Source organism: Epinephelus fuscoguttatus, linkage group LG3, assembly GCF_011397635.1.
Source record: "Epinephelus fuscoguttatus linkage group LG3, E.fuscoguttatus.final_Chr_v1".
Taxonomy (NCBI): domain Eukaryota; kingdom Metazoa; phylum Chordata; class Actinopteri; order Perciformes; family Serranidae; genus Epinephelus; species Epinephelus fuscoguttatus.
The window spans coordinates 6188608-6259368 of NC_064754.1; the positions used below are offsets into that span (position 1 = coordinate 6188608).

Genomic DNA, 70761 nt, shown 5'->3' on the forward strand with positions numbered 1-70761 from the left:
TGCCAACCTATTTCTGTAAAAGAGAATAAACCTTTTAGCCATTTCTAAATTTAAAAAAATGGTTCCTTCTTCTAATGTTGTGATTAGCTAGATATAAACTTAGCATAAAAAGCTTTGGGTCTAGAGGTATCTGTACGGATAATATGTCCTGGATACTCTCTCACTGCTTCCCAGACGTTTTTTATTTGAGCACACTGCCAAAAAAAAGTTTTCTTCTCCAGACTTGATACATATATCAGGTTTAGCACTATTATATTTATTAAGCTTTTCTGGGGTTATATACATTTGCATCAGCTGTAGTTTTTCTTTTAATATCAAATAAAATGTAAGTAAAACTAAGAAAATTTATGTTAAAAAAAAGCTGCCTGATGAGTGAAAAAGTGCAGGATACAGTTGATATATATAAATAACAAGCAATGACAATACTGCACAGAAAGGTGCGTCTATGTCACTATATTACCATGAAAGTGCTCGCAAATTATTGTTCATTAATGTGCACTATCCCCTCTATAGAAAAAGATAAATAACAATAAATATCACAAGCTGAGAGCCCAAGAATCAAATGACAGATAATCAAAAATCCAAAAATATTTAATGATATCAAATGGAGACAAAAAAGTAGGAAATCCTGTTGGAACCAGAGAATATTTGGTGTTTTTGGTTATTAAATGACTTAATTTGTTGATCATTATTGTTTTATTTTTTTCAATTAATTGACTAATCATTTCAGCACTAGGGGTGTGTGTGTATGCATGTAAGAGGAAGATATGTGAGTGTGTGGACTTGCATGTATTTGTTTATTAATGCAGAGTGTGTGTGTGTGTGTGTGTGTGTGAGAGAGAGAGAGAGAGAGAGAGAGTGAGAGTGTGTGTGTGTGTGTGTGTGTGCACGCACACGTGTACGTGTCCTGACACCATCAGCTACAGTAGGTCACCCTCAGTGCCTTACACTGTACAGGACACGACGACTTCTTCCTCTGAGACAATCACAACACACGTGTGATTTTAACGTCCTCATCGGCATCTTCATCCCCCTCCTCCCCTCTCTCACCCACTCCTCACCTTCCTCTGGGATCATTAAGTCAAACCTGGATGGGCGAGGCATCAGGGTGGAGGGTGGAGGGTGGGAGGGGTCAGTAGATAACCATGTCATTTCTCTCACCCATTCTCTCCTGTACCGTCTATTGTATATTTTGGCTCAGTAATTCTTGTGTATATAATCCATAAACTTTCTGAAAAACTCATCATCTGATGTTCTCTCTGTGTTTCATTCGTCTTTTCTTCCTCACACTGACTTCATGTTGCTGTCTTTCTTCTTCCTAGTTCATCATGTAGTACCATTTCTCAACACAAGGTGGTGGGGTTGAGCTTTCACCATTATCACTCATTATGAGAGGTGTACTGTATGTCTGCGCTGTGTAGGTTGAATGAGTTCATGCTTACGTGTGTGGGTGTGTTTTGTCTGTCTGCAGCCTGTGTGCTGTGTGCGTCTTTGTATACGTCTCCAGTTCTTTGTGGAGTCCAGCAGGTATCAGAGGTGAATATCTTTATGATTTCTGCACATTAATCAATAATTAATTCTCTTGAATTAATACTTTGTTCACTCAGATTCATTTATTTGTCCTGTAGGAAGTGTGTACAAACTGTAAAACACGCCCAGACACATTAAACCGGCGTCAAACAAGCAGAGGCAACAAAGGCCGACTGATGCGTCACCTCATGTCACCTCTGTCTCAGCCAAAAAGTTGCACCTGAACACAACAGCCAACTAGCACATACATTCTGTACCTGCACGAGGGAGCAACTGTCCTGACCAGCAGGTGGCGGTAGTGTGTTTTCATCATTCAAAAAGAGAAACTGAGAGACAGACAGGTCAGGTTCCAGACGCTAGTTAGCAAAACACAATCCGATGTTGAAAGAACAAAGCATAGTTAATGTGCGCACACGAACAATAACAAACAATTACAAACCTTTTCTGCTTAAGACAACAAATTTGTTACGCTCTCTAGGCTTTAGTCATTGATTGCTTTCCTCACTTCCATTTCTGTTCTCCTCCACTTAACTGAACTCCAATCAGTGATTTCTTTCACCAACATGCTCAGCCAACTCCAATACCGATTTAAGATGCGTAATCATCCAAAATATAGGGGCAACATGTGCAAACCAATGCGGGACACACCACAGAAACTACAGCGACAGATGCTCACCAACGGTCCGAGACTGACCAACGACCCACCATTGGCTTAGTGTGTTAGGGCCCCTAAGATGCACTAATCAATTACGAGGGGGCAGGAATAACAAAACTGATATGTTAACACCTTAGGAAGTGCTTATTGCTAAAGCGTGAGCTAACAGTTAGCTACTGACACAGACACAGAGCAATGCTAGCATTAATTTGGAGTCATGTTTGTGTCCACCTGATGAATTGAAGTCCATTATTCACACTCCTTTTAGCTCTGTTTTGGTCCACACCACCTCCCTAAGAGAATATTTGGTTTTTAGATGTTCACCAGCTAGCTTTAGCCCCTTTTCCACTCGACAAAGAACACCCACAAACACCTGGCTTTTGTCTTCAGACGCAGAGGTTACAATCAGCTTTCATTCCCAGGACAAATGACTCCGCAGTGGTTAAGGGTATTTATCCACTCCAGCTCCGACTGTCAGTGTCGGAAACATCCACACAGATGGACAAGCTAGTTTTTGCCCCTTTTCTGGCGCAACGCTCGTTGAATGACTTAATAGGTAATAGATATCAAAAAGAAGTAACCACAGTAACATTTTTACTAGAGTCCACCATGCTAGCCTACTTTCTACAATCTACTAACTTGGACATTCAAGACATCAAACGTGATACACCGGAACAAATTACTTACTTGTCTATTGGCAATGGGAAAGGAATCTATCATCTATATTTATATTTCCTGCGTGTAAAAAATCTGGAAATATGCACTCATTTTGGTGGGAAAAGGTTATTTTGTCTGCTGCCATTTAGTGCTACGTACTAAAACAACTTCCGATGTAGCATTGAAAACGGTTGAGAGAGCATCAACGGGACTAACGTGCTAAATGTGATAACTCGCAAGTAATTTGCATACACCCCTATCCTGAAACACAGCTGCTAGCCTGACATTAACACTCCCAATGCTCCTTGCTAATACTGCTAATCTCAAGGCAAGATTTATAAATGCGAGGAATGACTTATTCATTTTTGTGCCCACCATCAAAACTTTCATCCCTGATACCTGCCGGGTTCAGTACCTCTCTGTGCTGATTTATAGTAAATTGATTCCTCAGAGACACAGGTGAAGTGTCTCCTGCTGTCACCACAGCAACCCCCAAGGTCCCTCTCTCTGTTTCCATCCATCTCTCTTCTCCATTTGTTTCCATCACCATCAGCCCACCCAGTGGAGACAAGTTGCTTCCAGAAGATCGGTTCTCACCTCCTGACGTCAACGTCCCTGACGCTGGAGGCCGAGCTCTCCCAAAACATCTCAAGGTGACATAAGAAGGGGAAATCAGCAGGGTCTTTTTTTAACCCTTTGTAGCACAGATTTGTTTATTCTCCGATGAGTCAGATTAGTCAGATTAATTACATAATGTGATTAGTCAGGGGTCCTTGGACCAAACAGGGGAAAGTGACACATCTACAGTTCATTGCAACAAAAATGGACACATTTTTAATTAATTTGTCTTTTGCGTCTCATTTGTTTTGGTTTGCACCGACCAAAATTAACCATTAGCTCCTTTTTTTATACAAAGTTTTGGTAATCTATCATTTATGAGAAGTAAAGATTGAGGTATAAAAAGAAAATTCATTTCTATCCTGGAAAATTCAGCCAAAGACTAGAGACATTTCTGTCTCTTCTTCTTTGCTCTTCTTATTCGTTCCACTTAAACCCATATTCTACCCTATAGTTTACTCTGTGTCACTGAACAGTTAGAAATATCACAATATAACCTTTATATTTCTTATCTGCAACTTTGTTACAGCTGTATCTTCCTTAGGCAACGTCTGGGTGAAATCATTTAACAAACCAACCTAAAGGAGTAAAAGGAAAGTGCTCCAAACATGCTAATAAATGCTAAGCGGGCCACCATCCAAAGGCATAAACAAGCTACAAAGGGTTAAATATAGTTTAAAGGATCCTAATATTTAAGGAATAAAGATCTGTTGGTTTAGAGATGCATTGGGGGAACTTTCCGAAGCAACTACCAACCATCCATCTCATCACCACGCAAACCATCGGACACTCGACCCAGTAGAAACCGAACCAGTGCCACAGTAGAAAACCATACAGGATTCACTCAGCAAGTTGGGGAAAAAAGAGAAAAAATAAACATACATGGCAATTTAAGATAAAAGAGAAGTATTTAATTACAGATTTGCATGTGCAATGTGCATGCCACTATGTGGGGTAACAAGTCAACTTCAGGAATTAAAAAAAAATAAATATAAAGAAAAAAGTATATATATGTAAAAATATATATAGATAGATGTTTTTAAGAGCAATGTGTTTCTTTTTTCTTCTATTTTTAAAAACAAAAAAATAAAAAAAACCTGCCAAAAAAATAAACAAAAACGAAAAAAAAAAAAATCATCCTGATTAAAAAAAAAAAAAAATGGAAATGACTTTGGTGATGAAATCAAAGAATGTTTGTTTGTTATATTTGCCAGTTATTTCACGGGGGAAAAACCGTGGGGGAGCAAGGATAGATAACACTTTAACTAACAGTACAAAAAAAAGAAAAGATTATAAAAAAGGGGGAGAAGGAATACAAAACTTTTCCTCGATGAAAAACAATCCCTTTGAGAGTAAAGAGCTGCCTGAACCTGAATCTGGTGATGTTATTCCCGTTTATTCCGGCTATGAAATCCCTTCTTTCTCTCTCCCTCTCTCTTTCTCTGACCATCTCTTTCTCTCCCTCTGTTTCTTTCTCTATCTATCTCTGCTGTTTCTACCAGTGCATTTTGTAATTTCAAACAGAACTCTTCCTAAAGAACCTGAATAAACCAGAGAGAATGCATTCTACCCATCCTCTTGTCTGCTTTATTGATCCTACACCACAATTCAATGAGACTACACATAATCAGATTACATCGTCATTAGTCTGATTACAGATGCAAGAATGTTTATTTAAAATAAAAGTTACACATTTAAGAAAATACCAGTATTCACTTTCTTACAAGAGTAGAATGATACCACTGTCATGTTTCTACAAAGTTTGGAGACTGACTGACAACCTCACAGTGATAAAAAGACAACTTAAATCAGGAGAGACGGAAGAATGGAGTGAAGATAATATTTAATACAGAATATGAGTGTACAGATTAACAGATGATTTGCGCTGATTAAGATTTAACAGAATTCTTTGGTGCTTCAACGCCAGAGGGAGACATTTTGAGATTGAGGGACATCTGATCGGCAGCAGGATAAATCTCCCCATTAAGTCCAGACCACTGGTGGTGGTGGCTGATGAGTCTGAGGCTTATGAGGCATATGAGGCTGATGAATCCGTAAAGACTAGGTGGTGATGGGGAGATGGAGGGCGCATAGGACTGCAGCAAGAAAGAACCACAGCAGAGAAAGAACCATGTTTAGAATTAAAATGAGGAGCAGTAAGACGATAGGCTGACAGAGAAGGTGTGTTGCTGGGCTATTGGTTGATCATGAATCAGCCGATGACTCAATTGACCTACCCAGACAATGACACCCAGAGATCGTGAGTGAGCATCCATGCAAGGAGTGAATGGCAGGGTGAGAAAGAAACGTACAGCTTGAGCATGAAAAGTATTGTCTTCCTGACTGACTTAGGCTAGAGTGTAATTTGTTGTGTAGATTAAACATAATGTGTTAAAGGTAAAGGGTGTAAGATTTAGGGTAATTTTGGCATCTAGTGGTGAAGATTGCAGATTGCAACTAGCTGAAACTTCTCCCAGTTAGAATTCCTTCAGTTTTCATTGTTCAGGAGGTTGTAACCAGGACCTGAATTAACCTATGGCTAAGCCACGCCCCCCTCCACTCACTCGGACAAACTATCAACATTCAGTGACCGGCGCTATGGCAGGTGTCACAGTACACGGCATTTCGCAGAAGGCAATTGATGATTTTTGGGGACATAACGATCAGATGTCATTGACAAGTAACCAAAAGGGCCTAAACTACGCATTGGAGGGATATATTCATCATTTTATTGTTGAGAAGGTCGATGAAAAGCTTAAATTACAAGCCAAAATTTACAGGTCACAGTGGCTACGGTTACATGATGGCTTCTCATTCGGAATGAAATGAATCTGAATGAAATCATTCGAAATTAAAGTGTTTCCAGGTAGTTTACATGGGAAATATTAATTCCGAATGAGGGTTTACACGGGAGATCAGTTCAATCGCCTTTATTCAGGTCTGCGCAAGGTTTGGGGCAGGGAAGGTTTCTGATAGGATAGGGGGCGGGGCGGATGTTACGTGTTTACGTTTACCGGAAGAAAACACTGTAGTTCTCGCTCCGGATAACAAGACGCTTGACGACACCGTTATTAGTGCCTTTTTCGGGCGTGTTTTGCTTATATATTCTTAAAGCAGCAGTACGACAACAACCTTGTTCTGCTAATGCTTCATCTGTTGAGCAGGAGAAGGGAGGCAGAAGACCGTGCTGTGGCGAATGGAAACCTGTGAGTGCAACGAGTCCGACTGCTCTAGCTCAGCCCGTTGCTATGCAGCCCGTTGCTATGCGCGCTATATACGTCATCGCACCATAAGGGCAAGGAAACGAGCATGCGCAGAAAGACCGGAATGAACTTAAAGAGGAATGAGTGTATACATGCACACAAAATTCTTTCATTTGGAATGACAATCGGAATAAACCACCCCCTTTAATCGGATTTAATTTTCAATTGGAATGACCATTTTTCAATCGGAATGACCGTTTACATGACCACTTTTAATCAGAATGGCCGTTCATTCTGATTAAAAGTGGAATTAAACTGTCCATGTAAACGTACTGAGTGTACGCTTGTGAACCGTATCTCGTTGCCGTCGCCATCAAAGACAACAAGTTAAAGTGCCACTGAAGTTAAGGTTTTTGGCTCAGAATATGAGAAAAGGAAAACGGCCTTTTTACCATCTTTACCAAGAGTGCCTCTCCGTTAGTTTGGTGCTACAGTATTTACACTGAATCATTCAGCATAACGTTTGCCAACCTTTGTTATCTCTGCCATTACAGATAAGTTAATGAAGCTAAGCCCCAGAAGTTAACGTTAGCTTAACTAGAGTCCTTTGGACAACAGCTAACAATGATGTACGATCACCAAAGTACAAAACTAGAACAAAATAGGCTAATGAACTCCCAGCAAACAAGGTGACATGATGAACAACACAGCTAGGAGCTAACGTTAGGCTAACTTTAGCTAACGTTAGCTAGAGATGTTAAAGATAACTTTATATTTCTTTCCAGCAAAGTGACAATATGTTGCCTCAAACACAATGTTGACTTACCTTAGAACAGATGTAGACATCATTGTTAATCTTATTCACGTTGAGTTGATGTTGTGGTCTAACGTTACCACACAACTTTATCCAAAGGAGACACTTTTCTCGGTTGAGATGTGGTTTAAAGGGTAAAAAATACACCTTGTCACCCAGCCTCTCAGGATACCTTGTGTCAGAGTTGCATGTACCCCATGCACACCGTTTGACCATTTTTAAACTTCAAATCTCAGAAAAAGCTCAACTGAAAACTGACTTTCTGTAATGCATTTCAATGGACGCCCAGGCAGAGAATGTCCGAGGGGATGGGAATGGCTATACGCACTGTAATTGGCTCATCGCGTTTGAGGGCGGGGCTTAGCCATAGGTCAATTATCTGCAGAGGTCTCTTCCTCTCTAAAACAGATCAGGTGATTAAAATGGGAAGAAACACTGAATAAAGCAGTTTCATGTTACAAATTAGTGTTTCTCTGCAGCTGTTCAGAATGTCGTAGATGGGCCGCTGCCGACATGCTAACGTGTGCACACATTGGTTTCCTAAGTGCTATATCATTGGCAACTGGACTTGCTTGAGTTATTGAATTCAAGAAACTCAAGCAAGTCCAGTTGCCAATGATATTACAAGGACCTGGATGACTGAGAATCTTCACCAACAGTGTTTGATTTGTCCATTCTGGGCTCGTGTAGAAACATGGCAGTGCAACATGATATTACCGCATTGAAGGCAGGACCCTGTTCATTCCAATGAAATTTGCTCAGTGGTGCACAAAGCCAAAAAAGCCTTATGAAATTACCTGGATGATCGGCACTGTTTCAGCACCATTGGGTCCATAGAGCAGGCCCCAAGACACTTCTGCTAGCCAAGGCAGCTACCTCTGTTTTAGCGCTATGCTAACTCCAGTGGAGATAAATGATTAAATCTTGCAGCTCTTCTAGACTTTCCAAATGTTATCGGACCAAATGAGTCAAGTCTTCATAGTGAAACAAGTCATTTTGTGGGGGGTTGTGACGGTAAAATAAATGTATCCACTGATTCACAGATGTCTCTTTCCCAGTGTAAGTCAATGGGAAAAGGTCTTTTAGGGTCTTTTTAGCCACTCCGAAAGCTGGCTTCAAAGCCCAGGTCTCTTCCTGGGGGGCCTGGGTGATCTCCACAGACCAAGGACCCGCCTCTTATGTAAATATATAAACAGCTCATTCTAAGGTAACAAAACAACAGTTCTTATTTTCAGGTGATTATACACAAAAGAAAACTTATTATACTATAATTCTGCCGACTGAAATGCTACACAGTGACCCTTTAATTAGTGAGCTTTCAAGGTGCTGCTCCCCCCCTTTTCCAGTCTTCATGCTAAAGTTAGCTAACAGTCTCCTGGCACCAGCTTCATATTAAACATTTTTTGAACCACTAAACGAGTACAAATTTAGATATTTTAAATGTTTTTATTTTGTGGAACTGTCTACTTTTCTTCCCCTGCATTTCAGAGGCAAATTACTAAGCATGACCCTCAAAGGCGCCAAAAGCACTCTCTCACACACACACACACACACACACACACACACACTGTGTTATCTGGCTGTACATGATTTGATTAATTGCAAAGTTGTGTAGGAACATGCACCACTGAGGAACAGTATCAACAGAGGTGAGTCATGCCTTATTTCTGTGGCCTTGTCTGTGTCAAAAATCTAGTTGTAAGGCCTCAGAGTTTATTTTAAATGGTGCTTATGTTGTAATAGGCGAAACCAAATTGAGGCTTTGTGTAGTCACACTGTCAACATTGTCACACAGAAGCCAAGCAATGTAACTGCTGTGGACAGGGCAGCAGGAAAACATTTTAGCTACCTAAAAAAATAAGTGTAAGTGTGAACTCAGTGTTCTGCTTCTGTTAAATTACTGTTTTTGTCAGTGAGTGGTGACATTGACAAAAGGGCTTCAATCCCCTGCCAGAAAAGGCTGTCTGACAGCCTGGTGAAAAAGTGGTGAAAATATTCTTGATACAGCCTACACTTAAACTGATATAGATTTTTTTTTTTTTTTTAGGCAGAGTTTGCTCAGCGTTGTTTCATTTTATGAACGTGACATGAGAATTTTCTATTTGATAGTTATTGCAAACAAACGATGATTCAGGCTATACGTGTCTCAGCCAGCGGCTAACGTTGCTAACAGCGCTAACAACAACAGTGCTAAAGGAGCTAACAGTGTTAACCCGGGTGTTGCACTTTCACAGTGGTAAGGTGGCAATTAGCTCGCCAATGAGATGCACAGTTTATTTTTCCCAAGTTTTTTTTTTCTTTTTTTTTTGACCAGGTGGAGCACACTTGGGAATAGAATAAGACCAGCTGCATACACACACAGGGACTCACATGCTCTTTCATGCACGGGTGGCCAAAACCATCAACCAGCGACAAAGAACAGAGAAGCTCCAATTCCTACACACACAGAGGGAGCGTGACATTCTCTGCTCAGGACACCATGCTCCACTAATAGTTGTTTGCTGCTATATTAATGTTCTAAATGTTAGCATTGTCATCTCACAGCAAGAGAGTTCCTGTTTCAAACCCAGCGTGGGGGAGCACCTCCATGCTGAACTTGCATGTTCTCCCCATGTCAGCGTGGGTTTCCTCCAGGTGCTCCAGCTTCCTCCCACAGTCCAAAGACATGCAGGTTAATTGGTGACTCTAAATTGTCCGTAGGTGTGAATGTGAGTGTGAATGGTTGTCTGTCTCTATGTGTCAGCCCTGTGATAGTCTGGTGACCTGTCCAGGGTGTACCCTGCCTCTCACCCAGTGTCAGCTGGGATAGGCTCCAGCGACCCCCAACAGGATAAGCGATTACAGAAAATGAATGGATGAATGTTGTATAATAACTACTGGAAGTCACCCTTTTTGATGGAGCATATTGCAACCTTTATATATTTTTTTGAAGTTATCATCCTTAAAACTGGTCAGTTTCCAGATTTTTAATGCAAAGAAATTGATGAAATGAAATGGATTTAACTGTGTCCATTTCATTGTTGTTTTAAATCTACATGAGCAGATTCCCTAATAATGTATTTTCCTCAGTCCTTTCTGCAGACCGGTGCATCTGCCTGAGAAGCAGTGAATGAAACAGAGCTTCATTTGTTCCTACAGAGAGTTAAAAAGGCTCAGAGGCGGCCAACTCATCGCAGGTGAGACGACCCTGCAAAACACACCAGGCTGCTTCGCTCTCCTCTGTTTGAGAATTTAAAACGTGTTGAAATCAGACGCCTCTTCACCGAGCGTCCTCAGAATGCCTTCCTCTTCTTCTTCCTCTTCCTCCTCCTCCTCCTCTCCGTCTACGTCTGACACTACGTCACTGATATGGGCTGTGGAAGACACACACACATGCACACCCACACACTCACTAAACCTTTTGCTGTGTCCTACACTTCCCCCTCCCTGTGTGGTCACGTTTTATTGGCATCCCTCCTCCTCCTCTCTTTCCCCTTCCTCTCTTTGAATGCCTCCTGCTCTTCCTGCAGCCCTCCTTCTCCTCACATCTGTGCTTCCTCCTCCTGTCCTTCTGTCTATCTGTCTGTCTGTCGCCCACCTCCTCACACGCACACACTGGGTGGCATTCGACTGACACCTTAAGAGGCTAAAAACACAAGAACAATTATGTCCTAATTTGATTTTTGTGACAAGATGGAATTATCTGTGGGCTTTGAGGACATTTTAAAGCACTAAAAGCATCACCTCTGGCCATTAGCCTGCCTACTGAGTCATGAGCGCGCACACACACACACACACACACACACACACACGTCCAGTCACAGAAGGCCAGATGTATTGGAGAGCTCTGTCCTCCTGCAGCTGAGTCTAAAAATAGACTCCACCTACACATTCTGTCGCCCGCCGGCATCAACGCATCACTTCCTGTCTCTGCGAGCCCTGCTGATGCTGACAGATACACAGAGACACACACACACACACACACACACACACACACACATTCTTACTCATTCACATTCATAGTTGGCCCTCTGTTGTAATGAAACATCTCAGTCAGCCACACAATAGGTGCTGTGAGGGGCATGAGGTCATGTGTTCACAGCCTCCTGACATGTGATCATCAAATGATTCCACACACAGATACAACACATAATGACTTCCTCTTCATTTCCAGAGAAACACATGAGCCACTTTCTAACAAAATTACAACAGAGCATGACCTCCAGCTCACAGACACACACTTCAGTGGATCAGTATGGGTTGCTGGAGTCTAAATGGATAAAAATATGTTAAAGAAAGCCATTTAAAACTGTATGCCCCACCCCCAAGCCAAAAATAAAAACACCTCGTTCCTCGTCAGTGCTTAAAAAATTATTTGACAGGCCTTCCCCTTGTAAGCACCACCCCTCCCCCCTCATAAATGCAACACATTCTCACTCTGACCTCGTCACATATTGACGTGCTTGGTCATGGATTTTCCATGTCAACATTCCACGTGCAAGGTACCCTGGCTGCGTTGGTTAACGTTCTGGGACGTTGTGTAAAGTTCTGCCTGTTCCGTGCATTGTCTTCTTTCAATATACACTTCTGTTTTCACAGGAAATTTAACATGTACATACAGTCTCTTTCAAAATAAAAGCACTACGTCAATACAACATCACAAATTGCTTTTTTTTCTCCTTCATCAACACATACACACGGTTGGGTTTAGGGAAAAAGAACAGGGTTTGGCTTTAGAATCTTACGGGATGCTAACATCGCTTTCTCGGGTAAAAGTCTGTGTCTCTCAGACCCATCCACCCACGCTCATTGGACTTTCGCGGCGTTACCTTTCATCCTTGTCCTGCTGCATTTCCCCCTAACGCTGCTGAGCACTGTTAAACTATAATGGCGACCGACTGAATAATGCCGATGCTGAAGGACACCTTTTTTCGTTGGTGTCTGATGCTACAAGTCACTGCCCAAGCGCCGGATTTCGACGAATTCAAAGTGAGACCTCGCAAATAGATAACAAACAGCCTCTAGCAGTGCTCTGTGGGCTAACATTAGCAACCCATGCTGCTTCTCTGCCAGTCTGTGCTGATATTAGAGGAGTGGTTACAGGTGCAGCAACTTCACTGCTGAACCTTGGGTAGATTTCAGGCGTCATTTGTCATCCAAGGAAGGGAATGCGACATAGAAAGTCAAAGTCCGAGACTGTCATGCACAAATCTGAGATAACAATAACAATAACTATTGTAGTCAGCTACCGAGACATCAGCATACTAGCAATAATTTGTGCTTGTTAGACAGAAAAGTCCCCCAATGGGATTGTCCACGAGTTCCATATTGACCCCATGCCATTTGCCCTCATGGGTGGGTGAGCCGAGTGGGCCCCAGATAAGGCACCCAGTTTGGACTCGTACTCTATTGGTACCCGGGTAGCACTAGTGTTACAACCTGGCTCAAGTGGCCAAAACAAAAGGGAGACACCATGATGAATGGTTAACAAAAGATATTTTATTAGAAGCAAATCAAACCAAATTAGACCAAATTAGCAAATAACTAAAAAAGAATAACATATGGGGTGTGAATGTCAGTGATATCAGTACTATGTGTGAGTATGATGGGTGTGTGAGAGTGTGTATGTGTAAGTGTTGGAGAGTGCATCAAAGCAAAGAAACTAAAACAATACCAAACCAGACCAGAGTGGTTGCCTGTAGGGAGAAGCAGAGAGTGAGTGAATGAGCGAGCACAGCTTTTATCACTTTCAGTGCACCAGGCCCAGGTGCACTGAGTTGCAATCAAGTCAGCCTGGGAGAGACAGGCCTGACAAACTCTCACAGCAGACACACCCCTAGATGACACAGGGATCATCACACCCTCCCCCTTAAGACGGGGGCCGAGAAGGGATCCCCGAAGTTCCACAAGACAGTTACAAATGCAGTAACAGGTGCACACAAAACAAAACAAAAAAACAATAACAACAAGGCTGTACACTGGCAGTCAAGATGCGGGTCAAAGACAACACTACCCCACCGGGGCGTGAGAAAGGGCATCCGCCACAAAATTATCCTTGAACTTAATATCTCCCACCTCACTGTCATTTTCAATGACGTTTGTCCGTGATGGTTCATCAAACACCAAGAACCTCCTTATCAACTCAGCTCTTTGTGAAACAGTTAAATGACATAACAATCTATCTATCCAAATGTCCCAATGACTCAATTCTTTAGCCTACCACACATCACGGAGTCATCTGGTGGTTTTGCGTTCCTTTCACCTTCCAACCCTTCCACAGAATCCATCAGTGTGGGACTAACATTCCCTCCCTGAGCTAAGGGGTCACAAGCATAGAAGGGTTTAAGCAAGTTGGCATGACATAGTTGGGATGACTTTAACCGACTGGGAGTTGCAATCAAGTCAGCCTGGGAGAGACAGGCCTGACAAACTCTCACAGCAGACACACCCCTAGATGACACAGGGATCATCACAACTAGTATAACCCGATGTAGGGCCAACTTGGGTAAACCAATCCATGTGGGCAATCGGGTTCCATATTGGGGCCAATATGGAATCTGTGGACAGTCCCACTGGGGGCCCATTTTTCAGTCCATTTACTACCCACGTGGGACCTACATACAAATATTAGCTGGGGGGGTGTACTTGCATTGGGCCAAAGTGTCACATGATGTTATAATTTAGGTTTAGCCATTTATTCAGTATCTCTTTATGATGAAGTGTCTGCAGTAAATACAATTTTGTAACACTTGCCATACATTTGAAATGATTTAACTCTGCTTCTAGTGTTTGCATTGGTAGCTATTGTTGAAATATAATAAGGTTTAAATTAGAGTATACTATCTTAAATTATTTATGCTTTTAGTTATTGATGGTGTAACACTTGGACCAAATCTGTACTAATTGTGAGTATTGTCAGTTCGTTTGTACAGTCCCTTAATATAGGTTAAATATATGCTCACTTATTTAAATATGTTATTTTATCCAGTGTAATAACACAACCAGTGTAATGCAGTGATAATTCACGGTGTAAATTCCCAAACACGTACGTAATCAAACCACAGTACATCATAATGATGGTATACACCATGACATAGGCCTATATGATCAAAGACTCTGTACTGGCCCCCGCACATCTGCACACGACTCTCTCCCTCTGATTGGTCCCTCGGTTTATCTGCCTCCATCACAGGCGGGTGCGCGCCGGTCGATGCATGCATGCATCCTGTGTGAAGACATTTCCTGCGCTGTTCTTTTTTTAGCTCTGAGCTGTTAGAGCTCCTCGTCACTGTGACTGTCTGGCCCCTGCACTCTGCATCTTAATCAGGCTGCCACATATATGGCCATAACAGTACGGGATTGGTCCAGAGAAGCTGTCGCTGAAAACGTGTCTGCAATTTGCATAGCTGCTGTTGCAACAGTATTTGTTTTGATAGAAAATGTATTTGTGCAGCAGGAAATGTTAGAGGATTATTGTTTTTACTTGGAATATTCTGTTTTTTTTCTTCTTGTCATAACATCCTATTAAAAGACCAGCATCAGCAATGATATACTATCAAGAACTGTGTGTTTCCAAAGCCTGATATATCTTATTCCTCTGAGCCACAGGGCTCCAGTGCTGTCTGAAAATTTATAAACACGTATAAACTGTGGTTTATTTTGACTCAGTTCCACATACATCATTCTGAAATACTCACCAAGGCACCAAATATGGATTAAACCAGCAGTAGACAATAGTCCCCCAACAAGTCCCAACATACACCGAATACAATTTTAAAATTAAGTTTACAGATTATTGTAAAATGTGCTGTTTTCCAGAGCCCAAGGTCAAAATTTCAAACACCCCAATGTAAGAAATTTAAAATGATATTAAACTGAGAGCAGTTGCAAATCCCAGCATTTGAGAGGTTGGAACTGGTAACCATTGTTGGTGGCATCGTTCTACAGATGGCAGTGTTGGTGTCAGTTCACCACTTTGGTCTGAGCTAAAATATCTCCACTAAATAGATCACCATGACGTTCTTTACAGACATTCATGGTTTCCAGAGGATGAAGCCTGCTGACTTTGGTGATCTCCTGACTTTTCTTGTACTGCCACCATGTGAGACATGTCTCAGCAGGTATTATTTGGATTTCAAGATATTCATGTCCTCAAGATTTAAACAGTATGGTGATCCCTTCCTTTTTCATCATCAAGTCAAAATTTGTCCAATATTCTAGTTTATGACCAGCTGCAATCCCGGCTGCACTTTGGCTAATGTTAGCATGCTAACACACTGAATTAATGCTGTGTCTCAAATCATGTACTTCTGTACTTACACTTAATATTTTGAGAGCATAAGTGCATTCACACTTAGAAGTATGGTGCACTCAAAACGGTCAAGAAGTTGAGTGTGGAACTATGGACACTTCTCACCCTCAGTGGTCGCCATCTTGGCTACGTAGCGGAAGGGGAGGGATCACTTTTCAAACTGGAAATAGCGGCTGAGGACTGTGCAACCGTGAACATCGCTGCATTGTCGTTATACATGTTTTTTTTGCACTAAGCACCACTATACTCTTGTCGGGTATAAGCCAGCAGTATGTTTGTTGGGTTAATTTAGCAGTCTGTAATGATTTGGTACCGCGAACGATAACGCTAATGCTAATGCTAGTTTGCTAACTAGCTAATTTGCGGTAGTCATTTCCGGTGAGTGCACAACTGCCGTGTGTGGTTTGAGACAACACTATCCTGTCGAAATTCACCCACTACACCAATGAGTACATAGTGCACATAGTATACTACGTGGAATGTACTGACGGAAGTATGTGATTTGAGACACACCTTAAGGTTGTGAACATGCTGGGGCGTCGGTAGCGTAGTGGATAGTGCCGGTGCCCCATGTATAGAAGCAATGCCTCGACGCTGTGGTTGCAGGTTCGAGTCTGGCTTGCAACCATTTACTGCATGTCACCCACCATTCTCTCTCTCACTCCATTTCACTCTGTCCTATACATTAAAGGCAAAAAAGCCAGAAAAAATAATTTTGAACATGCTAAACATTATACCTGCCAGACATCAGCATACAAGCTTTGCTGTTTTGAGCATGTCAGCATGCCGTCGTTAACATTCAGCTCAAAGCCCCTCTGTCTCACAGAGCTACTAGCTTAGCAGTCTTAAGGCTCGGACATACTTTCAACATTGAACATCCGCGGACAGCTGCTGTCACGCAGACACGCACACGGTCCCATTCATAGCAGGGGCACAGGTTTTGTTTTAAGTTTGGTGAAGTCACATGAAACAGGGTTTTGGGGTCCTCCGCCAGAAAAGTTTGAGCATCAAACATTTAATTTCCTGCCGACTGGTGAATTTGTATTCACCGATTTGTGCTTTTCTGCATCCGTTTCCGACGGGAGGGCTTAGAGGTGAGCTTACCAAAGCCCTATTGCCAACATCAGGTGAAACTGAAATTAGGAAGTCACTCCTGGGTCCGGAGTTAATGTCTGTCTGATAACATAAAACTAACTTCACTGCAGTGCAGCGCCCATGGCTGGCTTGACCGCAGTGTTTTGGACTGGACTGAAGTGTGGAACATGGAATTATATTTTGTAAAATGAGCATGTGCAGTCAGTGCGCTTGCCATGCATACAGTTTGTGTGGCCACAAAAGGTGGGCTCCACGCACAGGCGACTGCAGGGACCCTTACAGACATGAATGGAAAAAAACACTATGAACTAGCCTTCATTCTTTTTGACAGTTTTAAGGCCAAAACAATAAAAGCATTCATACTTAAGACAGCACAGACATGAGCAGTAGTGTATTATAGCAGTAATAACTGTAATCCATCACTGTCATTAGGATCCACTGATACACCAAGTGACAAGGAGTAGACAGCTGAAAAGAACAGAGAATCACTGGTGCTTGAGATCATGCCCGACTTGCTTATTTGCTGTAGAAACAGTTTTTTGTTTGTTTTTCAGTGGAGGATGCATTAGAGCAGCAGCTTTTCTTAGTAAAGCTGCAAAACACTAAGAAATAAAAAGAACAACACAATCACCCCATCAGTGTCCTTGAAAGGAAGATTTGCACCTTTGGTTCCATTAAAGCCCCTCTCAGCACAGCATTAACATCACAAGCCTGCAAATTGAAATTCAGAATAATAATACCAAAACCCCCATGTCCCTGAGCTACACATTTTAAGTAGTAAGTCGGACATCTGAGCCAGAATGAGTCTCTGTTAAAAATATGTTTGTAATACTGTTTGACTGAGCACATGTGCTGTCCAAGGACACACTGTATTCTTATTCAAGTGGCTGTGTGGAACATTATGTACCACTGCCGCTGTGCCCGTCTGTGGATAACTTGCAGCTCTCAGACAAGCAGCCGCTGAGACTCAGCTTTGAATCTCTTCTGAGCAGTTAAGTCGTAGATGTAATCGATCCAAATCATGCGGAGCATTAATGTGATTCATCTGAGGCTCACAGAAGTCCTTGAAAACTGTGTGTAGTTACATATACATACCACAGAATGACCTAAATATGAGGGGGATGATGATCGATGCCGATGACTCTGTGATGACTCAATCAAAAAGATTTCTGCCATTCAAAACTCACTTTCCTGCCTCTGCTCAAACTTTCAACTATTCAGCAATGAAAGACGAGTCTGATTTATATGACTTATGAACCCAACTGCCAGAATAAAGGATGACATTGTACACCTCTGCAAACCACAGATATGTTACATTTGTACAATATGATGACGCAGATATGTTGAAACTCTACCTTTATTTACATTTCAACAATGCTGTGCAAAAGTGTGGTTATGTTTAGGCACAAACACATCAGATTATGTTAAGGCAATATCATGTTTTGGATTAAAACATTCATTTTTTGTAGCACAATTGTAGCTGGAAATGCCACTGATGTGTTGCTTAAAAAATATCCAGCTCTGGTGGCACAGGGCGGCTGGAAATACTGCTGATGTCTCACTGAAAAACACCCAGATTTGGTAGCACAATAGTGAAAAGAAATGCATTCGATGTCTTGCTTGAAAAAAATATCCAGCTCTGGTGACACAGTCATGGCTGGAAATGCCTTTGATGTCTTATTAAAAACATCCAGTTCTGGTGGCACAATTGCAGCTGGAAATCCTGTCAGTGTCTTGCTGAAAAACACCTCCCTGTGGTGGCACAATCATGCCTGCAAATACATTCAATGTCTTAAAAAAAAGCTAAAAAACACCCAGATTTGGTGACACAATAGCCGCTAGAAATGCCTTTGATTTCTTGCTTAAAAAACATCCAGTTGTGGTGGGACAGTCATGGCTGGAAATGCTGCTTATATCTCGCTGAGTAACACCCAGACTTGGCACAAGCTAGAAATGCAGTTGATGTCTCGCTAAAAAACACCCAGATTTGGTGGCACAGTTGTGGCTGGAAATCTCACTAATGTCTTTCTTAAAAACACCCTCTTTTGGCAGCACAATCAGAGCTGGAAATACTGCAGGTATCTTGCTAAAAAATGCCTGCTTTTAGTAACACAATAATGGCTGGAAATGCCTTCAGTGTCTTGCTAAAAACACCCAGTTCGGCTGACACAACTGTGGCTTGAAATGCTGCGATGTGTCACTAAAAATCAACTGGCTTTGCTGTTTGTTGGTCTTGAATAATGCTCTGCAGTGGTCTGCAACTTGGCAGCCATGGTGTCATGCCATCCTCCTGATGACAAAGTCAGCTCATACAAATGTAATCAGATCTACTTCACTTTAGACACGTCGAGATGATATATAAAAAACATACAAATTAAACGTATCCATAGTTTGCACAAATGTACAATACATCTGAGTTGGACACACAAACAAAATGAGTATTTATAACTATTAAGGAGCAAAGAAGTTTTGTTGTGCCAGTTCATGATCCTGGCTTCATTCATTCTGTCTCTCTCCACCCAAATTACTTTTTTTCCCTCCCTGGCCCTCATTCATCAGTCTAATGATATGTTCACTAAACTCATCTGCATATATAAGTGGCATTGTCTTTGTTAGTAAAACCAATTACCGTGCTTTTTTTAAGGACACTGCGTGACTTAGGTCCTTCAGCAAACTGATAAACACAATTACAGCTAAATCATTATTGCTGCTTAAAGGGGATTTATATAGAACTTTAAAAACGAAAGCCCCCATATGACCCAGATCTTTTCATGATAAGCTTGTGATGTAGGCAGATCAGGGTCACTATGATGAAACTCTCATCTGGGGGTTTATGTGTACGTTCATATGCTGGCTGGATATTAGGTGGTATTAACACTCATGGTGTGACAGTGCAGCTGAGCCTCTGATGTATGAAAACAACATCAGTGGACATAAATGTCATAACAAAAACATGATGTGTTTTACGTCAGTGGTTTCCATTTTGGGAGTTGGAATTATCCATAGAATAATCTGAGCAGGTCTCCAGATCAGTTAAGACAAAATAAAGACTTTGTTACCCAAATGTTTGTCTATTTTTCTGACTTTTCTCAAAAGTTTGCTTTTGCTCTTGTGAAACACTGCATTATTTCACCCCTTCAGTCCTCTAAACACCCTTCAGATTAAGAGAGAAATCACTTTTTGGATGAACCTCGCAGCTATGACGAGTCTCAATGACATTCCCTCGTATTAAGGGTGGTGATTACAAAAATGGTGGAAGTGGTTTAAAAACAATAAACAAGAAGGTGACAATTAGTAGGAGGAAAAGAGAGATAAAAATAACTGACAACTTTTTTGATAATCCATTAATAGTTTCAGGCATTTTTCAGGAAAATCCTGTGGGAAGATGACAACATTTTCTGGTTCCAGCTCTTTAAATGAGAGGATTTGAGGCCTGTTTTTGTTGTATGTCAGTGTAAATTAATTATCTTTGTGTTCTGGATTCCTTGCCAGACTAAACAGAACATTTAAAGCCGTCAGCTTGGGCTCTGGGAAGTTGTAATAAGCATTTTTTACCAATGTTTTTGACATTCCATAGAATAAATAATTCATTGATTGATTGGAAAATGAATCTGCAGACTCACTGATGATAACAATAATGGCATGTCACTGCCCTGAAAATGAAAAGAAAGATAGACCATTAAATAAGGCTAATATGAAGAACCTTTCTCATTTAGATGTCACACAGTTCTTCACAATAAAGGACAGAAGCAACAGATGTAACACTATAAACAAAAAATAATTTCATAATAAAAATTAATTTAACTAAACAAAGGCAAATTGTAAGGTTCATAGACCTCAAGAGTTCCTAAAGTTAGGAAGCCACGACCTCAGGGTTACAATTTCCGTTCATTTACAAAGAAGGACGATGATTATTTAACAAACCAGCCTCCGTTTACTTTGCTTTTTTCCAGTGTTGTATCACACAGCCTTATCAGCGGACAGCGTTTGCTCAGTTGCCATGGAGATGTTCTGTTGACACACAGGCTCAGCAGTTGTTATGATGTCATTAATAGCTTTTGTGGGGACTTCTCGTCCGAGTTGGTCAGTAACCTTGAGATGGAATTGTTTTGTCACACTGTTTTTTCCCAAGAGAAAGAATTAAGTCCAGTGATCAAGGATGATGATGATGATGATGATGATGATGATGATGATGATGATGATGGTGGTGGTGTAAATAGCTGAAAAGGGAAGAAAGTGAAAGTCATCAGAATTAGGAAAAGAAGTATGATGATTATGATGATGGACAGGGGCGTAGCACCACATTCAGAACCCTATGCATGAGCAGTTTCTATGGCCCCCTGCCCTTCCTCACCAGATCCACGTCTCTGTCATGCACCTTTTGATTTTTTTCCTTACAATGTCCGTTTACTTTCTATCCCTTTCCCTTTTTTCTTTCTCCTCTTTTTTGGAACCCTAAATGCCCTCTCTTGGGGAAAGACGTGATAGTGGACATTGGTGCTTTGCTCAGATGGTAAGGAGCTTCTGGACCTCATTGTTTTCCTAATTTGGGGGCATTTTCAGCCGCTGTTCTTCCTCGTTGACTTAGCTGCTAGCTGTCGGTGAAGATTCTCAGTCATCCATGTCATGGTAATCATAAGTGCTACATCTTAAACCTCGTTGACCTGATGAGCAGACTCTCCTGTGTTGTGTCATGCACTTGTGGAGTGGTTGTTTTGTTTCATCATTGTACAAGTCTGTGCATTCCTGGCTGCACTGATCTGTATACACCACATTACTCTGCTTATGCCTGGGTGTTTTGTCCTTAGTGTTACTGGGTTTGAAGTGCACAGGGATGTGGTGTTTGTTGAAGATCCTTCAGAGTTTCTCAGACACTCCTGCGACATAAGGAGTGACGCTGTTGTTTCGTTTTAATGTCTCTTCCTCTCTGGCCGTTCTTGGTCTGTCTGAAGTTTTTGCAAAGGCTCAGTTAGGGTAACCACAGGGTTTAAAGTGCTTCCCTAATGTGTTTCGTTTCCTTCACCTTCCCCTCTGTCCTCGTGGGCACGTTTTCAGCTTGACGGCTCAGTGTCCTGATGACTCCCAGCTTGTGCTTCAGTGGGTGGTGAGAGTCAGACAGCGGGTCTGTGTGTGTAGGTTTTCAGTACACCTCGATGTTTAGCCTTCTGTCCTCTTCAGTGTGTACTGCACAATTTAAGAAGGGTAGACTGTCTCCGCTGACATCCTCTCGTGTGAATTTAGCCCTTTTTAAATAGGAATTGTGCAAATTTGCAGGAAAGTCCAATCAGTCTTGTATAAAAACAAAATCAGGGAGTGCAGCAAAATGCCGCCTACCTACTTTTGTTTATACAGAATGCGCCTTTTTCAGGGCAATGGGGGGCGTGAGCAAGTAACAAAATGTGTAGCTCAGCGTGTGACGTAAACAGTGATGTGGGAGGGAAGCCGCAGCTGGTCAGTCCTTCTGTGATTCTCTCGTAAGTCGGCCCGTCCTTCACCGTCCCCGTCATCTGACGGTTAATGGCCTCTTTGTTTGCGAGGACAAGGAGGGCGTGCAATTCCTTGTCTCCCCAGTTGCTCATCTTTACAGTGTCTGTCAGGTTTGTGTTTCCCTCTTGCTACTAGCTGCTCGCTAATTCCTGCTATCAGCTGTTTCCTGTTTATCCACCTCCAGTGGGTTGCACGTGTGGCATCATTAACAGCTCCTCCCACAAGTCTTCAACAACCCCTCCTATAGCGGAATGCTGCCTCGTTCTTTTTAAACTAAAAAGGTTCCGCCAATATGTCTACCCTATGAGGTGGAAAATTGGGCACCTCGGATCAACTCGCCAATCCGGCTCTGTGTGTCTAAACGCTCGCAGCTTGCCGGAAAAATGGCCCAACATTCGCCGAAAACCTGGCAGTGTAAAAGGGGTTTTAGAATTGAATTCCCCGCAGTGGGTCACGCGCACAACACGCTGTCAAAACATCACACCCATGATCCCGCCCTGCTGGCTGTCCCGTTTGTGCGGACATTGTTTCAGAGCTGTTGCTACCTCTGTTTGCGACTCAGAGGCGAAACAACTCTGTCCCCCCATTCTGTGATTGTACCTTTTCTTCAGAGTGGTGAGGCGGCATAACGGCATGATGTTTCCGCCTTGACCATAGAGACGAATCCAGTGCAAGGGCGGACTAAACCATTTTGCACCTTTAAGGGGTGAGAGGGGCCTCAGACAGCCTCCACTATTTCTTAATCCGAAGTTCAGTCTTTCAGACGATTTATTCTGCCAATTTTTATTCAGTTATGGCACTAATTACTTAGAAATAAAACGCTGCAAACAAAACCAAACTTTTCATTCCAGGCTTTTCAACAACCCCCTTCCCATTGGGGCCATGAGTAATCAATCCCACTTTCCCCTCACTATGATGATAAAGATGATGGCCAAAATAGCAACAGCATCATCACAGTCAGCACATGGGAGAACTGCCTCAAGAGCTTTCTTTTTTTGTCAGAAAAAGCTCTTTCTGGCAGGAATCGATTCACTTAAACCCAAACCACAATTTCTTTTCCACTAACCTTAACCAAGAAGTCCCTTTATGGCATAAAAGCCCTCTGGGCAAACTTCTCCCAGCAGCATCAACTTTTTTTCCACATTCTTTCTCCTCGTTATTAAAGGAGGGCAAGAGGAAGAAGGTAGTGATGACGACAATGACTGTTTTGTTAACCCTTTGACATCCACCTCCCTGTGAGGACAGTATGGTTTTATGAATACTTTGCTTGTAACAGTTGTTCAGGTTCTCTGTAACATGTAAACAAACTGTTGACTTGTTTACAATCTGGTTGCTTATGTGATCACTTGTTTCTTGCCAGACTTTGTAGCTCCGAGGTCGCCGTGTTCCCAGATCCCAGGAGTGAGTTTGGTGAGGACAGTGTTATTATGACTGAGAGAAATGTTGATCACAACCATAAAACAAGACCCAAGATGTAATAAAGATAAAATTAGCCTTTAGGGAGACTACAGAGCAAGTCACCTGACCTTTTAGGGATGAAATAATCATCATTCCTCAGTTCTTCATCATCACATCATCATCATTCTTCATCCTTTTTGTTTTCTTCCACTTTTTGACTCAGATGCTGCGTTAATATGTAGGAACAAAGAAGTGGGGATGATGATGACGATGATGTCGATGACTGGAATCTCAACAATAAACACAGGGATGGTGACAAAAACCTGAGCAACCAGAACAACCAGAGCAACACCACCATTACTAAGTTTCTGGGTGTTAACTTCCAGTCATCTGCCAGGAAGCTGCTGCTCCTTGTAATGAGGATAATGATGATGATGATGAAGAGGCCCTCCGGCTATAAACACTACCTGCTGCTCTCTGTGTTACTCGGCAGCGGTGTTTGGCCCCAGCTGCTGTGACGACGTTGCGTAACTCTTTTATTATCCCTCTCTGATTCAGCGTCAGGTCATGTTGGGAAGGAAGGATGTGATTCAGAATTCTGTCATAATCCTCAGGAAACGGTGCGACCCTGGAAGCTGCTCCTGTGTGTGTGTATGTGTGTGTGTGTGTGTGAGAGTTTGTTTGTTTGTTTGAATGTGTGCCTGGCTGTAAGCTTGAGATTAGCAGCAGCAAGCCAGACTGGCGCTGGGTTGTACCAACATCCTCCCTCTTATAAAGGATTGACCCTGTGAACTGTGGCCCAATATAGACCAGTGGCCCTTTAATTTGGAAATAAGATGTTTGTGTGTGTGTTAATCAGCAACGCTAAAACTTCAGTAACCTCAGGACAAAGACAGCAGGACAACTGAGTACGCTTTCAGCTTTTTATTACAAATATTTACACCATTAATTTAATCACACAGATTAAATAAGCAGCTTGGAATGTGAGGTAATATTTTTTTTCACAGGTTTGACATGAAGCATTTTAGTGACATAAAACACAAGGTTTAAATGGCATCCAATACCAGCCTGTTTTTTTTTTCTCAAAGCACCATGTGAACAGTTTACAGGAAAGTCCCCTAGCAGTAGTATTGATTTATCAAAGTCCACAGCAGCAGTTGAATGTGTGTTTGTGTGGCAGTGAGTCTGCCCCAACTGTCCTTCCTCTTTCAAGTCCCGGTATAAAGGCAGGAAATTCCCCTGAAGTCCTGCCTCTGTGTGTGTGTGAGAGAGAGAGAGTGTGTGTGCGTGTGCTGTTTTGTGGTCAACCGTTTACCACTTCATTTCTTCTCTGACTGACTCATGTCACTCTCTGCTGATTCACACATACACACACTTTGAGTCAGCGCCAGTCACTTGTTTGGACTCATTTTACTGAAGGTGATTCACCGGGAAACCAAAAGTAACGCAACCAGTTCCCCTTCAGTTGGTTCCTCAAACTTTCCGGCCCGTAGCTCCCTCAGGCCTGCTTCTTCTTCTTCTTCTCCTTTTCTGCTTGTTGAAATGGGCTCCACCGGCCCAGCAGGCACGCTCAGATCGACCGGAGAGCTCGCACCATGGCCCCGGTAATCCCTCTGTCCCGGGGCCGCCGATGTAGGTCAGCGCCTTGGTGCGCAAAGGGGGGGTCAAACCGCCCTTATCAGGTTAACGAGGAGTTCAGAATCACTCCAAAGTCCCATTGGAGGCTATTTTCTCCCTCCATCTGTTCAGAAGGCAGGTATAACCCGATTTAGAGACAAAGCAGTGAGGGACTCCCCGGCCCCGGCGCGACAGCTGCCCAGCGGGGCCGCATACCTCTCCTCCCCGGGCTCCAGCCTCGCCCTCTTGCTGGGAAGGAAGTCAGGCGCCGCCGACGCCTTGCCCCGGCGTTTCCTGGACTGCCTCGTTGGGCTCATGTTCTCTTTGTCCTCTGTGATGTCACTATCACTATCACACCCTTCGTCCGCGCTGTCCGGCTCCTCTGCGGGCGGCTCGGATGAGTTCAGTGCCGGCTGGGGCTCAGGCTGAGGCTCGGGGAGCACAGTATGTTCCTCCGGGCTGGAGCTGGTATCCATCGGCTCCTCCGATGTTGGCTGCGCGCCGCTTGGCCCCTCGATCTCCCGGGAGGAGTGATAGATGTCCCGGGCAGACCTCATGACCAGGGAGAGCAGGAGGCTCCGGTGGAGTCTCAGTCCTCCCCTCTGGGTCCTGGACGCGTACAGCTTGCTTATCGACACTGCCAGGATCCGTCTGGCTTCGGCGTTCACTTCCATAGCGGCTGTGGCACTCATTGTTCTTTCTTTGTTGTTATGCGTAATTACGCACGGTCGATTTGGCACTTTCACCAAAAAGGCTCAACAAAGCAGACGAGCTTTATCTGTCCTGAGTTAGACTTTAGTTTCTAGTTTCTAATCTGTCTAAGCTCGGACCTCAGCTGTTCACCAGTTGTTGTACTCAGAGAAGTGAGAGAGTACATGTAGCAGGGTGGCGTTTTATTTCCTCTTTGACGTAACGTGGACTTCATTCCTCAGTAAGTGACAAACAGGCGCCGCCCACACCTGCTGTAGCCGCGCACACACACACACACACACACACACCATCTGTTCCGTCTACCGTTTTTCTCACGGTTGATCTCTTTTTATTATTTTGATTTCTGCTTCTGCTGCAAGACACCTCTGACTACTACAGATACAAAGTCCAACCAGAAACATTATATTTTTTATTTTTTATTACAAAGGCTCCATTTTTCTTCTTTATAAACATGAATGAAGATGTTTTATTTTTTATGTTTCTTTATTTTAGGGGTTAGGTATCTTTCAGAACAATATCCTTCTCCAAAAACATACTGTAAATGCCTTCATGAAATAATAAGTTAATCATGAGCAAGCGGTCAGGAAAAATATTGATATAGCACATTTTGTTCCAGGAGAGATGCAGCTTTTTTCAGAAGAGGCATGCCGTGCACACGTAATGTTTAAAAAATAAAAAAAATAATCGTATCTATAACCTGATGAGATGATAAGTTAAATTTGTCTGTGGAAAATTCTCTTTTAACGATTAATATTCTGCAAAATGACGTTTCTTTAAAATAATGAATTTTATTTTGTAAAATATAGCCTAAGTTTATATGAGAGATTTTATACAATCAAGTCAAATATGTGTCTTGAAATCGATCTTCACATCAACAGCAGGAAGCGCAGTGTTTGAGGAAGTGTTTTTAATGTGTGGTATGACAGTGACTGTTGATGAATATGAGAAGGAGCTGTCAGCAGAAGCAGAAACGTGTGGAGTGAGATTATGTCAGTCACTGTTTACATTCTGGTAAAAACCCGGCCAGCAGCAGTTCGAAGAATTTACGTGGGAGAAGGAAACGTGTCTCCAATTTCACGGGAGTTTCTGCTCTGCCTCTCTCTCTCTCTCTCTCTCTCCCCCTCTCTCTCTCTCTCTGCCTCTCTCTCACACACACAGATACACACCACGTCACTCACTCGCACTCTCAGCCTCCATATATGGTCCATCCGGTAGTAAAGCCCCGTGGGGACGCGCACAGTGGAAAAGCCATGACGCGAACGCGCAACCGCAGCCCCCCCTCCCCTTCCCGCGTACCCGAGCACAGCGGTGATGGCGTCATCTCTGCACCATATATGGAGTTGTCACCGGTGTAAATTAGGTTACTTAAGCAGCCGCGCGGCTGAGGTCAAACGGCAGGCGGCTGTCAGCCCCGAGCACCATGATGGTGCTTTCATGTGCCGTTGGAAATGTAATGATCTTACATTGACAGCCAAACAAAGGAGCGCAGTCTGCAGACAGGCACAGACTATGGGTGTTTTGTCCTTTCAATGTGGAATATTTAAAACCCAATAAATCTTTACCACATTTAAAATAGAAGAGTGATAAACGCAATTGCACAATTGTTTTTGCACATTCTTTGTTTTCGCACGCAGATATAAACTTTTTATTTGTTTATTCACTATTCATTTGATTTATTTTATTTTATCAGTTTTCTTTTTTATTTTATGGACAGTTCATTGCTGCTAAAAAAAAAATAATAAAAAATTGTAAATAAGCCACAGTTAGCTTGAATGAAATGCCCATTTTCATCTGTACCCAGCCAGATTTTAAAAAACAAACAGAAATAGAAATAGAATAGAATAATAGACATATCCAGTAAATTAATTTATTTCTTTTCCCCCACTTACCAGAACTATATTTATATATCTATTTATTTATTTTATGTTATGTCATTTTATTTTATTTAATTAATTAATTAATTAATTAATTAATTAATATTTAATATATTTATATATTTTATATTTTTTTATTTTATTTTGTTGTTTGTTGATGTAATTCTACATTTCCCTTCTGGGGATCTTAAATTATTTTTTATTTTTATTTTTTTAAATACAGTAGAAAAGGGACATCAAGCATGTATGTAATGTGATTTACATATCCCCCATGCAACACATGGTAGTTTTGAAGTAACTACATCTGTATTTTCTATTTTATTGTTATTATTATTATTATCATTATTAGGCCTACAAATACTCAACATGACAATATAAGTTGAAATTCGAGACAGGAAAAGAAATCTCACTTTGTGGTTAAAAACAGCATATGGAGTTGTGTAAAAAATAACACAAAAGGCTTAAATTAGCCAAATTCCACAATTCAAAGCCAAAAAAAGATGACATTTTGATCACGAGCCCTTTTAACACCCACATGACTAACTCCGCTTGCTACAAGTCTAACTCATAGCTGGAACTGTTCATTCAGTGTGTAAGTTACACTTGTTATCAGTAACACTGACAGTCACCGCCCTGAGTTGTCAAATGCTGTAAAAACACACAAGCCGTATCCATGGAAACCTTTCCCATCACTTCTTTTTCTCCTTCCCGCATGACGTGAACGTGGCATCAGAAACACTAACACCATAATGACTACCAAATGCCTGAGCAGCAATTATATCAAGATGTCACAATCTGGTTGACAGTGACAGGCTGCAGTGGTGTTTGAAAAAGGAAAACTCTGCATATAATGAAGATTACTGTTGAGAGAAATGTGACCTACTGACCAGGAATACTTTGAAAAGCATGTAAAAAATATAACAGCTTTGAAGTTCAGATTCCAGCTTTGAAGTTTTATACTTAATTGCAAAACTAAATACACCAACTCTGCATTGCAATGCATCATGATCTCACAAAATATGTCATCAAATCAGAAATAGTGAATATAGATAGTTGAGCTTTAATCAGAAATGTCATTTTTGCCATGAGGAAATCATGCAACCAACACTTGAAAGGAGCATTTATGCTCAACCCTCATGTATTCGCTGTCTGCTCCACTCCTCATATTTGGCATTAAAGGAGAAATTGTGATATAAACTGATCTTTTCTTACAGGCACATTTTGCAAGTGTAAAATCAGACTGAATCTCACTCCAGTTTGCACTTTAAACACACGTTATACGAGACTTCTATAAGCTGAGCGGCTCTTAAGCAAAGAAAACATTCAAACATGACTTCAGGTCTGTACCGGACTGGTCGCTATGGTGACTGTGTTATGTGTGATTATACTTACGCTGCCTCTGCCCGAGGCCAAATGGGCGGTTGAGTGTGTGACTGCGTGCAAGTCTAAGTGTTTATGTGTGCAGACCAGAGGGTGGGGCCTGCTTTCTCACTCATGACCTACTGTATTTCTCTCTATAGTATAAACACTGGTTGGTAGGACGGGGAAGTGACCTAGTTGCCAAAATATTACACCTACAGGAGGAGAGCTTGGAGACCGTTGCCACAATTAACATTATATAATGGTAAAGATGATCCCTTTTATTAACAACTTGTGGCATTTCTGGAGTGTGTTATTACTATAGTATGTTGGCAGGCAGTGTGTTTAAACCTCTAACAGATTTTCAAGCTCCACAGCAGTGTGTTTGCATCTTTTAGCTCCCTAACCAAAAATCATGTGCCTCTCAGATTTCACAGATCATTTTTTAATGCTTTTTAGAAGTATTTCTCGAGTGGTTGCAAACGGTCACTGGTTTCCTTTAATAAAGCTGACAATTAACAGATTCTTGAGATGTTTAATTAGTCACAATAAACCTGTTATAATCAGTATTATTCAGCCCAGTCACCAGAAGAAAATGTTGGGATTGTATTGTTTGTGCAAACCATGGCTACATTACATTTGTACATTTCATATGTATCATATCATATCTACTGTGACATGTATGTGAGCTGACTTTGTCATCTGGAAGCACAGGGAATGGTGGATGTCATGACAACTGGGCATGCCAAGCTGCAGACCACTATTCAAGACCCACACCAGCTAATTTTAACAAGTCACTACTGTGTTTCCAGCAGAAATTTAGCCACCAAATGTGGATGTTTTTTAAGCAACCCATCGCTGTTTTTCCAGTGTGGACAGTGGCACAAAAGACGGTTGTTTTATACTGAGACATCACTTTATTTCCTGCCAGGATGGTGCCACTAAAAGTGATTGTTTTTAATTGATGCATTACTGCTTTTCCTGCCGGGAAAGTGCCAAGAAAAACAGGTTTTTTTGCTCAGACGTTGCTGTGTTTACTGGCGGGATAGTGCCAGGAAAGTGGTTGTTTTTGACTGCAACATCGATGGCTTCTCCAGTCATGATTGTTCCACCAAAAAGCTCAAACATGATCTTTTTCTTTAACATAACCAAATGCTTATTGTGCCAAAACATAGCCACACATCAACCACAGTATTGTGCAAATGTAACATACCCATAGTTTGTAGAAATGTACAATGCCAACATTTTTTCTGGTGATTGCGTTGCATTTTTGTATAGACAATATATTAAACTACTATGTACAATATGAAAAGCGTGGTTAATATTGTCAAAATCATATAGAATTATCATCTGAGTACTTTGGCATCTTTCAGCTCATTGTTTTGGATCCATAGCAAACAACTTAACTGTTTCTGTTCACGCTCTCTTCTCTCAGCAGGCGACTATTTTTAGTGTAAAAGCCTTAAAAACCCACTGTGTCCTACATGCCCTGCACCAAACAGCAGACAGACACAGTTAGCTACTAGGTGGTTAACACAGTGGTGAGTTTAGCCCCTGAGACAGATGCTGGAGGAGACCAAAATGAGGCTAAAAAGAGAATGAATATTGAACTTATATTTGCCAGGTGGAGAGCTGCAACATTGACAGAACACTGATTGACAAGTTAGAAGTTTGACTGAAGTTAGATCGTCGAAAAATTGCGATAGTAACTTTTATAGAACAAATGGTAACATTCTTAAATGTGCACGATTTGACGCTCTTCCTGCACAACAGTAAAGTGAATATCTTTGGGCCCTATGCTGTCATGCACATATCGCCTCATCGCATCATCAGAAACTTGACATTGGATAACACTAACATATGTGTTGCCCAACAATTATTGCGCATATCTGTATATAACAAAAAATACCAGAGAAAATATGAAATTAAGATTTTTTTTTATTTAATTCAACAGTTGTGATTGTTGACTTATAGTTATCGAATAAGCATATAATCTTGTTATAGATGCTGCTGACCATTTTACAAAAAAGAAAAATAAACATAACAGAGATAGGTTGGCCTTTTTCAAGGGCATATATAGCAAATGGCACTGTTTTGAATTTAATGAGAGTTCTTCTTTGAACACAGGCATATTTTTAAGGTCGCGCTGCCTGCATTGTCTATATTTACACCCCTGTCTTTTGTTTGAAGTACTGGTTGGACAAAACAAGACATTTAAAGGTATCACTGTGGACAGTGAGAAATTATAGCAGCCATTTATTAACATTTTCTGACATTTTATAGACAAAACGAATCAATTAAAGAGAAAATAATCAGCATATTAATCAATAATGAGTATAATCATTAGTCTCTGCCCTGTTGTTTTTGTTCTTAGTCTATGAATGTGTAATACACTTTAAAACACAGCAGCAAAGTGGTTGGCTGTGGGATAAAGTACCTTAAATCCTTTTGTACTTTTTGTAAATTGTCTAAAACATGCAAAATCACTGGTAACAACGTTTGATGAATTAACTTGTTTTAGCAGATTTCAGAGTTTTTGCCCAAATATTCTGACACACACAAGACTTTGACACAGTGGCTCTTAGTTTTAAATGTGTACATTTGAGCAGGTTTTAATGTTTTCATGGATTTTTTTAAATCAGTATTTAAAAGGTGTGAGAAGACAGTGTGACTGCAGACTGGTGGTTAAAGTGGCTGGGCCTGTTTAATTGAGCTGCAGCTTTATGACACACAGCTTGATGTTTGTTGTGGTTTACAGCTGCATCCTGGCATCATTCGCTACTGTCATGACGTATATTCTCCTCTTCCTCCTGCAAACCACCTCTGCGTAACTTCAACTGTAAAACAAAACAGCAGCAAATCAAGTAGCTACTTTTAAAACACCCCTTTTGTCTTTTATTCCCGACTGAATACACTACTATTAGCAACAGCAACAAACTGTATTTGTGACTTCCAAAGATGAAATGAGGGCAAGCTCACAAGGAGCACTTGAAGGCATTATTAGGGAATGGGTCAGGGTGTCTATTTTTAGACTCAACATGACTGTTTCCTCCTGTGTGTTGACTCTAAGCCAGCTTCTTTTGTTATGCCAGAGTCACTGGGTTCATGTCAGACTTTGTTTTGTTCCAGCAGAGAAGATTTTCCTGCGACATCGCCGTGTTTTAAAATGACTCAAACTTTCCACTGAGGCAGATCTGCAGTCCTCTGAGCTGGACAGGAGATGAGCTGTAGAGATAAAGCAAGTGATGCAGCAAGTGGAAAATAATAATCAACGTTTTTTGAGAGTCAAGAAAATACCTAAATGTTTTCTCACAAGTAACTATGACAGGTTTGTTTCTGAGGGGTTTCTTCTTATCTGAACTGAAACTATGAGATCAGAGGCTTTCGTATACTGTACAGAATATGAAGTGCTCTGAGGCAAATTTTAGATTTTGGACTATATTTTTTTAAAAAATGACTTCATCTATTAATTATCAGTTATTATCAAAACCCCTCCGATACTCCTGAGATCGCTAACACTCCTGTAAACCTCCCTAAAAGAGGAAAATAGTATCCGAGAATGACCTACAGTACAGTTTCCTGCTTGGGAACAAGGAGCTGGTATCAGGCACATATCCTTCATAGCTAACGACACCTGTCTTAGCCACACCCTCAAGGGAATTCCCATTCGTGGAAACTACAAACTGGGTGCCACACTGTGCATTACGGAAGGGATAATACCTGCTCAGTCATATGTTTGATGATTCTTATGGTGCAACAGATGGTTATCATGCAGTTTGTTCCCACATTTTGGAATTAATACTGGTACATTCATGCTTTCGTCACCTTCACTTTCATTCCTGTCATGCTGTGTTTCACCCTGATGCCACAGAGCGCCATTAAATTACAGCTTTTTCGGAGCTGGAAGCTTTATGTTTTCAGGTTGTCCCAAATTACGTATATCCATCTCATTCTCGTGAACCTAATATCTCTAGAAGACCTTGAGGGAGTTTCCTCAAATTTGAGAGAAATAACAATAACAATGAACTGTTTAGAATTTGGTGGCCAAAGGTCAAGGTCACTATGACCTCAGAAACATGTTTTTGGCCATAATTCAACAAATCATCCTCCATACGCCAATTATGACAGATTCTTTTTTTTTTTTTAAGATATTTTTAGGGCATTTTGCCTTTAATTGATAGGAAGTGCGAAGGGGGGAGAGAGAGAGGGAGTGACATGCAGCAAAGGGCTGCAGGCTGGAGTCGAACCCGGACCGCTGCCGCAACAGCCATGTACATGGGGTGCCTGCTCTGTCCACTAAGCCACTGACGCCCCATTATGACAGAATTTTACACAAATGTCTGATATGATATGATGATGAAGCACTGACATTTTATATCCAAAAGGTCAAAGGTCAATGCTCAGCATCATATCTCAGGAACAGAAGGGGAGACGTTTGCTCAAACACTGAACTGGTGACACTGATCATGGATGTCCGCCTTGAAACTGTGCTGATTGTATAGAGCTTCTGTGCGGCCAGGGCGAGATGTGTCTGAAGCATCCATGTTTTCACAGACATGGATGTGAACTGTAAGTGTAACGTGACTGGTGTGTGGAACCATACAACTGTGTAGCAATAATTCTAGTACATCATATTTCTGCCAGTACTGATTTTTTAAGTGCAGATTAGAGATGAAGCAGTCTCATCAACATTTTAATTTGTTTAAAATATACGTTTGAGGAATATTACAGGAGACCTAACTCTATTAAGCGTACCAAAAGACATTCTCTGATCACAGGACATACTCGCTATACAGTGTCCCAGTATCTATTATTTAAGATCAACCACACAAATGTGTTATCTTATAGGGATTTTTTTCCTTCGGTGTGGCAAGGAGGCGTGATATAATAAAGCAACATGACACATTTCACGCTCCAGCACTCCATGTAGGAAATACCATCGCACTCCTGCATGCAGGGTTGGCCTTTCACAGAACTGCACAGCTGTGTCATCTGATATCCCGCTACTACCCCCAGTGTGCGCAAAGGTATAAGGGCCTATTTATTATTATTATTATCAGTAGTAGTACTATTACTTAACTTCCCGTCAAGAGATGACAATAATTGATGCTCTTAATTTTGAGAGAAGCTTGTGCTAACAACATGACTCTGATGAAACGGACAGTACTGTTATCCTCAATCACTGTTAACTTGAGTACAACTGACCAGAGACAATGTTTTTTATTAGTTCTTTTTTTTTTTTAGTTTCTGACCCCCTCAGTGTGTGTCAAGAGTGACGTCTAAAACTCCGGCTGTGAATTTTCACGGGACAGGAAGGCAGGGAGTGGAGTGAAGGAGGAGGGGGGGAAACAGGATGAAGACAGGAAGGAAGGAGCTGGACAGGACAGGGTGGGATTGAGAGAAAAACCCGCAGGAATAGAGACAAATGGGTGGGACAGGAAGGAGAGCTGTAAAGAGATCATGTAAACGGCACTGGAGGATCTGCTGAGCGAGCATGTTTCTCTCTCTCCACCAACACTCTACATTGATGTTCCCTGCCCATCTACATGGATCCATACTGATTCATTTTTAATGGGAGCTCCACACGTCCAGATGATTTGTCTGCCTCTGCCAGATTTCCATTTCTTTTGATTGACGAACAGATCAAATGGAGCAGTTTGTAGATATGTGTTGAGGAAGGTTGAGAAATATATGCAGTGTCATTTTATTGGAAAACTCATCATCAAAGGTTTACATAAATATAGGTAATATTTTAGGCATTGCTTGTTTAATTAACTTCATAGTGACAGGGCCATCCAGGTGTTTTTAATACCCACACCACAATATAGAAATGTCTATTTGTATATTAAGAAAGCTCAGACATTTGTCATGCAATTACACTTGAGATCAAGGGTTCCAAATTTGAAATCCCGACCCCCAGGAGCTGCCAAAGCTTCACAGAAGGTCACAAGGACTTCTTGATTTTGGGGGTGTAAGAAAACAGGATAAGGGCACAGTGAAGACCTAAAGACAAGCTATACTGACAGATCCTTTACTCTCTGCTGCACAGCCTCACCCTGCATTAGATAAGACAGTAAAACAACCAAAGAGCTAAAAGAACAACAGCAAGGAGAAGAAAACAGAGCAGAAGCTTTATTGTGATTACATATTAAATATGTAGATTACGAGTGCCACTCCATTTGTGCTTTTAAAAACAGATAAAACAAGAGAACCAGCTAAACATGACATAAACACGTAACAACATTAAAGACAGTGGTTATGAATATTGCACATGATTATTGTTTGTTTAGCGTTCCTCCAGCCCAGGAAAAGAAACTGTTCAGTACTCTGGAGATGCAGGCTTTCAATGATCTGTAGCACCTGCCTGAAGGCATCAAGACAAACAGATGATGTGCTGGGTGGGAGGAGTCACTGAGGATACACCTGAACCTTCTGAGGCAGCAAGAGCTGGAGGTCTCTTCCGAGGAGAGCAGAGGGCAGCCAATAATCCTCTGAGCACTGAATTAGTCCAAAGAAGGAGCCTGACAAGCATGAATGAGTGTTAAAAATGTAGGATTGTAAAAAAAAAAAAGTCCCCAAAATTATCAGGAAAACGAATCTCTGATGTGATATTCACAGGACGTAATCTGCTTAGAATGAAATATCCAAAAAGTATGTCACTTAGTCAGGGGTTGTCACTTTGCTCATTGATGGAAAAGGGGTTCCTCAAGGAAAAAGGTTGGGAACACATGTTTTAGATGATCATTTTTTTCCCTGTTTGTATGCATATTCTTTAAGGAAGACATCTTCAAATAATCCCTTTAGTCTACTGCGTCAAACGTTGTCTGTATTTTTTGTTGTGGGAGTATCTTGACAACGCGTGCAAAGAGTTAAATGCAGCCCATTGCTTTCTGTCTGTACAAACTCTTAGGACAATTTACTGCAAACTCCGGCAGTGGCTGCAAAGACGTAACCATAGCGACTAATATTACACAGATGTGTGCCAGTAACCCCCTCGTCTGTCCCATTCAGCTCATTTTTCCAAACTTCCAGCCAGCTTTCCTCCCCCTTTTCAGTTATAGACCTACTATGACTGGAACGTAGATTTGATTGATTGAGTTTAGGGACAGTTCTTTACTTGTCAGAGGAGGGGGTGCATAGGGTGCATAGGGTGCATAGTTACTTTTTAAAACCTTTGATGTTTAAAAGTTAAAGTTGAAGACAAAACACAGGAGTTAAAAAAAACCTTGGTTTTTCTCTTGTCGTGCATAATGGTTAGTTTGTGCAAATGGTTTATTTTTGGCCACATTTTAAATGAGACGTAGAATAAAGTGAGTTTGGTGAAATATCACTATCTTAAGCCCAGATTTGAATATGTTTATTTTCTGAGAGAAGCGTTCGTTGCACATGATTTGTCCAAGGACTGTCGGAAATCTGAATATTCAAAGCTAATTGCCCTTCTTACAGATTCTGGTTCTCATATTTTTTCATAATTTGGGCAGTTTTTAACAAGCATGTTTTCTTTAAAAATCTGTGGAAAAATAAATACAACAAACAACCATTTCAATGTGTCTTCCCCTCCTCTAACCCAAAATAAAAAACATAAAGTGCTTAAAAATTATTTGACATGCTTCCCCATATTTGCAGCACGCCTCCCTCCTCAGAAGTAACGAACAGTCCCTATATGAACAGTACAGTAGTCTCATTGCCTTGTAATCTAATACTTGCTTTGTTCAGAACAAATCTATTTTTTAACATCTTTGTCTTTACTTGAGATTTTCGTGACAGTTTATGATCCATATTCGCACCCAAAAATCTAATCCGAGACACTCTTTCAATATGAACTCCGTCTATAGACAGTAAAACCATCCAATCACCTTGTTTTTTTGTAGCTGAATAATGCAGCCAATCAGTGGACAGTGTTGGTAATGTTTATATAGTTAATTTATCATACACACATATCTATAAATGTGCATAAAATAGCTTAATAGCTGTACACAACGTCACAGACTGCAATGTGTCACTGGAGCTCTATGTGCGAACTGCGCATGCGCTCGGAGTGAAGCGGAAGTAAGCATCATGTCGATAGAAGACCCATTTTTCGTCGTGAAGGGGTAAGAATTGTAGAAAATAAGACCTAAAACTCAGCGTTATGTCAGAATAATTCAAGAAATTGTAGGTTCACAGCTTAATTCAACGGCTAGATTGTGTTTTTCTCCAAGACAAAGTTGCCGTAGCGAAGTTTAGGCTAAGGTTAGCTGTAGCTAACTAGCATTAGCGCTAGCAGCTGCGCCGAGGTGTTGATGTTTGTTCAAACTAAGAAGAGTTGGTTTAACACTGAGTAATCTCTGAGATTTGTTTTTGTTTCATCTGGCTCTCAGTGAAAGCACCTCAGCAGCTTTGGGACTCTGCTGTCAGGCTGTTTGCGAGGCGCTGCGAAGTTAAGGAAGGATGCGAAATGTAGCTTGTGTGTTTGTTATGGTTAAACGAGAGGCGTAGCGGCAGAGATCAGCCTGAAAAACAGCCCAGGTGTCTGGGTCAAGGGTGAAGTTAACAGTTTCTGTCTCGTTAATGTTTGTGTGTCCAGGGAGGTGCAGAAGGCCCTGTCTCGTGCTCGGAGCCTCTTTGATAGATGGGAGGAACTGTTGCAGGAGGGGACCCAGGTGAGCAGCCCTCCATCACCTCAACAACATCACTGCGCAAATCTCTATCCTCAAGCTATGAGCCACTGACAGCAGTGGGTGGAGTACCTCAGAGCTACACTTGAGTAAATGCACAGACACCTTTACAGTAAATAACTTCTTGAAAGTTAAAGTCCCCTATTAGAATATTACTTGAGTGAAAGTCTAAAAATATCAGATAGTTATTGTACTTAAGTATTTCAAGTAAAAGTGCAAGTTACTTAGGGAATGTAGTTACATCCATTTAGGACTGCCCACAACTAAGAATTTTCCTCCTCGAACAATAGTCATTATTGAGGGCCATTAGTTGACTAGTCACCTGCATGTTTACGATATAAATTTAATTGTTAAATGATATATTTTGGTGGTTTGAGTTGAAGGTGTGAGAAAGAATAGTATCAGTAACACTGTTAACACTGTGCGACATTACAGAGAAATACAAAACCGTACGAATGAACCTTCATTAATATAGGCCTATATTTTATCTCCAAGTGCACGTCACACACTGAGCGAGCCGCCTGTTAATGACGCTGTGGGCTAATGGGCATGTAGCTACTTCCATGTTTCAGATGATACGTCATATTTGTAGTCGACCAATGAAGATGAGTTTACATACATATCCCACACTTTGGATTTCCTGCCCGACATGTTATTAACTAGCCTGTGGAATAACCGCAGGTACCAGCCCTTGAAATTAACCTGACTCCTGTCTGACTGCTGAGCGTGGACGCTTCCTGTGTCTGTCCTTTCAAATTAAATTACCACATGGTCCAGTCATGTAGGTTTTGCAATGTTTGCAATGTGTTGCAATACATTTTGACTTGACTAGTCTGTAAAGCACTTTCAGTGGCCTTTGGGTGTGAAATGTGCTCTACAAAAACATTTCTCTTGCCTTAAGTAAAAGTGAAAGTTGACAGAAATACGGAAACTCGAGTAAAGTACAAATACTCCCACAAAATACCCAAGTTTCATAAGGAAGTATTATTACTAAATTATATTACACCACTGACTGAGAGTCACTTGTAGGTGGATGTTCTTTCTAACCACGGTGTCCTGGCTGACTGTACTCATTAACCTACTTTAAACCAGGCAGGCCTGGGCAGGATCTGTAGCCTGGATCTGTGGTGGCCCAGAAAACTCATCACACATGCTTCAAATGCAAAAATAACATTAATTGAATGAAGCACCACAACATTGTTGTGTTTTGTGCTATGTTGTTTTCTGAAATGTCACTGCGTTTTGTGAAATGTTATTGGCCACCAAACTTTTTGATAAATTGTTGCGTGGGAAAATAACAAGAGTGGAGACACCTGTGAAGCAACAGTTTAGTTTAGAATCTGGTGACATATTAATCTCTGCTGAAATGTAGTGGAAAGAGTGCACAATACATCCTGGCACGTATTATATGGGAAAGCACAAAAAACAAGTTAAAACAGAAAAAAACTTAGAGCAACTGCATTTATCGAAGGTGACAACATATTAGTAGTGCTGAGGGACTGCTATGTTTATTGTAGACTTAAACTGTTAAAAATAGATGGAATAATATGATGTTCATTCAGTGGTCCTTTGTTGAAATAAATAATTTTCTACAGCTACTGCCTGTGTGAAGTACATATTATATTTCAACTTAGTGTGTCTTAGCTTGAGAGGACATATCACTTACCTGTAAGATATTAAAAACAGCAGTCTGCCTCTTTAAATTTATATTTTGCAAGTATTTTTCTGTCATTTACCAGTTCAGTAAAACACACTCAAACCTTTCTCTCCTAACAACCATGGCCCAAGTCCTACATGTGAACCAGTTCTGTGACAACATCTTGGTGTTCCGCTCATATCCTCTCAATCGTTACCCACATCTCCAGTTTTGTTAACAAGAAATTGTGAAAACAAAACAGCTCCTCTGGTGAATTGTGTGGTTGGAATGAGAATCTTCTCACATAGAAGCTGAGTAGAATTTTTATATGGTATTTAATGAGTGTCTGCTGGTTTCTGTGGTCTCAGGTAAGCCGTGACGAGCTGGACTGGAGCGCCAATGAACTGAGGAACTGTCTGAGGGCCATAGACTGGGACCTGGAGGACCTCAGTGAAACCATCAGTATCCTTTAAACGGGAACATTTCTCTCCGTCTGCCTCCACACAACCCCTATCTTCACATGACCAGCTTTATTTTTTAAAACAAACAGATGCTTTGTGTCACTCTCACCCTCCTCTTCCTCCTTTTATGGAGATGTATTAACCTTTTAAAGACAAGAACTGTTTTTACTTACATGTTAATCATGCAAAGCTCATAAATATAAAAAGACCCTCTCAGGAAGAAGGAAAATGTCATGAAATATTATTTTTAGTGAAGCAGAATCTTCAGGGAGAGGAGGGAACACAAGCTGCTCCTGTTTAATGGTTGAACTTCTTAGTGGGCTGTGACTCATGACTGGTAATTTTGTTTTATATCAGAGGTTATTATATTTGTTCGACAGGAGAGCCACTAACAAATGAACAGTAATAATATAAAAAGGTTCACCAGGAATTTGAAAAGGATTTAATTGAATTTGTTTAAGTTTTACACATCGTTAGCAGTTGCCACTTAAACACAAGAATCAGTCAATCATGAATCATAATTTTTAAGAATAATCAGTGACATTTGGGGTGATAGTCCCTTGATTCGTTGAGAGAAGCAGATATTTTTAAACTCACCTAACCGCACCTGTCACTGTTTGTTACTTTCCACTGTGATGCCTCGTTTTAACAGGAAGTAAGACAACATAACAAAGCTGTTTCCTTGTGACTTTAAGTGACAGATGAAGAGATTTAAGTGTATTATTACATTTGTCAGGTTCAGACTAAACGATCTTTGTGTCTGTTACAATGGTCACTGAGGCAGACTAGGCGTATACGAGTCATAAAATCTAGTTGTGACTCGGCCGAGAGGCATGACAGACGCTCATTGGTCCCAGTGGAGCCAGAGCTCGCTGTGTTTCACAACCTGCATGATGTCATTGGGACAGAGGTGCAAGGAACTGACTTCCAAGAACAAGAATGTAAACAAACAGTAGCACGGTATGACTCTGGCTGTCTTGTGTTTGTAAAAGCTTAAAGGGAGAAAAAAATGACGTCGACCTTTCCTCTGTTATTTATTTCTTTTCTTTTTTATTGCATTAAACAAAATAACAGTATACGGATTCAGTATACAGGGGATTGTACCTTCCCTCTGTTTCGCTGTTTCACCTAACAGCAACAACATCATTCCTCTTTCGCCTCGCCATGTTTACAGTTGTGCGTACAACAGCGCTCTGTGGTCATACTGGTCAAAGTCACGAATACAAGAACATGCTAGTCTCCCTGTCGCAAGGTTGTAGGCTTCTCAGACGCAGCGTTAGTTGTTGTTTGCTATGACACACTACACTGGATGAAACCATCAGTTGCTGCACCAGACACCCGTTGTGGTTAACCAGATATCGTGTAGTTTTTTATTTGTTTTTTCTTTTCCAAACCTGTTTGTTTCTTTAAATTTTATCAGCTGTTGTTATTAAATGTATCAGAAAGTGTTTTAAAAGTGCTGCTGAGCTTAAACAGTAAGTTCTTGGACGTTCATCAGACATGTTGGGTCCTTAACTGGCTCAGGTATTGTGGAGTCGAACCCCGGGAAATTCAGACTGGGTGACAATGAACTTCAGGAGAGAAGAGACTTTGTGGAGCGAACCAGGAAATCTGTCCAGGTAAACTTCATCACCCCAAATGTTCATGTTTTTAGCGTGTTGTTTTTCGTGTGTATTGTGTTCAGTAAACATCTGTGAATGAGTTTCCTTAATTTGTCAGGTGTCAAATGAAGCTCATTTGCTGAAGAATAAAAGACACATATTTGTCTGCAGATAAATAATGCAGTGCAGAAATGCAGCAGATGCGTTTGTGGCAGTGTAGAAACAATATATACATTAAGTGATTGTTCCAATGATTTCTTCTATTGTAAAATGTTAGTGCTAAGTACATATGTTGGTTCCAATAATTTGAAAAACAAATTTAAGGAATCCTTATCAAAATGTGTCATTATGTTTTGTGTTTATAATTGAAAAAAAACCTCAACCCCAAAACAAACAAAGTTCATCAGGAGATATATTATCTGATTTTTCTTCTAAAAATATTGAAATATTAAAAATATTCATCAGTATCTATCTGCCCTAAATAATTCTTCTTTGTCCTGGCTCAAATTTGAATATGAGTGAATTTATCTGTACTGTTTTAAATAAAATTTTTTACTACATCATGATGTACATTAATGTTTTTGTATAAAATAGCATATATGAATTGGGTATTATGATAAAATTGTTTCAGTTACTTCTTCCCTGACTTGCATAGTCAGTGGCTGTGTTCAAAATCACTTCTCATTTACTTTAAAATACACTGTCCACCATTTTATTTGAGTGTCTGAATTCTGAATTTGAACTTATCATAGCCATAAACTGTAAAAACAGAAATTAGCATTGGATTTTCACATTTCCAATGGTCCTTGGACACATCATGTGCAACGAACACTTCTGCCAGAAAAAAAATATAACAGAATCTGAGTTTAAGATTCTACGTCTCATTTAAAATTTGGCCAAAGATAAACCATTTTACATTGTGACTAATCATCTGATAATCATATATAAGCTTTACCTCTGCACTTACCTCCTTAAACAGATGTATGTATATGTATGCAGAATGAACAGGCAACAGGACAAGATTTTTGTTTGTAGTTCGAGTAATACTGACCAATCATGTGTGAGTAGGCTTTGGTTGCATGTAGGTAAACAGTCGCGGTGGAGAGAAAAACAGGTGGAATACATCATAAATCCAATTTTGGAATCAATTGGCTATCATCTGACACATATCTGGCTTTTAGCTGTTGTTTTTTGGATTTCATATGTGAATATCTGTTTATAGAGATTAGCTGAAATGTTGTCTTGACCTAAACACCTATAAAAAGTTGCTTATTGGACTGTTGAAAATGACTGGTGCACAGAAGAGGTAGGCTCGGCCCTGATTACTATTATCCATTTTCTTAATTAAGTGCTGGCTATACCAGAGCCCCGAAATATTACCTGTTACCCCCCAGAGGCTAAATCATCGTCAGACCAATAGCTGATGTGTTTTGAGATTCCCCCTGCACAGAATACAAATGCTTTATTTTTAAAGGTGTTACCAGTGGCTACAAGTGGCCATGCTGAAAGAGAGACAAATCACTACCATTACCTGAAAGACCTCTGTCGTCTCTGCTGTGTTTTGGCAACTTAAGTGTTTCTGTTACAGTTTAGAGACTGTACAGGTCAGGCAAAGTCAAACATCAGTCAGAGCAGCAGCTCCCACAGCTGAAGCCCAGAGTAACTTGTGTGTTTTCACAGTTTTTATTGTAAGGAGGAATGCCATTGATTATCCATCAATACCTGTCAGCTCGTTTACCTGCACTGCAGCTGTTAAGCCCCAGACTTGGCTGAAGTGAATCAATGTCCACGCTGTAGGCACAGTGGAAAATATGAGTCAGTTTCTAACACATGGGTCTTGCAGGCAAAGGTAGTGTCCTTAAAATAGACCTGAGGAGAATTGAGTCATCTGAGCCAAACAAAAGAGCCGTACTGAGGGGGAACAAAAGGCTTTCTGACATTTTGATTTGTCTGCTGGTGATTCTGTCTCATTAATGAAGCTGTCTGCACTGTGCTGGGCTTTTAAAGGGATTTTTGCTGCAATTGTGACAAATTGTGGAGTGAAAGACATCAATTGTTTTCTTGTGTGTGTGTGTGTGTGTGTGTGTGTGTGTGTGTGTGTGCAGGATATGAAGGATCAGTTGTCCAGCCCTTCTGCTGTGGCTCAGGCAGAGAAGAAGAACAGAGAGGTTGGTTGACATTTAAACACACAAAAACACACATAAGGAGCCCATACAAAACGCATACACTTTACTGGATAAAATGTAATTAATGAAAGTGAAATCCTTCATACAGTGCCAATGATACAGTGTAAGTTTTAGCACCGGGACCAAAATAATACTTGATGTGTCACGGAGCCCTGGTGGTCTAAGACAGTAGATTGTATAAAATAATAGATGTAGCCACTGTGACGTCACCCATTGGTTTGTGTACTCCTGTTTTGAAAATGCCAAACTTGAAGGCCAGCTTGAATTTCTGGAGCCAGAAGTGACCATATTTGGACAAGAAGGTGGTGATAACCCTAACACTAGCTACTAGCTTGGTTAGCTCAGTGCATTTATAATCTGTGAGAGAGATAATGCTAATTTTTGCTAGCCAAAAAAACAGGCTTAAAACCATTTAAACAAAATGTACTTACCCAAAAAAACTGAACATCTGACTCCTTGAAGCTCATTTATTCTCCCTTTACGTATGAAGACAGATATGTCCATTTCAGACGTTGTACACGTCACTGCCCTCCTACTTCCGTGCGTCCCATGATGCATCCTTTATGGCATAGATACAGTTAATAGATGGCACATGATGGCAGAGTTAAAAGTTTCACACAACAGCAAACAAGGCAGAGGTGGAGGGGGTTGTAATATTGTACATTTAAACAGAGGCAGTGTTGTAGACGGTGGAGGTCTGTGGGGCCACTGTATATATTCTGACATGTGGGCGGAGAATTTTTTACACTAATGTCACTATATATTATGATTCGTTCCGTTCCGCCATTATTTAAATGTCTTTGTCTTCTCTTATGGTCATACCTCTCTTGAAATACGCTACACTACCTCCACAATTTTTCCGGTGGTGCTGCTTAGTTTGTCCCTGTCCATAAGCATTCAGAAAATGAACTCAGAGTGTGGACATTAGGCTCCGTCCCTGTCTTCATATCTTAAGCTGAGCATAAATTAGCCCTTAAAGGGATAGTGCACCCAAAAATGGAAATTCAGCCATTATCTACTCACCCATATGCCATGGGACGGAGGCTCAGGTGAAGTTTTAGAGTCTTCACAACACTTACGGAGATCCGAGGGGGAAGTGGGTAACAGCACAACTGCACACCTAATGGCTGACGGCGCCCCAGATTCAGACGTCCAAGAACACATAATTGAAACCACAAAATATCTCCATACTGCTCGTTCGTAGTGATCCAAGTGTCCTGAAGCCCCGACATAAAAAGTTGTTTGGAAAAATGTCATTTAAACTCTGTTTTTAGCCTCACTCTAGCCTGTAGCTCTGACTGCTTCTCTGTACACTGCGCTGACGTGTTGCGCTTGCGCGAGACCGTGAGACATGGGCACCACCTTCATCCTCTTCACAGAGAGGCAGTTAGAGCTACAGGCTACAATGAGGCTAATAACAGAGTTCAAATGATGTTTTTCCAAACAACTTTTTATGTCAGGGCTTCAGGACACTTGGATCACTACAGACGAGCAGTATGGAGATATTTTGTGATTTCAATTATGTGTTTTTGGACGTTTGAATCTGGGGTGCCATCAGCCTGCATTAGGTGGAGTTGTGTTGCTACCCCCTCTCCCCTTGGATCTCCACAAGGGATGTGAGGACTCTAAAACTTCACCTGAGCCTCCCTCGGCATATGGGTGAGTAGATAATGGCTGAATTTTCATTTTTGGGTGCACTGTCCCTTTAAGAAGGTCTTTTAGTACAACCAAATGCCGAACAAGACTTTTTAGGTGACCAAAATGTTCCAGTTAACTTTCTTGAACTGAAAACACACTGAAATAGTGACAGCAACAGCTACGCCTATACTCTGAGAACCTGGAGTTATTCCATGGTTACGTAACCTAACCAACATTGTCGTTGTGGTAGCAATTTGTCAGTGGATGGCACCCACCTGTCACTCAAAGTGGCAACTCCATAAGTATGCTAACTTTCAGCCTTAATAGCATTTAAACTGGTGAGGTATGTAAAAATTCGCCCCTGTACAGTTGTCATGAAAGGGGATATTAGCGATAGAGACCAAAACTATTTTCTGTACCAGGCTGTAAACATTTTTATTTATGCTGTTAAGTTAGGTATTTTAACATGGGGGTCTATGGGGATTGACTCTTGTTTTGGAGCCAGCCACAAGTGGCCATTTGAGGAACTGTAGTTTTTGGCACTTCTGCGTTGGCTTCATTTTTTAGCCTTATCTAAGACGCATAACACATAACTGCAATATCCTTGTCTCAAATCTGAACAGAGGCTCTGTATCATCCCCCTCTCCATGTGTTTCCTGTCTGCCTCTCTTTGAAGTAACTTGTCATTATGAGAAAAAAATCAGCTGAAGTGTTTCCTGTCATTCACATTTTCAGGGGCTTTTTCTGTTGTTTGTTTTAAGTCATCTCGTGGTTTTTGACAGCTTGACTGATTCAGTCATAGCATATTTTAATTTATCTTTCACACCTCAGCTGATGCGTCTGCAGATCACTCTGACACATTTTCATCTGATGAAGAAAAAAAAGCAGATTATTTCATCCTCTCATGATTTGGAAAGTGTTCTAGTCAGTAGCAGCTGTAAAGCTCAAGCGAACCATCAGACTCACATTGTTCTGACCACAGGCCCACTTTTACAACTATAACACACACACTCTTTTTCCTGCTAACCCCATTTCTTGTGTGTGTGTGTTTGTTCAGGCTCTGCTGACCTCATCAGGCCAGGACAGGTCAACGGGACTGGAGGCTCATCTGGTGTCTGCAAACTCCAGATACATCCAGGAGCAACAGGAACAGCAACAGGTAGAGAGGGGAGGAGAATATAGATGTAGGAGATATAACAAACATAATGGGGCAGACAAAGAAAATGAGTGTTTGGAGGCAAGAGGAAGAGAGAGAAGGTAGGAAGGAATTAAGAAAAGAAGAAAACAAAGGTTTGATTAAGAAGATACAAAAATTATTTTGTAGGACTGCCTGCAACTAAGAATTTTCCTAGTCGACCAAGACTCGTCATTTAGGGTCATTAGTCGACTAGTCGCCTGCATGTTTACAGTATTAATGTAATTATTAAATTATATATTTTGGTGGTTTGAGTTGAAAGAATAGTATCAGTAACATTGTTACACTGTGCTACATTACAGAGAAATACAAAACCGTACTAATGAACCTTCATTAATATAGGCCTATATTTTATCTCCAAGTGCACGTCACACACTGAGCGAGCCGCCTGTTAATGACGCTGTGGGCTAATGGGCATGTAGCTACTTCCATGTTTCAGATGATACGTCATGTTTGTAGTCGACCAATGAAGATGAGTATCACCTTGGGTTCGTCCTTCACCTTCTCAAAATGATCCCACACTTTGGATTTCCTGTCCGACATGTTATTAACTAGCCTGTGGAATAACCGCAGGTAACGTGAGTTTTGATTCATTTTGACGAGGCGCAGCTCCTAGTGGAGTTTCACATTTTTTAATTAAGATTTGCTTTGTTTTTCTGCGACTCATTGACCAATTAGATCTTGCCGACTAATGACCTTTCTGGTCGACTAATGTTTGGTCTACTTTTAGGGGGCAGCTTTACTATTTTGCATTTTTAGTTTGTTAAAGAATTCAACTTGACAAGAGAAATTTAAGTCAGACAGGAGGATTATTTTAAAATGTTCCTCTACATTGCTCAGTGTTTCCCCTACTGTAGGTTGACTGCTTTTGCCTAACAGAAGTAAACATTTGTTCTACCACCTGACACCACACCAATTTCTGTTCTCAGATTTAACACTTTGAAGTTTTTTTCAATATTTAACAGTTAGCCTTCTTTCTTAGGATACTTAGCAGTTATTTATTAGTTTTCAAAATCCACAGGAACCAGTCTTCTCATCGGGATAGACATGATCCTCTGCGCAGTGCTAATTTAAAAAGAAAGTATGTCACTTATAAAGCACGTTCACCTGTTACTTCTGTTATTTCCTTCTTGGTGGTGATACCAGGAGTTGGGGTTTTTGTTAACAAAGAGAACAGTCATTGTGAAACTGCACCTCGATCTGTTTTAACTGAACATTCTCTGGTCGAGCACAGCATTATCTTTATGTCACCTGTTAACTGACTTTAAGACTTTAGATCACACACACTGGACTGTCCTGCTTTTCATTACAGACATGTGAACTAACCATAGACACCTCATTTGTGAACTCACAGTGGTGCACTGCAGCTGTTTATAGTATGTGACTACAGCAGAATGACTTCCTGGGAAACACTGTGGTTACTTTGAGTTATTTTTGGCAGAAAAAAGTTGGGTTTTTTTTTTGGTCGTGGCGGGGGTTCCCGTTGTGTACAGTGAAAGGGGAAACACTTGTACTAATGTGCATTTTTTAAACATTTGAAATTGTGTAATGCAGTTGTAAAATGAGACTTCTCATGAACTCCCATGTGGGAGCATCCTAACTGTCAGGCTGAAACTTAAAAAGGTTGTCAGTTTGTTTTTATTAGGTCATGTTGACAGATGAGGAGGACGGTTTGATCATAGGATCACATTGAAAGAGAGCGGAGGACTCCCGCTGTAGTCCCTTTATGAAGACGAGGCACATGAGATTTTCGTCTGCTCTATAAAGTATCACGCTGTGAATGAAGTGACTGAGGGTTAAATGCAGGTGTGAAGTTCAGTGTCATTGTCAGAGAGTGTGAGCTGTTGGTTTCTATTTCCTGTGGTGTTGAATGACGGAAATATTTCTTCACACATCCTGTGTCAGGTTGTGGCTTTACTAAGAATTAGATAAACACAGTGCTCATTCACATCTTTAATTTGATGACAGAAGAGTTTATTTCCGCTCTTGTGGAGTTCCATTAGCTCTGTCAACAGTGTGAGTGTGTGTGTGTGTGTTCAGTAAAACAGGTGCAAATTTTAATGCTATTGATGCAAAAATAGAGATGAACTAAAACTGTATTTTGCATAGATAATTAACGTACATTAAGGATAACATTTCAAAATGTATGGGAAATGATGCAAAACGCTGAGGATGAAGAGTAACTCTGTGTGTGTGTGTGTGTGTGTGTGTGTGTGTGTGTGTGTGTAGCTGATCATGCAGGAGCAGGATGAGCAGCTGGAGTTGGTGTCAGGCAGCATCAGAGTCCTCAAAGACATGTCGGGACGCATTGGGGATGAGCTCGATGAGCAGGCTGTGTGAGTGTTCTGTACACACACACACACACACACACACACACATACACGTGCATACCATTCGTTACCTTAATTGACTTTGAAAAACATCTATTTTAGTCATAAAGTGTAGCTCAATGAAGTCAAGTCAAATCAGCAAATGCAAACAATAGATGCTCAGGATGATTTAAAATGTGTCTGGAACTTAAACACAGTCAGTATTTCTCTGGTTAAGGAGACACATACATGTAATACTGAATCATTTTCAAAGCATAAAAATAGCTCTTCCCCTTGTGATTACTCCTTTTGAATTTGAATCTGTTTAATGGACTGTGCAGTTTTTCAGTGAGCTAAAACAACAATGGTAAACACCAAGTTCGGTCATGTTTTGGTGTTAGTCTCTCAGAGAGGTTAAATTATTTGTTTATCAATCAATTAGCCAGTAGGAAGAAACTCACCAACTATTTTTATAACTGATTAATTGTTTGTGATTTTTTTTAAGAAAAAACAAATCATACTCTGGTGTCTAGCCTCTTAATTGTCAAGATTTGCTGCTTGTCTTTAGCCCTATTCTCTCAGGACTGGTATTACCTGGGGACCTCTGGTAATTTGATTAATGGCAGAGGTTGTCTGTGATCTTAATCCCATGTGAATCTGCCATGTCTGTAATTTGTCAAGTAAGAATTCCACCGCAAATTACCTACCATATTTTGCATAACACAGAGGTTGTGTGACAATATTAGTACAACGGGAATTGCCATCTCTGGAATTTGGTGTCATAATTAGGATTTCTTTTTTCTTTGCGTCTCGTTTTTGCCTCTTTCCTGGTCAGGCGAGTTACGGAGGATGCAATGGCAATTATACATAAAGGTTGTGACCACATTTTGGGCACAAAGGACTCATCTTGCTACACAGCAGGGAGACCTGCTTGCAGAGAGAGCAAGTTAAAAAACAATCAGAGGAGCGAAATCTGAAAAGATGATGAGATGGATGACGTGACAAAAAGTGGCAGAATCAGTCCTGTTTGTTTAACCTACATTTAAAACAAGTAATGGGGTTTCAAAGCCTTGAAGCTGTCCTCGTTGCCATGGTACACGTCCAAATTAGTATTCAAATGCTTTGATTTTTGTTTTATTTTTACATCACTGAGATGATGGAAGAAACTGAAAAGAAGGTGGCTAGTGTTCACAGTGCAGTCATGGAGCCCCACCTCAAGGGTGAGACAACATGTGGACGGTTATCCGCTGCTGTAGTGAAGCTGCTTTGCGTCTAGTGATGAGGCCCAAGCTGCGGCGGTCTGAGTTATTAATAACTCACAGAAACATTGCTCTTCCGTCTTTCTCACACGCACATGGAGCGGTGCGAAGTCCCACTAGAGTTGGCTCGGGTGCAGGTGGTTGATTTGGGTATATGAATATGATTGATTAAGTCCTGTTACATTCCTTCAAAGCTTTGATTATTCGCTTCAAATTATCACTGAAGCCCCTAAAATGGTTTTCGGTATAGCCCTACTTAGCGCTGTACATCACCACTAGTAATGTTGTGTAGTGTTTCTGTTTTATGTAGAGTGGAGTTACAAATGACTGCACATCATAGTAAGTTTGAGTACAATATAGACTTCACCTGTCCTGTGGGAATGCACCATATGAAACACAGATGGAGAGGGGGGATTCATTTCAGAACCATATGAGGTCTCCAGGTAGCACTAAACCTGTGCAAATAGGGCTTCACATGATGATTATTGTGCTGATCATTAGTGATTACTTGAACTATCAATGCCCATCAAGGGACTGGTGTTGGAAATTAGCTTTGGCTTTTTACACGTGTGCAGTACATTGGACACTGCTTCTGCTGCTGTCAGTGTTTCTCTGTACTTGCTCCTTAGAATGAAATAAACTAATAATAATAATAACAACATGATATTAAACAGAATATATTTGGAACTTGGACTGCTGGTCAGACCAATTTAAAGATGTCACTTTGGGTTCAGGAAATAATGATCAAATTTTGACCAAATGCTCAATTAAACATTGAAAAAAATAATCACAAAATATATTTAAGTTTAAGATATTCGTATGTAATGATCCTAGTCCTTTACCATAAAAGAAAAAGGTGCATCTTTTCAGAGATGTCATCGTACACCAGTGAGTGTCCACATACCACCTTCACCTGAAAGCCTTTCTCTCAGCTCTCACAAGGAATTCTGGGAAACAGGAAATCATAATTGAAGTAGAGCACTAACTCAGAGCGTTAGAATCCCTTTACTGCTTAGTAATAAGAATTTTAATGACCAAGTCTGAATAATGAAGCATTTTTACAGCCAGTTGGTGCTTTGGACCTCATTTCCTGTATTTTATTTTTCATTTTTATGCCTTTTTAATTAAGTGTTGTGATCATTTCTCCAGAGGACAACTGTGGACGTAGAGCTGAACATCCTTGAGTTTTTTAGTTGTTAATTTATTTGGTCTAAATGGTCTCATAAATGTTTACTGTTACTGTCCAGGAGGCAGGTCGAGAATTATTTTTGTTTATTGTAATTTAATTTTGTCTCCACTCCTTTCACAGCGGCTGTCAGTGAACAGCAACAGTTACCAAACACACAGGGCTGAGCAGGAGAAACACACTTATCATCATCATCTTTAAAGCAGTTTGTTTAGCACCAAACTTAAGGCAAACTTTACATCTTTAGCCCCACCACTGGCTCTATGAGTGGCAAAATTGTCTGTATATCTGTTTCAGCCAACACTTTAATATTGTGGGATGTAATAAACACTGTGGCCTTCAGTGGTGCTGGCAGTCCTTTAGAAGTCTAGTTACGTTTTTCCACATTCAGACCACATTTCTCCTCTCGTAATATCCTGTCGAGCTACAAATGTCTGCCACGGTCAAGGATCCCAAGGCTTCATCATAGTAATTGGTTTCAGTGGCTAAATAGATTTTCAAGTACATGGAGGCTGAGTTGCTAATGTTGGCCACAAAATATTTATTTTTAAAAAGTAGAAAAATGAATGTGAATGATAAGCATTCATGAAAGTGTCTGGTGCTTTTGCTGAAAGTGTCCACAGTGATGTCACAGTCTGATGAAATGTTCGTGTGCTCCTTTTGGTGTTCAGCATGTTGGGCGATTTTGGAGACGAGATGGACCAGACATCATCCCGGATGGATTCCGTCCTAAAGAAGCTGGAGAAGGTGTCCCACATGACCAGCAGTAAGTCTAATAGTATGAGTAAGAGGCTGCCTGCGAACAAACGGCCAAAGCTTTTGAAAGTGTGGATTCATTTTTTTTTTAATTAACTCTGTCAATTCCAGGCTTATAGCGGATTCATTGATAACTTCCTGTGTCATTCTCCAGCCATGTCAAGAGCCTCAATGTCATTCTGGACAGCACTCTTTGATTTGAACCCTGCATATAAAACATTACCCAGACTTCTTTGTTCCACCTCCACAACATTTCCGGACTCCGCCCATCACTGTCCCAGTCCAGCACTTAAGTCTTGGTCCACACATTTGAAACACAGTTCTCTCTGGCCTTCCCACAAAACTCTTTAACAAGCTTCAAATCATTCAAAACTCTGCTAACCGCATCATTACCTGCACCAAATCATCCGACCACATCACCCCCATTCTCATCCAGCTACACTGGCTCCCTCTTCAGATTACTAAAACCTTCCGCTCACCTTCAAAACCCACCACAACCCAGCCCCCACTTACATCTCTGACCTCCTCTCCTCCTCCCTGTGCTCTTCTCTTTTGGTCTCCTGACCATCCCCACCTCACGCCTCATCACCATGGGTGCCAGAGCTTTCAGCTGCACTTCTCCCAGGTTCTGGAACTGCCTACCCCCACACATTAGACAACCTGACAGCATAACATCCTCAAAACCCACCTATTCAAACTGGATTAAGCCCTCAAACACTAACTGTACCCTCTGCCTCCAATTTTAAACTGTTAGTGATTTTATCTCAGCGACAATATGTCTGCCCAATTCACATTTCTTGTTCTGTATGTTTATTATGCTCTGTAAGGCGACCTTGGGTGTTTTGAAAGGTGCCTTTTAAATGAAATGAATTATTATTATTATTAAACCAATGAAAAGCAGAACTTTGCACAAAGAGTAATACACTGTCCTAAAGTCTGTGAGGAAAAAAAAAAAGAAAAATGTTGTCGGGGTAATTAATGAATATTTTAGTTACCTGGAATACACAATATGTACAGTTTCCTTTGTCAGCTATTTCCATAGTCAGTTTTGGTGAAGCTGATCTTTCTGTCTGGTTTCCATTGTTGGAATGAAACTGTTAGTACATAGATGATCTCAATAACTTCAAGTGAACCTTGAGTGTAGACTTTTCATCACAGTGTAATTACACAGGTCATCCAGATCACTACTTTATTAGAAAATGTCCTGTCCAGCCACTGTTTCAGCTACTAGTAACGCAGTTACTGCAAAGACATTTTGTTTGGTAACTGGGGATACAAAGCATCAAGCTAGAAGGAAAAACAAAAGTGCTGTCCTCTTCCTATTTTGGTTGCGCAGTGGTTCCTTATGTGCCGTAAATCAAGCCTTCCTTTTCCCGGATGATCGTACACAGTGGCAGACAGTTGCACAGTGAAAGCGAAGCTTATATGAAACCAGTCTAACCACATTGTCATTGCTCTGTAGTCATTGCCGTGTGTAATCAGATTGACCTTATAATGATAGAAGAAGTGTACTATTTCCACCGTGAACACTGCTCTGTTTCTGAACATCTTCAGTCACTGAATGTTTATTTTCTGCTTTGGAAAATAGTTTGACAGTTCAGGAAATATGCTTATTCCCTTTTGCCAATAGTTAGTTAAAAAAATCAAAACTGGTCTCACGTGTTTAGCTTTAGTCAGCAGCTAGTTAGCTTAGCGTAGCTCAAATACTGGAAGCAAGGGAAATTGGTTAGCTTGGTTCTGTCCAAAGGTTAAAAAAATCAGCAAGCAGTCACCTGAAAGCAAATAAGTATATTACCCAAAATATCAAAAAAGTCTGGAGATTGCGTAATATGGCCGCCACAAATTCCTTTCTTTATGCCGCTTTGCTTTTTTACACATAACCAAAGAACAACGGCACAACGGCCATCAAGCCAAAGCGGGCGTGACACGTAACACAATTGCGTCAGCCTCCAGTGTGACATAAAACCAACTTGTCTGCAGCACTTAATGAGCAATAACATGGCAATAACAATCATTTACGTCCCTGTTATTTGGCGGTCGATCTCGTCCTCTGCTCTGAGGGTAAGGAGCACCCGGACCTCATTGTTTTCCAAACTTGCATACATTTTCAGTTGCTGTTCCTCTTCTTCGAGTTAGCTGCTAACTGCTATTAGCTGCATTTTAAATCTCCCACAGGTGGGTTGCACACATCTAAGTCGTAAAAACAGGTCACACCTCTCCTATTCATGGTCCCGTCTTGCCAGCTATTCCTTTTACACAGACTTCTGTTTCGGCGCTGTTATAACCGGTGTTATCGTACCTTTAATGACGAACAGCAAGGCAAAATAATGGTACAAAATCCCGCCTTGAACAGGAAGTGTAGAAGGGGCTAATGGAAATAGTCATTAGTCTCAGCCTGAGTTTTAAGTGCTAGTTGACTTGCTTGAGTTTCATGAAGATGTTTTACCTCTCATACAAGAGACTGTACGATCCAGCATTAAACATTACCATGACCTGGATGACTGAGAATCTTCACCAACATCTCTCAGCCTGAGTGTATTTCATCTAAAGATCTCCCCTCCTGTGTTCTTCAGGTCGGAGACAGTGGTGTGCAATTGGCGTGCTGGTCGCCATCATGATCGTGGTCCTCATCCTCTTCTTCGCCCTCTGATGCCAGTGACCTCCAACCTCTCGACTGCGTTCACCACCTCCTCTCTGTTAGGGCGGACAGACGGATGGACAGATGGACAGACACAGGAAGAAGGACATGTCTCTTGCTCCTCTCCCTCCCGTCCCTTCCCTTCCTTCAAACAGAGGAGAAACTGGTGACCTGCAGAGAGAAGTTAGGATACCGTCCTGCTTCTCTCTGCTTTTAATGCTTCTAGTAGAAAAAAAATAATAACTTGAGCAGGGGAGTTGAACACAGGGGAGCCCCCGGCGGTGTTAATGTCTTTCACATTGGTGCATTTCAGTTTTTGTTGGAAATGATGGTACTTAATGGAAGGGTCGGGGCAGGAGGCTGCTGCTGTCAGGTTACAAACACAAATCTGCAGAACGTTTCGCAAATCAATTATCAAGTACATATGATTTTAAATGTATACTTAGCAGGCATTTTAACACTTAAGTTTCGGTTTTTTCAAAAGTACAAAATCTTGTTTGATGATCTTTGATATCTTTTGAGTTACAGTGAACAAACTTTATTTTGTCAGTACGTAGTTTTAAAATGTTTTAGTTTTAAAAGTGCTGAAAGGAACGGCTGTTTTTTATGAACCAAATGTGACAGAGAAAAGCAATTGTGACATATTCATTTCATTTGGCAGGAGTTAGCAGCCAGAAAAGTTTTTTTGGGGGGCACTGATTAATATGAATTCATTAACAGTTAAACCAACAAAGAAGCAGTTTGTGTTTGACGCAGACAGGAGCAGGGTGGGAGGGAGGAGACCGGGGCGGGTTTTTCAGTGTTGCCTTAAATATATTTTTATAACCGTGAAATGTGCAGTATGTTTATGTGCCTACATGTGAGTCAGGGCGGGAAATCACCACAGAGTACCAGTCATCAGATGAATCAGGAGAATGGGCAGTTACAGTTGCAGGTTTTCCTTCCAGTCCAACATGACAGCAGCTGATTTCAGTGATGAACACATTTCAGCCGGGAGGGAAGAGTTAGTCATGTCTGAAATCAGCTGCTGCAGTGTTTATGGACAAAACAACAACATGTAGAGTGATAGTATGAGTAGGCGTGAGGCTGCCCATCCCTGATATGAGATGCTGGTTTCGCTCTGCTGGACACTTTGTCAGATTCCTGGCGCCCTGGCCAGCGGATAAATGTGGTTCATTTTCCTCCCTGATTGAGATGCATCTCAGTGAGGTGAAGTCAGGTCTGCAGCCAGCCGCCTTCGCGCCCCTGCAGGCTGTACAGCACACGATTGGCTGAGGCTTTGTTACACTCACTGGGCGATGAGAGACAACCTTGGCTCAGAGCGAATGGGTTTGCCTGTTTTATTGAAAAGCTTTAGCTAATGAGAGGAGGAACAGTTGCTGGGCAGGATGTCTCCGCACGCAGCCCAGATTTAGGCTTACAGCTCCCTCTGCTGGAGGCTGTGGGTCATGTTGTTTCTTTGTGTCATGTCAGGTAACACTACCCACGCAAGGGTGTGTTGCTGCGCTGTATAAATATAAACCACAATGCTTCGAATTATTGTGTAAATGGACATAATTCCTGTACAAAGGCTTTATGCAGAATCAATTTTATTTTCAATCCTGTGTAATCCAGATTTTATTTCACTCGCTTTTGTCACACAGTGAGAGAAAATGATCAAGTATGGAGTTACATGAAATTTCTCCCGAGACATTTCCACTTGTTTCCACCAAAGGAGTCAGAGGTCACATGCCCAGGATTTAATGCAGGTGGGGTTCAGGGATGTTTTCCATCACTTCCACAGCTCTTCTAAAACTCATTATCTCAGTCGCTCCTGTGTGATTTTAATGTGCTTTTACATATTCAAGCCTTCATTCCTTAAACGCTTCAGTGGGGAAAATTAGCCGAATACTTGGAAAATGGCTGCAAGCGTAAATGAAGCAGTCATGTGGTTTCCACTCCACTCATGAGTCACTGCAAGACCTCTGCACGCAGAACAGAGCTTTGTACAGGTAAAGCATCTTGAAACAGAAGGATTTCTAATATACACTGTGTTTTTTTGTCAAGTTAAAGAAATATTTCACACCGCAAATGATCATTTGTATTTATTACTGTACTAATTACTTTGTCTTCAGTTGAATTGTGAAGAAATGAAGAATCACAGTCTTGGGAGTCCACGTTTTACAACAGAAAAACTACATCATAACATCCATTTTCAAACTCTGACACGACTTTTGCAGCGTAATCTAAGCCTCATGTATCCAGTCGTATACACAGTACTTCCCAAACACGTGCATTTTTGCTTAGCATTTAAACTTGAGAACTAAAAGTGTAACTTATCCATGCCCTCTTCAAAACCAGGCTCTGTTGACAAAAACAGTTTCAAGATACATATCCAGGATGCACTGGGATGTATCATCAGTGATGTTCCTCGGGTCATAGGGGGCTTTGGGTCTTTCAACATCAGACCCTCTCATCCAGGTGACCCACCCGGGGTTGAACAAGACCCTGATTGCATCCCAGCAACAGTAGTCCAAGTAACCGAGTAATTTTACCTTGCTGGAACGGGAGAGTTTGTAAACAGATGTTTTGCTGTTGTTTAATGTGGCTCTTGGGTTCTTTGTTCACCAGATGCATACAAGAAGAACAAAGTTTTCTTCATGGGTTCAACATAACATGGAGTGTGTCATAACTTCTATACAAATGATCATTTGGGGGTTGAGGCACGTGCTTTTCTGTTTGGATTTGACTGCATCTACTTTTGCTGCATTATACTGTAACATCAGATCTGTATGGGAGAGTACTGTAGTGATTCTTAGAGACTGTTCTTTATTTATCAGAGGTGGCTGGAGTGTGACAACTTCTGCTTTTTTTCTGTTTTGCTTAAACTTTGACTCTTCCTGAAGCTACAAATATTTTTCCTTGAGCTGGAGTTTAAGAAAAATGCTTGTATTTCGTCTCAGAAACGGTTTATTTTCTGCCAAATTTGACATGAGACACGTAGGTTAAAGTGATTTTGATGAAATATCACTATTTTAAAATCAGAATTGGTTACGTTTTTTTTTTTTTTTTCCTGAAAGAAGCTTTTGTCGCACATGATGTGTAAAAGGACCATCAGAAAGTCAGAAATCCAATGACAATTTTTGTTTTTACAGTTTCAGGCCGTGGTAAGTGATGAAAATTTGGTGATTTCCGTGAAAGTTAACATGCCTTTGAAACAGAGGTTGATTGTCTTCACGTTTTCTTTCGACTTTCAAAGAAAACATGCCTTCAGGTTTGGAAGGCATGTTTCCTTTTAAAAAAAGTGGCTCCCCAGTGCTTAAAGAATGATCTGACATGCCTTGCACCACGCCTCCCCCCTCATAAATAACGAACAGTCTCTTTTGTTTTTTTTGTTGTTGTTTTGTTTAAATGTTTCCAGACCTGGGTCTAAAGAAAAACTAATTTGAGGCTTTCTAGTCTTTGTTTTCCCCAAAATGGAACTGCGCACACATCTGCTGATTTAACTGCATCAAGACATTGACAGTTGTTACAAAACTGTAATCTAATTTAAAAAGCCACTTTGTGATAGCACACAAATTACGTTAGTCACTGTTATTAAGCAAATTTCAAACTCTTTCCAGGCCTTGTGTAACCGCCAGATCAACCTGTAAACGAGCTCTGATGCAGCATGTTAAAATTAATATGGTTGCATGCATTAAAAGCACACATAATATTAGTTTGCGTACACAGATTTCTGAAGGTATCAACACTTTTTGGTACATTATTCAAAACATATGACTCATCCTCCCCTGCCTTTTTCTTTATCTTGACTTGCGACTTTCCAAAAAAAAAGGGTCGAAGCCTTAAAATAATTTTTGTGTTGGTTGTTGACTTTTTTTGTTATTAAACAAACCTTGTTGGAAGTTTGATTTGGGGAACGAACCTCTGGCTTAAACAGTGCTGATGAAGCTGAACATCTTTTTTGGTTGAGAAGTTTGTCTTTTGAAGGCAACTAAAATTGATCATAACAGTCTGTTTTGTTGGTGAAACAGTGAAGAGGTGGATTTTTGGAGGATTTGAATGTACAAAAGTTCACATAGTACTGACCGCCATCATGCCCTTTCCTGTCAAACAGCCCATGTGTCTGCAGATTTAACGCCTCCACTTAAAAAAAGGCTAACTGTGGCTTAACATTACTTCTCAATCACTGCTCTGCTATAGTAGATTTTTTAAGTACTGACTTTCACACACACTACATGAAGAATAAATGTTTCGTGGCAGCTGTCGCCGCTTTGACAACTGAACCGAATATGATTGTTTTCTTACTGGCATCCGGAGATTTCTGAAATTGCTCAGTAGGGTTTTAAGTTTCATTAAACTTGTCCAACATGAAGCGACTAAACTGCGGTGGTGGTTTCTTAATCATGAGTGTTCCTCCCATTATTTAAATTTAAAGACTTGTTTAAGAGGTTTTTAAACATTAATAAATCTATGTTTAGACTTGTGCTGTGTGTCTGAATGAATACAGTACTTTATCCTGCTCCCTCTGTGATTTGTACTTTAGATAAAAGCTTCCAGCGAGCTGCAGATGTTACAGGAGCGACTTTTAATTGAGAGGCACTCTTCAAAATGGAAACATCATCACATCCTATCCTGAGAGCCGAGCCGTCATGTGAAATTACATTTACTTTGGCTGTAATGAGCAGAGCCCGAGTCCCTGGCGGCTGCATGAAGTGCGAGTAGCTCTGAAAATCCGCAGGCAGCAGTCAGGAGAGCGACACATTCACACGTGAAGCAGACGTCCTGTGAAACTCTGCAGGAGTGAGAGACCAGCGCTGACAGCATCACACTAATACATCAGCCGGTCAGTGATGAGCTCATCGAAATATGAACACTACTCCTCACACTGTTAGCCAGTTATATAACAGGTTCTACAAGACTGATCTGAAACTTTCTGCAGTTTGATATAGAATATCATGGGTATAAACATTTTATTTTCGAATAAGTTGTAAACGACTTCAATGGAAACACTGGACAGTATGGAAATCTTAAGAGATGCATCTCATTAGCTCAAATTCCTACTGTAGAGTCCACAATGTAAAACATCTCACATCAAATGGTGTTTTTTACTTTAAGGCAAGAATGATAAACATTTATTGACTGATTAATAATAATGATAAGCTCTATATAGCACCTTCTATACAAGAAACGCAGCACAAAGTGCTTTACAGTAAGGGCGGTATAAACACTGAGTGTGCATCACATGAAAAATAGACATAATGGACATAAAACAGACAAAGCAAATTAATATGAAAGTACATTTAAAACTCTTTAAAACATGGATTAAAACTAAAAAACTATAAATCATAAAATCAAGTAAGATTTTAAAAGAGTTGCAGCAGCATGAAGTGTAAATTGAAAGAGTTTCAGACCTGTATCAGGAAAGTCAGAGCTTGTTAAAGGCTAAAGTGAACAGATACATTTTATGAGAGAGTTTGTGTTCCATAGCTTTGGGGTGTCTGACAAAGGCTGCATCCCTGATCATCTTCCGGCTGTTGCTGGGAACCTCCAGTAAACCAGCAGCAGGTGATTGCAGTGTTCTTAGAGGCAAATAGTTAACAGGGAGTTAGCAACGTAGCTCAGTCCCAGCCCATGTAGGGCTTTGTATACAGGGATTTATTGATGTACAGAAACTTATTTGTCAACATTTTTGATAATTGCTTAACTGTTAAAGTTATTTATCAAGTCAGCTTCCTGCTCCAGCTTCTCAAATGTTGTGGCTCTCTGTTTTATATCAATTTAAATTGAATATCTTTTGGTTTTGGACTATTGGTCGGACAAAACAAGCAATTTGGAGAAGTATGTGGTCTTTTTAGAATTGTGATAGGATACTCTTTTCCTAGCTGCAGCTCTGTGACACTGAAATTTTATTTTAATTGAAGGTAACTTCAGTATTTTTCAACCTGTACCTTATTTTCCGTGTTTTTGTCTAAGGGTGCTTTCACACCTGCCCTGTTTGGTTCAGTTCATTTGAACTTAAGTTCGTTTGCCCCCTCAGTGCGGTTCCTTAAGGCAGGTGTGAACACAGCAATCACACTCAGGTGTGAACACACCAAAACAACTGGACCGAGACCTTCTTGAAGAGGTGGTCTCAGTCTGATTACAAAGGAACTCTGGTGCGGTTGGTTTGTGGTGAGAACGTGTTCCGACCTGGATGTGCAGGTGCAACTGCAGTCACATGACACATTGTTTGGGTTAAACATGAGCATGTTACAGTCCTGGAGGATTATTAATGTGCACCTCCTCCTGTACTGCCTTAATATGCACATTCAGCACATCCAATGCATCAAAACATTGTATTCTAGTTGGAGCCGCGCCTCGTTTTCAAACTGTATGCTTTGACTAAAATGAACAATGACAGCAATATAGTCCACGATGAGCAGCGCTAAAATCAACCTGCGTAGTTGTCCCTCCATTGTGACATTAGAAAGTGTCACATTTATCTTGCAAGTGTACTCTTCTTCAACGTTTGCTTTACTTCCTGGATTTTTCCCACATGGAAATTCTGACCAATCAAGAGCAGCTTTCTCACACAAGACATTTGATCTGGTCCTCTTGTAAATGCTGCCGTGAGAACACGAACCAACTCTAGGCAATTATACAACTTTGGAACAACATGAGTCCCTGATTCAGACCAAAGCAAGACAACTCTAGGCCTGAAAGCAGCCTCAGTGACTAATGCAGACTACAGTTTTTGAAACTGCTCCAGTACTGGGTGAGAGCGCTGCAGTCACCAGCAGTGAAACAGGCTGCAGTGTAACCACTTGGGGCATTTATGCACCGTCAGTTTGCGTCCACTAAAAGTGTTTGTTTTTGCCACTGACAGGCTCTGATTATTATTGTGTCTGTCATTACGGGAAGTATCTCTAGAAAGATAGCCCTTTGTGTTAAAGAGTAAGATCCTTTTTGTGTAACCATAAACCACTCTGAAATCACCATCATCAAATTTACCAGACTACACTTAAATAAACAGTCATTTTAGCCTGTATAGATTCAGCATATTTTCACACCTAACTGGGTGAATGAAGGGTTTATTTCAACCAACAGAGATGGTGGTTTTTGGAACAGTGGACAGATGAACCAAGATGTTTTTTTGGTTTCTGTTGACTTTAAATGAAGTGTGTTTTATGATGATAAAATTACTGTTAATTTGAATGGAGTCTGGTGGATTTGGCGATGGCGATTCGGGGGCTGTTTCTGGTTTAACAAACAGGATCTTACTCTTTAAAGAAAGAGGTCTATTTCTCATGTTGTCAGATACTTAAAATAACAATCTGAGCTTGTCGGTGGCAAAAACAAGCACTTTCAGTGGACGTAAACTGATGGTGAACAAATGCCCCAAATAGTTACATTAAAGCCTGTTTCGCAGCTGGTGACTGCAGTGCTCTCACTCAATACTGGACCAGTTTAAAAACGTTTTGCTCACATTAGTCACTTAGACACAAAAACATGTTAAAATAGTGCCCAGGTTGAAAAATACTGAAGTTACCCTTTAATGTCAGTCATTGTACAACATATAGCTCCAGTGAAATATGATCGCATCAGCTCCTTTGAAGTGTACATTGCAATTAATAACATTGTTAGCTGCTGCTTTGTAATCGTCCATGTTTCCGGATGGTTCTCGTAATCCATGGTTTCAGGTTGTGGAATGATTTAACTATCTACACATCCCGACCCCAACAGGATGGCTGTACAGTTGCTTTTCCAGAGCACAGCGCCGCTCTGCAGCTACCTCTGAACAGTGTATAGCGATGTTTCAATACTTAAAGATGACACTACTATACCACTTCCTTTTGAGTTTAAATATCAGCCATTGGACAGTACTGTCACCCACATGAGTCTTTTTAAAGCATGTCACACTATGACTCTGCTCTCAGAATAGTACGTGATGATTCTGCATTTCAGCACTGGGTTGCAACAGATATGTGGAAGTTCTCTCCTAACTCTGGGTGTAAAGCCGACACCAGAGACTCAGTAACTTCTGGTTAGTTTCAAACTAAATCAGCTATGACAGTTAGCTGCACCACAACTACTTGACTGGTTTGGATGTAAAGTCATAACTTCGGCAAGCGGCCAATCATCAGTCAAAGACAGAGCTCCATTGTCATGGTTACCCTGAGCATCAGCTTTCTGACTGGTTTGAGCCACTTGGCATCGCAGTACGTCATAGTGAGCTGGATCAATATTGAAATATATCAATAATTTAGATCTCTACTGTTGTAAAATGGCAGGTGGTTAATGAAATGATGCTGTGTGGCAGAAAAACTGTTTTACAATCAGTGAGTATAATTCTGTGACAGTTTATGATTTACACCAACCTCAAGGCCTGTGTAACTATTAAATTGTTACTTATCTCAGTAGTGCAACCACTTGTATTTTATTAATTCATTCATTTTCTGTAATTGCTTACAGAACTCTAAATTGCCTACAGGCAATTTAGAGTTAGCCATTAACCTAACCTGCATGTCTGCATGGAAGCCGAAACACCCGCAGACAACCCACGCGTTCTTACCTGTGCCGTACCATAACTTGATAATTAATCTCATACTTACCTGAAGAAGATGAATAAATTCTTGAGTGTTTCCAGACGTAAATCTCTTCGAAAAAAACTGCAAAACTCCCATCAGGGTCCTTTAAAGTGAGACTGTTTGACTTTACTAAGACACGTGTTTCTCTAGGAATAAAAAAGTGAAAGTCATAAGGAACAAAACAGTTTATTTAGTTGTGTATATCAGTACATAAGGGTGATTAATATCAGCAGACATTAGATATTGCTGTCAAACTTATATCACCAAGTAAGTTTTCTGACCCTTTTCTACTTGTGCAGAAAGCAGAAAAAGAATCATATCTGATGACAAGACATGTGATGTTAGGTCTTTAAAACTGCTGACTCAAGCATCTTAGGAAAGTAAAGGGAAATTCAACGTTTCTCTGCCACCGCAGTGTCGGCTGTTTGGCTCAGTTTACATATTCCCACTTCAACGATATTAAAGGTCCAGTGTGTAAGATTTAGGGGGATTCAGTGGCATCTAGTGGTGAGGACTGCAACCACCTGAAACTTAAAATAATAATAATTGTAATTCCTTAAGTGTTTGTTGTTGAGGAGGTTTTTACTGGGAGATGAATTATCCACAGAGCTCTTCAGGTTCCTCCATACATCCAGCCATTTTCAACCACTTATCCAAATCCGAGTCGCGGGGGCAGCAGGCTCAGCAAGGTATTCCAGACATCCCTCTCCCCAGCAACACTTTGCAGCTCCTCCTGGGGGACCCCGAGGTGTTCCCAGGCCAGATGAGATATGTAATCTCACCAGTGTGTTCTGGGTCTGCCCCGGGGCCTCCTACCAGTTGGACTTGCCCAGGAGGCATCCTGATCAGATGCCTGAACCACCTCCTCGGACCCCTTTTGACACAAAGGAACAGTGGCTCTACTCTGAGCTCCTTACTCTATCTCTAAGGCTGAGCCTAGCCGCCCTTCAGAGGAAACTCATTTTGTCTGCTTCTATCAGCAACCTCACTACCCAGAGCTCATGACCATAGGTGAGGGTTGGGGCGTAGATGGACCAGTAAATCAAAAGCTTTGCCTTCCGGCTCAGCTCCGTCTTCACCACGGCAGTCTCACACAGTGCCCACATCACTGCAGGGGCCGCACCAAACTGCCAATCCATCTCATGCTCCATTCTACCCTCATTTGTGAACAAGACCCCGAGATACTTGAACTCCTTTGCTTGGGGCAGCAACTCACTTCGAACCCAGTCTGTTCCTCTTCAAAATAAAAGGACCAGGTGATTTAAACTGGCAACACACCAAATAAAGCCATTTAACGTTAAACAAATTGGTGTTTTTCTGACACTGTTTGTTGTTGAGGGGCTGCGCATTACAATGGCTGACACGAAAACGCGAATGGTCCAATCTAGAGCTAGTATTTGGTTTGTCTGTTCGGGGCTACTGTAGAAACGGTGGCCTCTGGGAATGAAGACCTGCTCACTATGGAGATATAAACTGCTCTTTCTAAGGGAAACAAATATACAAAGCAAACATACCCATTATATCCAAATTTCTGCCCATATACTTCCCTAAATCCTGCACACTGGAGCTTTTAAATGGAACAAATATACCAGATAAAACATGATCCGCTCACACTGGAGGGCACTTTGGATACAAGCAAATAAAGACTCAACACAGCAGTAAGGTCAGTCCTGTTTGTTAAAAACCTTTTATTAAGATATTCAGATTTTTCCTCATTTTTAATCAGTCTGGTTTCTTTTTCTCTTTACAGTAGTTAATGTGCAATTATCTTTATTACTGGGTCACAGTTAGGAATTCACAAAGTTATTGGCACTTGGAACACATGGGGGAAACACTGGCATGTACACGGGGTGGAGCAGGGGGCGCGGGGTGGCGCGAGGGGGCATCGGGGCGACTGGTTGGATGGGGCGGGCGGGGCAGGGCGGGGTAACACGGCAGGTTTAGGGTCAGGGTCTGGGGTGTGTTTCTGTGTGTGTGTGTGTGTGTGTGTGTGTGTGTGTGTCGGGGTGAGGTCGGGTATTTTCTTTGACATCTGTAGACGCTACTGCATTGTTTGTTTTTTTTTATCCTTTTTTTGTTTACCTCCAAAAGCTGTTATTTCACTTTTTCATTTTTCTGGGTTATGAAGAATAATAAAGAATAATACCTCATGCTGCGAGTGCACATCTAACAATCAAACTTCGATAGTGCTTCTATGTCATAATGTACAGTTTATATATTTATATATTTATAGTGGAAAAAATGAGAAAAAGAAAGAGTTCTGCAGAGTATTTTCCCCCAACGACACCAGAGACAAGGAAGAGAAGGAATAAAAAATAGTCATTCACGGTTGCTATGATCTCATATGTAAGCCCCACCCCCCCGTTCTGTAGTATAATTCTGAGGTAAGACTGTGTTGACGTGGACTCTCGGCTTGTGTCCCGTTTCTGTAAAAACCCTGCGCTGTATGCATTCAAATGGTCCGAGAGCGCTCTGCTGAGGCTCTTGGGTTTGTTCCTGAAAAACAAAAAAGTATGTACCTGCTTTGTAACGGCAGCCACAGCAGTTCAGAAGCTGCTCGCAGCGCTGAGATATCTGTGGGCATTAAGGTCTGCTATGGCTGAGAGCTCCCGAGGTAAACTGGTACTTTTTTTTAAAACTGCATCAGTGACACGAAGACGCACACACACGCCCTGCCAGTCCGCAGGTGTGTGTGCAAGCTTCTGTATCTCAGAGGTTTGCCCGTTTTGTATTCATTTATACATGTACAGTATATATATATATATTTGTGAGTATGTGAGTTGTCTCTGGTGTGTGGGGATTTGGGAAAGAGCGAAGTAGATGTTTCTGGATAGAAGACTACAGACCTGCAGACAGCAGGAAAAGAGACGCGCGGCGCTTGAGGAGCGCGAGGGGGAAAAGGTCGGGGCAAGGGGTCGATGAGGTCAGGCCGCGGCGTCCGAGGAAGATGAGGAGGAAGGCGGCTGAGCGGAGAGGAAGGGATGGAGAGGGAGAGATTAACAATGAGGATTCACCTCAGGATCACGATCTTGATTCAGAAAGAGTCTCGCATCCACTTCCCCTCGCTCCTCTGTTCTCAAGTTTAGCCAGTTTTTGCACACTTGACGACACAACTCCTGACATTCCTCCAGGTTTCCAGCAGGGTCCCTACACAGGAAAAATCCACCCTTTGTTTCCAAAAGTTAATCTGGTATCAAGCACTGAAATTTCCTTTTTTTTTGTTATTGTTGTGTTCACATTCCTTGGCCGCTTGCATCACAAAATTAGCAACTAGCTGGTGCCAGATATTTCCCTCAGGAGTTGGCAGAGACCAAAATCAGAGCTAAAAAGAGAAAGTGAAGATTGGACTTTCATCAGGTGGCCAGAAATGCAATGCCATGTATTGGATGTGCACCAAAAACTAAGCTAAAGCAGCTTTAATGGAGAGACACCAGAACTCAGTGTTCACTGTTGAATACACCAGAATGTGTGGTTTCTCACATCAGTGTTTGAGGGTGGATTTTTCCTTTAACATCTGTTTAAAAAGAGCAACAAGACCAAGAACCAGATCAGATATTTTTCCAAATGATAAATATGACATTGCAAGTCGAACCCCACAAGTATTTGACAGATTTGATAGTTGAAAGGACATCGAAGTTAGGGCTGGGTATTGTTTAGGGCTGCCCCATAATAGTCAGAGATACGAGTCATCAGTCAGAGACCCTTCAATCGACAGAGATTCCTTCAAGATTCTGATTTAGCTGCAGAGTGAGCTTTGATGCTGCTCTTCTTTGGTTCAGGCAGCTGCAGACACAGAGGCAGTTACCTGGCGAAGGAGAGGCTTTGACTGGTCTGGCTCAGAGATAATGTTATCTTCTGCCTTCTGCTTAGAAGGGGTGAATTTACAGCTCACAGCAACTTAATACAATAAAGTCTGGCTTTGTTTGATACCTAATGTTGCACACTTCTTATCTGTCGTTAGGGTAGTTTGATAACTTGAGTGTCATTGCCACACTGGACATCCCGCTAATGCCCAAACAAAATCTCAAACTCTACATGGTAAAAAATGAAGGAATAGTCAAACATTCGTACTGATCAGCCAAATCTGACATGACTGATATAATTCTGAGTCAGGTACAGCCCTAGATACAAGTACCGATACCAGTATGCTTAAAGTGACACAGATACCAATAAAGTACATCCTTGATACCTTTGTTTGCTACTTCATTCGATACCCATCATGTGGCTTGAGTGGCGTGTAGTGCAGCCATACCTTCAAACATCTTGCTGACATCTTGGCACACTGAACTGCCAACTATGCCAGATGGACCGCGCTCGACTTCACTGTACCACAGACTGCATTGGTTGTGGTTGCTGCGGCAGTGGGCCAGTCACTCATTGCATTACATTGAAGAACACTTGCAGTGACTGGCTGCAGGCAAAACCACAGAAATACTTTTTTTTTCTGGGTACAAAAATCATCGAATGCAGGTGTTGTTTGACTGGAGAAGCTTCGATACTACTTGGTACGGGTCGGTACCTAAAAGGTATCTAGTACCGATACCCAGCCCTAATCTAAGTTGTCTGTCGTTGCTTCCTTCATTGATTTTAAAATCAAGCGTTAAGACGAGAGCTGTTAATGAAGAGAATTTTGACTGTGGCTTACTGTCACATTGAAGGTTTTGTGCTTGTTTGAATCGACACTAAACCAATAGAGCATCAAATGCTTGCTCGGTGATCATACCTTCCTGATCTCTCAAGATTTCTTTTTAAAAAGGAGCTAGAAATGATCAAAATTCAGTTTCCAGATCTGTGTAGGAACTCCGAATTAAAAATCCAACCTTCAACCCCTTTACTGGTACCCCCTCACCCACTTGAACTCTCCCCCTCCCCCCTATTTAACCCCCCCTCCACCACCCCCATGCAGAGGAGAGTTTGCACAGTCTATGCTCCCACTTCCCACCTGGAGGGAGACAGGTCGATTGGGCACATCATCGTCATCATCATTTTTACAGTAAACAACAAATGTCATAAAGAGAGAGAAGAGAAAACATACAAAATAAAAAAGGGAATATAGTACAAAAAGATAAAAACAACAAAAATAAGGAACTTACAAAAAGAACCCTCACATTACATCTCGATTCCCACCCTCCCCCCCAAACGCACCAGCATCCAAACCACAGACAGGAAGTGACAGAGTGAGCGTGCTCAGAAAGGTGCAGAGGGCTTTGGCTCTCCGGGACAGTTGAGCGCTCGCCCAAAGGTGCTTTTTTTTTTTTAAAGATTATTCCGCTCTCTCCTTGTCACTTTAGCTCCTCTCTGTGGATCGGCGGCCGGGACGGAGATCAGAGAGAAAGACAGATGGTGGATGGACAAGTCGATGCACAAAAACAGCTGCGGTGCTCTTTTGTTTTGGAAGTCATGTCAGCAACTTTCAATCTACCGACACCTTTATTTGGCATCTTTAGCCCACGTGCCACGGTGGACATTTTGGCGGGTTTGCGTCTTGTGTCGGATTTGTAAAATGAGCAGCAGAAGCCTCCGGCGGTCTGCTGTTAAGGTGCTCGGATGAATACAGTGATCGAGACTCTGTCGTTACAATCGTAGCTTGTGTAGGATCACTGCCTCTTGGGATATCACCCTCTGGTGGCATTGGCAGTTACTACAGCTGCTGAGCCCCCCCCATCTCTGCGCTGTGGTAGCTGTATTTCGCCACCAGGTGGCGTCTGAACAATAAGAAACATTCAAGCAGCAGTAGCTTATTCTTTGTAGAAAAGCTGGTTCAAGAACCAGGTCAAGTAAACTTACTTTGGGTCGATACCTAATGGAAGTTTATGCTAAGAAGTGTGTTTATCGTTACAAGACAATGGAGAGTAGGATTTTATCCATGAAGAGATTTTTTTTAACAGACATTCAGACTTTTAGCCTTAAATGATGTGAGCCCGGCAGTGTTTTGTTTACCTCGATTCACGTCCATCCATCCATCAGTCTGTTCCATCCATCAGTCTGCTTTCTGCAGTCTCGATCCCGCCCTGACAACAGCTGCAGTACAGTAAAAACCAAACATCTGGTCCAGCATTAAAACCTTGTCCCTCCCGCCCGCAGCACCTCAGTCATACAACAATCGCAATGCAAAAATATGTGGTTCTCTTTCTCTAAACTATTTTACAGCTAACCATGTCTCCACTTTCTCTTTTTGTAATTTTTTTTTTTACACAACTTGGCAACTCTACGTACAGGTGTTAATGTTGAATGATTAGTAGCATCTGTCTTAAAATAACTTTTAAGGACTACAGTACACTAGCTCAAATGTAGAAAACAAACACAACAGCAAAATAAATTGTAAAATGAAAGGAAAAAAAATTTGAAATGTGTACAAAGCTCTTCTAAAAGCGTGACTGAACTCGCATCGCTTTCAAAAAACGTCTGCTCTGGCCCCGCTCAACCTTTAGTCGTAAAACTGTGCTCAGGCGTAGCTGCCTTACAAAGAGGCAAAAAGCTGCAACCTGTGATGACCTCTAAAAGGTCAAAGGTCACAGGTAGGTTTTAGATTTCATAATAAAACATCTATGATATAAAGCCTATGATTCTGGGCTGACAAAGTTTTACAGTTCAGTTTCATGTTTCCGTTTTTGCTCTTTGTAGGGCAGAAGAGTGTTAAAAACTTCTTTATGAAAACCATTCTCTGCTTTGCTTTCTTCTCTCAGTAGCACTTGGCTGCCAGCTCTTTATTTTTCCTCCAAATCAAAGAGGAAATAAAACAGGCACGGGCAGATATTAAAAAAATACCCCTTTTGCTGTGCTCGTTGGAAGAATGCCGAATTTCCCTAAAGTTCCTCTTAAAAACTCTGGATGTGAAAACCAGTTGAAACCCCTGTGTGCCCAGTCCACATCCTGAGGCCCCAGGAGAACAGGCCAAGCACCAACACACAGCGGAAACTTGGACAAAAAGCTTGTTGAATCTGCCATAACCCTCAATAATAACAACATCTACATTCTTTTCTTTTCAAAATCATGCACAGTGACAAAAAATACTTCTCAAAATGACAACTTCCAGCCCACGTTTAGACTGTAAAAACAAAACTGGGGCCTTATACTTCCACTACAGTGGTTCCCTACCTTTGGCTTCCACACCCTGGACTGTGAGATAAATCTAAAGAGGGGAGTAAGGTTGCCGAATATTTTCCTTATAAATTATTCCACTGATTGTTTTTATGACCTTGAAAATTTGTCTATAAATTGTGGGAAATGTCCACTACAGTTTCCTTCATAATGGTCAAATTATTATTCTATAAGACTAAAACAAAGGGAAACTGTACATTTGGAACCAAAAGTATAATCAGTTATCAAAATCTGGCTAATTTTCTATAGATCAACTAATCATTTCAGCTCTAGTTTTAACT

At 41.2% G+C, this 70761-nt stretch overlaps 2 protein-coding genes across 2 annotated transcripts; one reads left to right on the forward strand and one right to left on the reverse strand.

Moving 5' to 3' along the window:
- Positions 1 to 24656: 24656 nt before the first annotated feature.
- Positions 24657 to 26247, reverse strand: ier2b (immediate early response 2b). Its single transcript, XM_049571576.1, has one exon. It carries the CDS (start codon positions 26054 to 26056, stop codon positions 25493 to 25495), a length of 564 nt encoding a protein of 187 aa, XP_049427533.1. The 5' UTR covers positions 26057 to 26247; the 3' UTR covers positions 24657 to 25492.
- Positions 26248 to 37316: 11069 nt separating this feature from the next.
- On the forward strand, positions 37317 to 59295 carry LOC125885792 (syntaxin-10). Its single transcript, XM_049571575.1, has 9 exons — positions 37317 to 37401; positions 37875 to 37950; positions 39970 to 40063; positions 41587 to 41681; positions 43769 to 43831; positions 46545 to 46646; positions 48912 to 49018; positions 52108 to 52202; positions 54766 to 59295. The coding sequence occupies exons 1-9, from the start codon at positions 37367 to 37369 to the stop codon at positions 54840 to 54842; spliced, it is 744 nt and encodes a 247-aa protein (XP_049427532.1). The 5' UTR covers positions 37317 to 37366; the 3' UTR covers positions 54843 to 59295.
- The last annotated feature ends 11466 nt before the right edge of the window (positions 59296 to 70761 follow it).

Coding starts and splice junctions, on each gene's coding strand:
- ier2b (XM_049571576.1), bottom strand. CDS start 26,056: ATGAGTGCCACAGCCGCTATGGAAGTGAACGCCGAAGCCAGACGGATC.
- LOC125885792 (XM_049571575.1), top strand. CDS start 37,367: ATGTCGATAGAAGACCCATTTTTCGTCGTGAAGGG. Junction 46,647..48,911: donor AGCAACAGGAACAGCAACAG/GTAGAGAGGGGA, acceptor GTGTGTGTGTAG/CTGATCATGCAGGAGCAGGA. Junction 52,203..54,765: donor GGTGTCCCACATGACCAGCA/GTAAGTCTAATA, acceptor TGTGTTCTTCAG/GTCGGAGACAGTGGTGTGCA.